This window comes from Lynx canadensis, chromosome B2, assembly GCF_007474595.2.
Source record: "Lynx canadensis isolate LIC74 chromosome B2, mLynCan4.pri.v2, whole genome shotgun sequence".
NCBI lineage: Eukaryota > Metazoa > Chordata > Mammalia > Carnivora > Felidae > Lynx > Lynx canadensis.
This window is the reverse complement of record NC_044307.1, coordinates 48,791,147-48,863,235: the sequence shown is the minus strand read 5'-3', so window position 1 is coordinate 48,863,235 and position 72,089 is coordinate 48,791,147. Positions and strand designations below refer to the sequence as shown.

Genomic DNA, 72,089 nt, shown 5'->3' with positions numbered 1-72,089 from the left:
GAGAGAGAGAGAGCAAGCGAGTGTGCTAGCAGGGGAGGGAGACAGAGGGAGTGAGAGAATCTTAAGCTCCATGCTCAGCACGGAGCTCGACCCCACGACCCTGGGATCATGACCTGAGACAAAATCAGATGCTCACCCAATTGAACCACACAGGCACCCCTTCTTTATTTTTAAAGCTTGTGTCATGCCCTATTTCTCTCCATTCCTCTCCCTCAACTCTCTTCACTGTTCTTCTAGCCACAGTGAACTACTTGTAGTTCTTAGCACCATGCTCTACTTTGGTTTTGCATCTACTAGCTCCATTGCCAGAAAGGCATTCTGTACCCTTCCCACTCCACCTCACCCACTTAGCCAATGTCTTTTCAAGATTCATGTCTCAAATTATACATTACTTCATCCAGGAAGACATCCTAATGTCCTGGTATTGGCCAACATGCACCTCCTCTCTACCTCTATCACAGTGTTCCCTATACTAAAACCCCATCTCATCCTCGCTGAAAACCTTTGCAAACTTGGCAAGGACTAAGCACTCAAACAGATACATGCAGAAGAAAGAAAAAGAAAGGGTAGGGAAGGGGAACCAAGTGAAAGGAAAGTTGCATTTTTCATCACACCAGATGAGACAGTGTTTATGAAAGCACCACAAACACTTTGTATATCAAGGTATTAAATGAGACTTTTCCTGTTCTCTAGGAATTTGGAAATTTCTGCTGAGGCTGTAAGCTGGAGGCAACGGATGACCTAACTGACCATGAATCATTCATTCAGATGTGAAGCACTGTTCAACACTCCAGATACATATGTGAACAAAACAAAGACCATGGCCCTTGCAGAGCTTCCATCCATAAGAAGACAGATAATAAAAATAAACATGATAAAAAAATTACATAATATATTACATGGGGTAAAAGCATTAGAGAAAAATGAAAGAAGAAAATGACAGCAGCATTAAGATTAAGGAGTGACAGGAGTCCACAGGTTAGTAATTTTAAAGGGGTGATCAGAGCAGTCTTCTTTGGGAAGATGGCCTTTTAGAAAACTCCTGAAGAGGAAAAGGGGGTTAGTCACATGGATAATTGGGGGTGGGGGCATGATCATCCCTGGCAGCGAAAAGCCAGTGCAAAGGTCCTAAGGAGGCTACTTGCCTGTCATGATTGATTCCACAAAAAGGAGGGATCAGGTGATTAAAGAAGTAGAAAGAGATGAATTCAGAAGGGCAAAGAAAGGGGAAGCCAACCATGTGCACATGACCCTTAAAAAAAACATGGGTTTGAACTGTGCAAGTTCACTTACATGCAGATTTGTTTTTAATAAACACAATACAGGGTGCCTGGGTGGCTCAGGTGGTTGAGCATCAGGTGGTTGAGCAGGTTACGATGCCAGGGTCATGGGACTGAGTCCCACATTTGCTTGGGATTGATATTCTCTCTCTCTCCCTCTCCCTCTCTCCCTCTCCCCATCCCTCTCCCCACTCACACGCTCTCTTTCTCTGAAATAAATAAAGTATTGTAAATATATTTTTCTCTTATGATTTTCTTAGTTACATTTTTCCCTAGATTACTTTATTATAAGCATATCCTATATAATAAACATAACATGTAAAACATGTGTTAATTGGCTGTTCGTGGTAAGGCTTCTTCTAGTCAACAGCAGACTATGAGTAGTTAGGCTCTGGGGAGGTCAAAAAGTCACAGATGGATTTTTGACTGTGCTGAGGGCTAGCACCCCCATCCCCATGTTGTTCAAAGGTCAACTGTAATGCTTTGCAAGCCACTCTAAGAATTCTGTCCTTCACTACGAAATAGAGCCACTGAAAAGTTTAGAGCAGAGAAGGATCATTATCTGACTTATATTTCAAAATAGCCACTCTGCTGTGCTGAAAACAAACCTTAGAGCAACAAGGGTAAATGTAGGCAGCCAGAGAAGGCCATTGCAGTAATTCAGGTAAAAGATGCTGTGCCTGGGACCAAAGTAATATCAGTAGTGGTGGTGAGAAAGATTCAATTCTAAATACATCTGGAAGTAGAAACTAATTCTAATTCCTAATCTAGCCAGAGTCTTTAATGCTGCTGAAAGTAAAAGACCTGAAACATCTTGAAAGAACTCTGCCCAAGATGGCTATCTAGTAGACTACAGAGGTATGTAGCTGTAGGGTAAGGTCAGTCTTAAAGGGGAACCAACAGTGACCCTGCAGGGACTCTTCAGTGGACCTACAGGCCCCCCATATGAGAATGACTGCATTAGACTCTTAAAGTGCCAGAGGGTATTCAGCAGCCAAGAGAATCTGTAAACACACAAGTGAATTAAAAGACATTTGCCCCCTTCCTAGCATTTTTCTCGCTGCTCTGCAAAAGTCAGAAAGCAGCTTAATGAGAGGGGAACAGAAATGGGTAAGTAAGGTAGAGCAACAGTAGAAGAAAACTCAATTTCTGGTCTGTATACATGGATCAGGCCCTGAATTGGGAGGCAGGGAAAGTCTGAACTGGACGAGAGGCTGATGTTCTGGACCGGACTACACTCTTCAGTACCTGAATATTAGGATGCTTTAATATATGTGAATAACTGGGAAAGGAATGGGATCCACTGGAGATGCAGATAAGGTATAAAGGAGTGAGATTTATCAACGCCTGTTTGAAGACAATGGTGGAGGGTGAAGAAACATTTTCTATTCATATTCCTACCAATTAAACTTGGTTTATGAAATTAGTTCATTATAAATGTATACATTAAGATCAATAACAACTAATGCATACCATGTGCCATGTTCTTTTTTGGAGAACTTTTATATGCCTTTTTTTTGTTTACCCTATCAGGTTAGTACTACTGCTATTCCTAGTTTACAAATGAGAAAACTGAGGAACAGAGAAATGAAATAATTTACACAAGGTCACAGAGCTAGTAAGTCACATTCTCTATGTAAATATCTCTAATTGATACCTGTATTAATCAGCTCAGGCTGCAGTAATAAAATACCATTACATAGATTCTGAGACTAATTTCAGTGGGGGCAAAGCAGGGGGCAGGGTTCCACACCAACAAGCAATTCAACAGACAACAGTAGGGTGTCCAAGAACTCAACTCAATTCCACTCAGTTCTGACATTAGCATCAGATTCCACAGGTTATAGGCTCAGTCCTATAAGACTGCTCCCCCAAACCCCTACTTCAGATACCAGTCATAAGCCCAAGTTGTTACCTGTGCTTCTGACCAAACTGCTACAGAATGGAGGTTCCCACAACCTCCTCCTTGGATTCAATTAATTTGCTAGAGCAGCTCACAGAACTCAGAGAAATATTTTACTTACTAGATTAGCATTTTATTATAGAATGATATAACTCAGGAATAGCCAGATTGGAAAAGCTGCATAGGGCAAGGTATAGGGAAAGGGCACAGTCTTTCCATGCCCTCTCCAGGCACCCCACTTTCCTCACATCTTCATGTGTTCACCAACCAGGAAGCTCTCTGAACCCAGTCCTTTTGCGTTTTTATGGAGGCTTCATTACAGTGACTGATAAAATCCAAGGCCATTGGCAACTGATCTAGTCTCCAGCCCCTCTCTGGAAGTCAAGGGTAGGATTGCAAGTTTCAATTACAAGGTTGGTTCCCTTGGCAACCAGCCCCCATCTTTTGGTTACCAAAGGGACTTCCAAAAGTCACCTCATTAACATAACAAAGGACACATTTATTGCTCTTATGACAGGAAATTTCAAGAATTTTGAGAGCTGTGAACCCAGAACTGTGGACAAAGACCAAATATATATTAGAAATACACATCTGGTCATCTGAATGACCAGATATACGTGTTTTATAAATCACAATATTTCAACCATAGACAGGGTGGCTTATAAACAACAGAAGTTTATTTCTCACAGTTCTGGAGGTTGGGAAGTCCAAGATCAAGGTACTGGCAAATTCAGTGTCTGGTGATAACTGGATTCCTGATTCATAGATGGCTGTCTTCTAGCTGTAAGCTCCCAAGGCAGAAGAGGACAAGGGAGTTCTCCGGAGTCTCTTTTAGAAGAGTGCTAATCCCACTCATTTAGGTTCCACCCTCATGACCAAAACACCTCTCAAAGGCTCCACTTCCAAATACCATCACACTGGGGAGTAGGTTTCAACATATGAATTTTGAGGGGAGTACAAGCTTCCACTCTATAGCAATGCCCCCAGTATATTTCAAACAGCATTTTTTAATGTTTGTTTTAATGTGAATAACTTTAAACTGGGCACAACTCTTCAAGTCAGTCCCACCACTCCTTCCATTCCTGCCAACTTCATTTATATCACCCATCTAGCTCATAGACATTTGAGTTTACAACTTCTGCCAGTTAGCCTAATCTCATTCCTGTCCCTTACTATCTGCCTGTACTTATCCTTCTCAAGGTGAAACATTATCCATAGTCTCTTTTCCAGATCAACTAAGATACTCAAATCTAGCTCAAAACCTAGCTTGAAGCATTCCCAGATTAACTTCAGTAAACAATAAACTTTCAAATCCTCTGAATTCCAACAGCACTTGCAAGTTGGGAATTATCCTCTGGCTCAGTTGCCTCATTAATGCATACCTTATCTACCCTCCCCACCCCCAACTACACCCAACAAAATCTAAAAGTCGTGTGATTGCTTTTTGAGGTGTCAATTTTACTAGGCTACAGTTTCCAGTTATTCAAATGCTAATCTAGGAGTTGCTGTAAAGGGATTCTACAGATGAATCTGGAGGCCCTAATCAATTGAGTTTAGGTACAGGAAAGTGTCCTGGATAATTGAGATGATCCTGAATTAACTCAACTGGGAGGGCTTAAAAGAAGAACTGGGGCACCTGGGTGGCTTAGTTGGTTGGGCAGCTGACTTTGGCTCAGGTCATGATACCGCGGTCTGTGAGTTCAATCCCCACATCAGGTTCTGCGCTAACAGCTTAGAGCCTGGAGCCTGCTTTGGATTCTGTCTTCCTCTCTGCCCCTCCCCCACTCGCACACTGTCTCACTCTCAAAAATAAAACAAAAACATTTTAAATTTTTTTTTTAAAAAAGAAGAAATGAAGATTCAGAGAAAGAGTCAGAGAGATTCTGCCTGTGGACAACCACCTTGGCAGGTGCCCAGGAAAGGGAGTTCTAGCCTGCCCTGCAGATTTTGAACTTGCTTAAGACAACCCCTCACAATCATGTCAGCCACAATCATGTCAGTCTTTGTTTTACACACATACACACATCTACCCATCCTACTAATTTTACTTCTCTGGTTGAACCTGACCAATTCACACAGTAAGTAGAAAGAACCATCTCTTCTTTTTGAAACTAGATCAGGTATAACGTACCCACACATACATATAGACTCACATTTGGGTGCCTAGTTAATACCAATGAATAAACCTAAGACATTAAAACTAAGACAATGTATTATATGCATAGGAATATATGCAGGATAAACTGGATAAACAAATGCTGAATTATAGAGGTGAAAAAGTATAAAAGTAAGCCACTAGAAGTCATGGACTTGTGGAAAGAAAAAATTTTGAAATAACATCATTAAGTGAATTTTGAATGTAGACTGGTAGTGATAACAGTGCAAAACAAAATGAGAAAAATACTTCTGAAATAGTGGCAGGACAAATAGTGTACTACTATATGTATATCCACATATATATCTGAACAGAGTTCCAAATAATTACAAAACATGCATCTGTCTAGGTTCCCAATCTTTTAGTTCACTCTTCCACACTGTCACAATGATAGCAATAATTGATGTTTACCATTTTAATATTAAAGTTTTCTCACTAATGGTATTAGATATAAATGACTTTGGTTTGTGATTTTCCCCCAACACTATGCTTTTAGAATGCATGGCATGATTATGTATGAAATGGGAATTGAAAATTCCCTTAATATCCATGAGCATGTATTTATGCAGTCTTTAAAATTTAGAATTATGTAGGTTGCCTAAGCACTAGATTCAAACATTCAAATATAAACGATTACATATATATGGTAATCATCCTATATATGAAAGAATTGCAAGGAGCAGGGAAAGAAGCAGTTGAGTACAGAAGTTCAAGGTTATAACACTCTGGACATTCCACCATCTACACAGCATGTACATTTTTGAAAATAGTTGAAAGCTTCTGGTTAGCTATGCAATGACTCAGAATTGCATAGCTATTCTGAGGCCAACATCACTAAAACCAGAGGATATGCTTTTGGTTTGAAAATTGGTTTCTTGTGTTGTTAAAATTCAGAAACATATTTGCTACTCCATGCCAACCTCATTCTACCCCCCCACACACACACACTATTATGTAAAATTATTTTAATCAAATTAAACTAGGTAGATCAAGTTTAACTTTTCACCAAATTATAAATCCTGAATGCAAGACGTTATAGAATGGAAATATTGATATTCCACCAGGAAAAGTGGAAGAAGTCATTTTTTTATTTTATTATTTTGAGAGAAAGAACTCCTGCCCACAAAATATTAAATTTAGTTCAAATTCAATTTAGCAAATATACATGAAGTGCCTACTACTTACCAGGTGCTGAGTTGACAAATATGAATAAAACACAATTATTGCCCTCAAGACGATCACTATGTAATAGAAACAACAGCTACAAAACATTGTGATAAGTATAGCAATAGAGTTCTATACAGAACATTATAGGACCAGAAAAGAGGGTTTCCCAAACTTCTAGAAAGGATAAGAGTGTCAGGGGTGACTTCTTAAAGTGGTCATCCCTGAGCTGAGTCCCAAAGCATGAGCAGAAGACAATCCAGCAAAAGGGAGGACAGCCTTACAAAGGGGGCCTTGTAAGTAAAGCAAAAAGCAGAGCACGCATGCTGTGTTTAAGCTACTACAGATAACTCGAGGTTGTTGGAGAAAAAGGAGACAAGGACGACAGAGTACCACCAACACATGGATTTAAGCCCATACCAAACTATACATATGATGGAATAACAAAGCCTTTCTTGACAGAATAGATGAACTTGATATCTCAGTGTGTGGAGAAAGGGAAAGCCAGCACCCAAAAAGAAGCTTAAGACATTAAAGACACACATTGCTCCTTTGTAATTTTGGTTAGGAGGGTCCTAACCAATTGTAGAGACAGATAAACAACTTCCCCACTAACATCAAAAAATACCATCTACAGATGATTAAGCTTGCCTACAACATAAACAACGAAGCCACAGACACATTCGGACAAGCTCAAAAATATCAGCAAAGTTATGCCTGACCGAAATATTATTTTGACAGCTGTATTCATTCTCATTACCAAAAAAACATAAAGGTGTATAATATCTCATATGCTGGTAAGTTATTTTAGTGACACATATATCCCTAAGGAACAGATTCCCTGGTTGCTTTCAAAGCAAACAAATGAAAACAATGACAATGGGTATAACAAGTAATGCTTTCTTCAAGAGTCCTTAACTGTTAAATCTGATGTCTACTAGTCCGGGAATGACCAGTGGCAGGAAAATCTATTTCTTATCATCTTAAATTCTGTCTAATGATGGATAGAACTGAATAGACAGTGATATGATCATGTTTACAAAAAGTTCCACCAGAGATCAAACCCATGTCTGACAACCAAGCACCTGTGATGATTTTGCTTTCACCTACCTTCTTCTATCTTCTAGATTGGTGGTTTTGAATAGGCATGAGACTATTGCAAAGAAAATATGCAATGTAGGCAAATACTACAGCCTGGTAGTTAAGCAGAAGGCCTTGGGAATCACACAGACATGGATGAAAATCCATCTTTTGCCATTTATTGGCCCTGTGATCAAAAGAGATGTACTTAACTTCCCTAAGCCTAGGGGGCAATGAAACAGGCATATTTCACACAGCTCCTGAAAAGTCTTGGCAGGATCAAGCCCCAGTCGCCCCCCGTGTGGCCAAACAATACTGCGGCCCATTGCATCTTTGGCTGTCCCTGTTCCTAGTGTCAACCCCTCTCCCGAATTCCGGGTCCCTTAGATGAAAACTCCAAATAAACTACCTCCATCCAAACTCTGTCACTGGCTTTTCTCTCTGGGGAACCCAGCTAAGACAGTGCCCTAAAGTAGTTGAAGCCTGTGGACCCTAACTACAGAGTAAAGTAAAAAGTTTCCGGTTTCTCACCAAAGCAGACAGGTGGTCCCCAAGAAAACTAGGTCCTTCTTCCACAGACTGGAAGGGAAAAAGCACTTCTGGATTTGATACTTCTTATACCTTTGGGGACATGTTGTGACCTCCTGGCGCGCCCCAGGCGGCCAGAAGAGCCGCTTCCGCAGCATGCGCTCTGTTCCCTTTCTTCCAGGCCAGGCGGCTTCCACCCCGGGGCGCCCGGGAGACACGCAGCCACGCCCACGCCTACGCACGCGCACACCTGGAGGGACCAGGTGATAGCCTCTCAGGAACTGTGAGGTCGGGAGCAGGAGGATGCGCGCTCCCTGGCTCTTCTTCATTGTGCACATGTGTGATCGATTCCATAACGCACCTTTCCATTGGCCTTCCCTCCTTTCCTGGTTTCGCACCTGCAGTTCCTCACTCCTTTTCCTTGGATTTGCTTCCCGGGATAAATGACCCAACCAAGCCCTTTTCTCACTCAGCCTCTTTATGGGGGAATCTAGACTAAGAAAATGCCTGTCAGCAGATTGGACTACAACAAACACAGGTCTTGGCCTCAGACTGTACCAGGGGGTCAGCCTGTTAGACAAATGGATGGAGCTCTAAAATGACCAGGCCCATCAAGTGTCACAATTCTTTTAAAATATATAGCAAGATGCCACAGATAGCAAAAATCACACTTACATTCCAAGCACAGCATTGGTGCCACACTCAAACTGTTTCATTTTATAATCGAGTTACATAAGCCAGATGTATACTGAAGGCCTCCAGTTTTCAGTTATGTTAGGGGTAACCTGTTGACCAAAGTGAAAAGTCTTATCATAAGTGGCATTAGTTTGGCCTCAGTGAGGTGTCATCTTTCCTACCTATTATCAAACAAAATCCCTAGCCAGGGGCCTATGTTTAAATGGAGTAAACAAGATATGTAACTGGAAAAAAACTGATAGCAATATGATTCTATAAATATAATAGTTTGCATATAGTTTTATATTGTTATAATTAATATCAAAATTGTGTAAAAGACTAATAAAGTCTTTAATTAGATGAGTTAGACAACAGAGTGAAGAAGTAATCTTGAAGTTTAAATACAGAAAAAATACACAAAAGGGTAAAGTTCAGCAGGTAGTGGGCTCTGTGTTACCTCTGAACCACTAACTGAACGCCCCTTGGAAAAAGTATTTATAAGCCATAACCAACAGGAGTTGAATTAGTTTACACTGCTCAGGACAGAGATCTGCGGCCTGAGGAAGAAAACCAGAAGGGGCAGGTGCTAAAAAGAAACAAAAAGGCTCCACAGATTGGAGCCCAATACAGTGCACTGCTAATACACTCCTCAACTCAACCATTGCTAAGCACATAATTCCTAGAACACATCTCCTTTAATGTGAGCGCAGTTTTTATTGGGAAGGATTGGAGTAGGGGGGATTTCCTAAACAAATATTGACCTGAATTATGTAACTTGCCAAGCATTGTGCTAAGTGATTTGTACTCCCTAATCATCTGACCATTCAAAATACTGCTATAAATATTATAAACCCATTCTGCAGGTGAGAAAGCTGAGGCTTAGGTCTTAAGCAGCTTTCACCAAGACAAAGCAATTCGTAAGGCGTAGAGCAAAATAGGCCTGTCTAGCTCTAGAGTTGCAGTTCTTTTTCACTGTACAAGGCTGCTCATCTTTCTTTTTGTTTGCATCAGAGCAAATTATTGCCAAACTTCTCAACTACCTCACAATTTTCATCCATGGTGAAGTAAACTGTTTTCTCTACAAGAATGCCAGGCGTGTTACATGTGGCAGCTATCTAGCTCGCTAACTAGCTAGGTACCAAGAACAATATTCCAATATTGACACCTACATTTAGAAATGTAGCTGTGTTTCTGAATTGAATTGAATTGTATAGAAATTGACTGGAACAGGCCTGACTTACCAATTTTTGAATACAAAGAATTTGGAATTAGAGAATTAAACTTTTAATTTTATAAATTAAATGCTTTGAAGAGGAAACAATAAGCAGGGCTGGTATGTTTGAAAGAAAGAAAGAAAGAAAGAAAGAGAGAGAGAGAGAGAGAAAGAAAGAAAGAAAGAAAGAAAGAAAGAAAGAAAGAAAGAAAGAAAGAAAGAAAGAAAAAACACAAAAAGAAAAGCATCATTTCCAGAGAGACTGAGCAGGGAATTAAATTTAAGCCCAAGATTTTCAGTGATTCTTTCTAACTATAAGACCACTCTCCAGAAAGTGATCTGGAGGGCTCTCTACTCTGAGAAAATCTCTTTGGAGACAGGTCTGCATCTTCCTGCTCAGCTTCTTCCCTTTCTAAAAATGTCTCAGCTTGTCTTTGAAATATTTGTGACATTAAAATGCAGTTCTGCCTTCCCCCTTTCCTTTTCTCTGAACAGTAGTCCATAACTGCTCCCTCAACCGCCACCCACAAACCCCTAGAATGTCTGCATGTATAATGTATCATGCGTGTGCTCAACAGAATGTTTTTTCCGTATAGAGGAAAACTTGAAAATCTGACAAAGTCTTCAAGTTTCTATAACAGAATTTTAAGCACAGAATCTTTTTCCCTGCATTTAATATTGACCCCAGGCATCTTCTGTGGCTTGAAAATCTACAAAATTATTATTCAATTTACATTCTTAGGGTTACATGAATGCCAGTTCCTCTTGGGCATTGTGGTTGGCTTGTCCTGGCATACATGAGTTGCTTTATCCCCATTCCTCTTGCAAACTTAGTCAAGACTTTCAAAGTTCATGATTTTTATTAGCTTTTGGATGTTGTGTTTCACAGAGTACTCATTCTTGCTCTGGAGTTCTAGAATGTACATAGTTACCTGCCTCATTGACAGAAGCAACTTTGCTTAGGGTGTTACACCACTTGGGAAAACTCCAGATAGTGGAGAATTTATCACAATAATAATATAGTATGAAGTTATTTGCAAAGAAATATATTACCAGATAAACACCCAGCATGGATATCAGGGTGGATTAGCCCTGCATGCCATTTAAAGAAAGAAAACTACTTTGTAATAGGAAAATTATTTTTATATCTCTGATCTCACCTGCCGCATTTCCCTTCCATTCTGCTGATAATTTCATACACTTTTATGAAGAGCAATTCCAGACTCCATTATTGTTCCAAGCTCTGACATTCTCGTAGAAAATGAAAAACTGCCATAACCTTCCCTCCTGCTCATAAAGTCCTAGAAGAGGTGGATCAGACCAGAGAATCTTCTGACTTAGGGTAAATTTTTTATTCTTTTACATAAATCCCCCAGGCAGAAATAAGGAAGAAGTATTTCAAACCCAATTCCAAATATTTCACTTGGAATCACTCCCTGAGAAGATTGGAGCAGCTGCCAATTAGCATATCTGTAGATCTCCTGAACAAACTCAGTAATATTTTCATTAATAAGTTGACTGAACAGAGCCCCCAGCTGTCACCTGGGTACATACCCCAACAGGAGAATAAAAAAATAAAAGAAGGCCAAATGATCATTATTTCTTAAAATGCCTTTGTAAGGCATAGAGTCAGAACTAAAAGGGCCTATGAAATCCAATTGGTCTACCTTAGCTCTCTCCTTTTACAGGTGGAGAAACTAAGGCCCACGGAAGTCAGGGGAGCTGTACAGGTCATGTGGCTACATAATGATGGAGCCGGCACCGGTGCTCAAGTATCTTGACCACTGATCTAGGTTTCTTCTCACACTGACAAAAGTAATCTCTAATATGCTATTCCATTATTCTCATAGTTTTTAAATTTAACATAGTGGATTATTTTTTCTCAAGAGCTTAGTTATGCCAGTTGATCACATATCATTGGTCTTTCAGATATCCACTGAAGCAACTGTAATGTCACTAAAATATTTGTGTATGGTCCCATTCCCTTTTTTTCTTTATTTTATTTATTTTCTTTTATTTTCTATTTATTTTATTTATTTTCTTTATTTTATTTTCTTTACTTTATTTGAAAAGTACTTATTGGTATGGTTTCCCAGTCATCGTCATACAGGGGGCTTTTAGTGCTGCTTCTAGAAGTACTGTTCTTCTCTACGTCTTGCATTTCCTTCTGTAGGCTGGCAGAGGATGGTGGGGCAGGAAACACACAAAACTGCTACTTGTGCATGGCTATGGAGTGGTGATTCTATGGCATCGTGGGTGTTTCACATCCATGAAGTAGGAATCGGTGTTCTGCGCTAGGCACTTCCTGTGTTTCCTCTTCTTTTCTGAAAGAAGGTGAAGGAGATCCTCTGTGAGAAGGATATTCTCCTGGGTAGGTCATCACTGCCAGAAAGCGATGGGACAACTGGCCCATTTTCTTGATGAGGAAATGCTGGCATCATAATCATAAGGCTTCGTCTATGCTCTCTCCCAAATTTGCACATTAAGGAAATGAAACTACATATTGGACCATAACAGCACTAGTTTTCATTGCTTCATATTGCTCTTTTATTATCTCATGGATGCAGCGTGTTTCCTCTTTTATCATGTCTTCATTTTTGTGCATAATCCTTGACCTGTAACAGGCATTCCTTTCCTATTAAAATAAATTGAATTCTTATACAAGACTTCCTTGCTGAGCAACAAAAAATAAAGACTTATATCCAAGAATGTCTGAACATCTCTTGAATGTATGAACATCAGAATAGATAGGAGGGGGCAGACACAGTGCCATGAAAGTCTTTGGAGTAGCCATGAGAGTTCAGCAGCCTCTACATCAAGCCTCAGAGCAGCCCAAGTTGGGGAGCCCATTTCAGATGAACCAGGAAAAAAACAAAATGAAGATGGTTAAGTGAAAGGAAAACTACTATTTGGGACAAGTTATACTGTTTTGCACTGTCATTGAAAGCCCTTGCAAGGAAAAGGAAAGGGCTTGCAGCCAAATGAATGTATATTGCATCCCCAACATAAGTCAAAAATAACTTTTTACCCTAGATAAACAAAAAATGGCTCCTTACCCTGAGTTTTCCAGGGCACATTGAGTGGCCATTGCTCCCTACCTCCAGAAGGCCTGTGACCAGAGGGAGAAGCCAACAAACCCCAGTACTCACCTGACTCTGTCAAGTACCTTCAAAAATAGTACCAGTTGAAACTGGTTATATAGTTTTATAATAGTTTCTATTTTTACATAGTTTATACAGTTATATGGTTATTATCATTTCAGATGAAACTCAGGTTGAGATCACAGTAGGCCAGTACTCAACAGACACATGAAAAGATGTTCAACGTCACTCCTCATCAGGGAAATACAAATCAAAATCACACTGAGATACCACCTCACACCAGTCAGAGTGGCTAAAATGAACAAATCAGGAGACTATAGATGCTGGCGAGGATGTGGAGAAACAGGAGCCCTCTTGCACTGTTGGTGTGAATGCAAACTTGTGCATTCACCCTGGAAAACAGTGTGGAGGTTCCTCAAAAAATTAAAAATAGATCTACCCTATGACCCAGCAATAGCACTGCTAGGAATTTACCCAAGGGATACAGGAGTGCTGATGCATAGGGGCACTTGTACCCCAATGTTTATAGCAGCACTTTCAACAATAGTCAAATTATGGAAAGAGCCTAAATGTCCATCAACTGACAAATGGATAAAGATGTGGTTTATATATACAATGGAATACTACTTGGCAATGAGAAAGAATGAAATCTGACCATTTGCAGCAATGTGGATGGAACTGGAGGGTATTAGGCTAAGTGAAATAAGTCAGAGACAAATACGATACATTTTCACTCATATGTGGATCTTGGGAAACTTAACAGAATACCATGGGGGACAGGAAGGCGGGAAAAAAGTTACAGAGAAGAAGGGAGGCAAACCATAAGAGACTCTTAAGAGAGAACAAACTGAGGGTTGATGGGGGGTGGGGGAGAGGGGAAAGTGGGTGATGGACATGGAGGAGGGCACTTGTTGGGATGAGCACTCCGTGTTGTATGGAAACCAATTTGACAATAAATTATAATAAAAAAAAAAAAACAAATAGGCCAGTACTATAAGGGGTCTTTCTGAGACCCTTAACTGAGCAGGGGAGTTAGGTAGGGACTGGTGAGATACAATGTTCTAGGTGTAAATTTGCCCGTAGTAGAAGGAAACATCAATTTGCACTCTAGGTTTAAAAAGTAAAAGTAGGGTTATCTCAGGGACTGTGTTAGGTCAGCCTGCCATAACAAAAATAGCATGGACTGCATGGCTTACAAACAACAGAAATTCATTTCTCATAGTTCTGGAGACTGGAAATCCAAGATCATGATAGCAGCACAGTCAGGTTCTGGTGGGACTCTCTTCCAGGGTGCAGACTGATGACTCTTCCTTATATCCTCACACGGCAGAGAGCAGAAAGGGAAAGCAACCTTTCTCATGACTCTCACAAGGGTGCTAATCCCCCAGTTCAAAAGGGCTCCACTCTCATGACCGCCTTGAATCCTAATTACCTCCCCAACACTCCACCTCCTGATAATATCATCTAGGGAGGCGGGTCATGTTTCAACATATGAATCTGGAGGGAGAGTTCCCTCACTTATGCCTATGTCATATGAAGTTTAAAGTACTACAAATAAACATAACCTGAGTAGTCACTTAAGTTCTTTGAAAGGGGAATTTCAGGAAATAAATAATCACTCTTTGGCAAGAAAATGTACTATTTAGTATTTCTTTGGATTTCATTAAATGTTTGTTCATGCTGTTTACTTCTGTTTTAAAACATGGCCAGATACATCCTTATTAGCCACTTTAACCTTTTGACACTTCAGACGTTACCCATCATCTGTTCAATTTGAAATACTCTTACTTGTACATGTCAGTGTAGCTAGAACTCTTTATCAATAAAAGTTCTTCTTTCTCTCTTGTTTTACCTCATTTGTACCTCTAGGACAGAAATTCTAAAATATTCTATGAATACCATAGCAAAACAATAAAATTAAATATGATATGGCTAATATCATATTCCCAAAACCTAGAAAAAATATGTTGTACAAATTTTACCATGATATTTAAATTAAAAATGATATCTGTGAATTCTAATAGTTTGCAAATTACCCTTTGATGATAGACTTCAGAGACTGAATCAATTGGATTTTAGTAGCAGTAGGGAGTGAGATGCTGTGTTAATAGGAACAGTAAAGTGGTCCCTTCCTTTAACAACATCCTCTCCTTTTAACTTAGTGCCAAATAAACACAACTCCTGGGATGAAGATTTAATAGGAAAAAAAAAAAGGGAAAATTTCCCAGCAAATAATAACAGCAGCACTTAAAGCACATGAGGAATTAAGATACATCTCTGCCACCAGATTAGTAATGAATAAATAGGGCCCACTAATTTTTACTGTGCTTGCAGTAAAACAGACCACACAGGACTTCTCTTGTGGAATCTGGAAGTAATGCTTTAAAATCCTTACATGGCTCTGGCACCTGTAATGACTGAGGATGTTCAGGGATGTCTAAAGGAAAAGGTACTCAGCATTTTCTTATATACACAGTTAAAAATAATTTCTTGACTCTTAGCTACTGTGACCCAAAGGACAGCTTCAGGCCCAAACACCAGGGGTATTATTCTCTACTCACTTATTATCTACATTAGTTTTTTTTTTTTAATGTGACTCATCAATTACCCCTATATTAATACATCCTCCAGCCCTGATGATTGATATAAATGTTCCCCATCCATGATAACATAATTTACAGTACTAACTTCCTTTCATCTACAATTCTGCATAGGTTTTTTGACTCATAATAAGATCCCACATCACTTTAATTTTTCATATTGAATTCATTTCAAGAGCTGCACCCCGGGATCCCCTCACATGACATCTCATTTTCAGGACAATCTGTAAACACTATAGCAATCTGTAAGCCAACCTGATAGGAGGTTATGTTTGTAGAGACCCCAAGGAACTGCTACTGCTAAAGGGAGAATCTCTCTCACTGTGTTGCTGCCCCCACATTTGTGACAGCTCCTGCTAATGGCTGTGTTCTGACTGATGCTGGTACAAAGCTAACTCATATACAGTGGAAATCATTCTTGGGTAGAGGCTTGGATAGTTGTACAACCTTTAATTCCCCAGGTACAAAGCAGGGATTGGGATGGGTATCCAGAAGCAGAAACACCCCATTTTCCCCTTTCCCAGACCCCAAATCCCCACTGTCATTGGACTACCCAGCTGTGTCCCATGTTATGATGGAAATTTGACGGTAAAAAGTTTACTGTGAGAGTCCCACAGATTCTGTGCATTTGCTACTTTTTTTCCTATAGCTCAACTCAAAACCTCCTAGTTTTAAAAACAGCCATGTCTTTACAGATTTTAATCCAGACCTAGGACCTATGTCATGGGAAACCCACTGAAATCACTGGGAAGCATGTATATATGACATATTTAAGTAGCCATGAAACAGTTAAACAGCAAAAGCCTGTGAAGGCAGCCAGTGAACAGCTTTTAATCAAAGGCTGCTGATGTCATGGGGCGGGGGGGGGGCGGGAATGGGGGGAGTGAGGGTGGTGGTCGTTGACAGCAAAACACAAGAAGCAACAATAAAGTAAATGACTTCTAAGTGGTGGTGGAGACGATTTTTTAACTAGTGCTCATCCTGCAGCTTGTTCTATTTCCCACCCCTCAAAACCTCTTCCTTGCTATTACAAAGGTTAGATATTTTTGCCCAGGCAGCTATGAAATAACTAAACAAGTACCAAACCAGAAGATAATCACATTTCCAGCATTAACATGAATCCATATAGTAAGAGATAGGAAGTAATTAGCTAAAGCCATGAAAATCAGTACACAAGGAGTTTGCACTTCAAATACTAAAACAAATAGTAATACAAAACTTTGTCGTGGCAGATTGAGAGACTAACAATTTTCTATAATTTGTATATCAGCCCTGACACATATATATTGTGTCTATATTGGCAACTATAAAATGGAATACATCACCGAGAATCAATGGGACAGCAGGTGATTAAAAAAATAAAACAAAACAAAACAAAACAAAACACAAAAACAAAAACAAAAACAAAATAATGGCTGGACCTAAACCAGGTCAGAGATGTTTTCCTAGCATGTCTGCTGCTTCTCATGGATTTGGTGAGAAGAAATTGAGAGATAACACAAAAGTACAATATCTTTCCAAATATAACAGAGTTTGTTTTTATCTACAGGTCATATTTATATTCATGACTTAGTAAACACATCTATTTCATTCTATTATGAGCATTGAATTGCCTTAATTACTATAATCCTTACAAACAATCTTTATAAATACTTTGAATAGGGGTGCCAGGATGGCTTAGTCCGTCAAGTGTCCAACCTTGGCTCAGGTCATGATCTCACTGTTCGTGAGTTCGAGCCCCGCATCAGGCTCTGTGCTGACAGTTCAGAGCCTGGAGCCTGCTTCAGATTCTGTCTCTGCCTCTCTGCCCCTCCCTGCTCACTCTCTGTCTCTCTGTCCCTCTTTCTCTCTCAAATATAAAAAATAAAACATAAAATATTTTAAAATACTTTAACTCCATTTGATCATATTTAATTTTTTTTAATTTTATTTAAATCCAAGTTAGCTAACATATAGTGTAATAATGGTTTCAGGAGTAGAATCTAGTGATTCATCAGTTACATATGACACCCAGTGCTCATCCCAACCAGTGCCCTCCTTAATGCGCATCACCCATTTAGCCCATCCCCACACCCAACTCCCCTCCAGCAACCCTCAGTTTGTTCTCTGTATTTAAGAGTCTCTTATGGTTTGCCTCGCTCTCTGTGTTTATCTTTTTTTTCCTTCCCTTCCCCTATGTTCATCTGTTTTGTTTCTTAAATGCGACATATGAGTGAAATCATACGATGTTTATCTTTATCTGACTTATTTTGCTTAGTATAGTACACTCTAGTTCCATCCATGTTGTTGCAAATGGCAAGATTTCATGCTTTTTGATTGCTGAGTAATATTCCATTATATTACCACATCTTCTTTATTCATCTGTCAGTCAATGGACATTTGGGCTTTTTCCATAATTTGGCTATTGTAGATAGTATTGCTATAAACATTGAATCATTTTAAAGAGAGTAAACTCTACTAAAATATCCCAAATTAGGTTTTCAATCAAGCTCTTTATATCCAGGTAACCATTTTAAACAAAATGATGTCTGATCCAGGTCTAGCTCTGTGTGAATATATCTTATAACTTTATGCAGAGGACATACTATTAGTTAACATATTACAAATGTGTGAGCTATGTTGTCTGACCAACCTGAATCTTCAAAATTGTCTATTTGAATTTAACGTGAAGAAATATGACATTATCTGCAGTCAAATGCTGTACCACTGAGCTTTGCCCCCAGAAATATGACAATATCTAAGTGTGTTGCTCTTATTCACCAGTGAGAGCTGCTAAGTTGTTAGTTGTAGAAACACAGCCCAAATGCAAAAGTTAATTTCCTCACCAACAGAAGGAGCCTTCTCTGAAAAGAAAATGCCATCTCTACTTTAAAAAATTTTATGTAGAAATACTATCAAACTTACACTAATATTGCAAAAGTAGAACAGAGAACTTCTGTATTCACCTAGATTCAGTTTTACTGCATTTGCTACTTCCTCCCTCCCTCTCTCCTTCTCTCTTTCTCTCCTGAACTATTCGAGAATGAGTTGCACATACCACAACCCAATCTCATAGTACAATTACAAAGTCACAAAACTTAACATTGATGCAATACTATTTTCTAATACAGTAACCATGTTTATATTTCATCAGTTTCCTCAATAAATCCTTATAGCAAATTTTTCTTTGATCCACATCCTAATATGGGATCATAATTTGCATTTGGTTGCATGTCTCTTTAGTCTGCTCCAATCTGAAAGAGGTCCTTGGCCATTCCTTATCTTTCCTGACACTGATACTTTTAAAGAGCACATACCACTTCTTATATGCATGACCCCTACATTTGGATTTATATGATGTTTCCTTGTTATCAAATTCAGATTGTGCACATTTTTTTTTTTTTGCTGGATGTCAAAAGGCATAGTGACAATGTAAGTGACATTTCTAAGTGTATCACATTAGGAGGCACATAGCACTGGTTTAAGATGGTGCTAACCAGGTTTCTCCACTGATATGTGATGAGTCTCCACTGACTTTCTCCATTTATTTTTCAGTTCAACGACAGCTCTATCTCATTGTCCAAGGCACAAAGAATATATTATTAAGAATACTTCTCCTAGGGGCATCTGGGTGGCTCAGTAGTTTAAGTGTCCGACTTCAGTTCAGGTCATGATCTTGTGGTTCCTGAGTTAGAGGCCCACATCAGGCTCTTGGCTCTCAGCATAGAGCTGCTTCAAATCCTCTGTCTCTCTGTCTCTGTCTCTGTCTCTGTCTCTGTCTCTCTCTCTCCCCGACCCTCCCTCGCTCACACACTCTCTCTTTCTCCCCCAAAATAAATAAACATAAACAAAGAGAATACTCCTGTATCCAAACAGTAAAAAAGTTGAAATCATCCTTTATACTTTAATTAAAAACCATTCATGCTATGAACTGTTTTACCGGTGTATTTGTTTTAAAATATTTAATTTATAATAGAGAATTGAAAAACTTTGTTAAGAAAATTTCTGGCAGGGGCGCCTGGGTGGCTCAGTCGGTTAAGCGGCAGACTTCAGCTCAGGTCATGATCTCGTGGTCCGTGAGTTCGAGCCCCGCGTCAGGCTCTGCGCTGACAGCTCAGAGCCTGGAGCCTGTTTCAGATTCTGTGTCTCTCTGTCTTTGACCCTCCCCTGTTCATGCTCTGTCTCTCTCTGTCTCAAAAATAAATAAACGTTAAAAAAATTTAAAAAAAAAAGAAAAAAGAACATTTCTGGCATCAAAAATCAAGTAGAAGACGTAGGAAGAAGGAAGGAAGGAGGAAGGAAGAAGGAAGAAGGAAGACTTCTCTCATGTCAGTCGTAATAAATGTCTGACTAATTCTAATGTACACATAACATTTTAGGGTCTTAAATATCCAGACTTTTGGTAAGAAAGAACAATGGCATTAGTAGCCATTTCACTTGCCCATTCCTTAATCCATTCTTTATTTCTTCTTTCTTTCTATCTTGCTTTCCTTTCTACCCATCATTCACTCCTTCCCTGGATAATCATTTAATCTACTCTTGTCTTCCTATGCTCCAAACTTGTAATGGTTACATGCCAAAAAGCAAAGATATTTCTCAAAAATCAGTGCCTCTCTTTCTCCTGTACTTCTACTCTTGACCCGACATACAATGACCGCCTTAGGAACTAGATAACTGCAAACACACACACACACACACACACACACACACACACACACACACACTTACAAGTCATCTAATTCATTATTTCACTATTCACCTAAATTATTATAGTCAAATTTATGTGTGTATTTTCTGTTACAATTTAGAGGACTCTAGTGTAGCAGGATATCTGTTGCCAGTTAGAAGACTTCCAAAGAATCAGCTGAGAATCTCTTCATTCCTTGTTACTGGACAAACCTATTAACTTTCCAACCTCCCTTTATTCAACCAAGTCTATGAGTTCCATAATATTTCAGAGAAATTGGGTGAGATTGAGTAAAACATAATATGTGAAGGCCCACTATAAAGTGTAAAAAGCTAAACAACCATGACTATTGTTTTCATTATTCTTTTCAACAGAAGATTTGTCTTCGAGTTTGTTTAAACTCCCAATCTAATAGCCATGGTTATGCATTGGTTCTGAAGGTTAGAAGAAAAAGTGTCTCAACTGGAATAATAAAATTTCAAGATACTAAGAGTACGTTGGGTTTCCTCTATGTATATCTTGGGATCCCTACAACTGAAAATGAAGATTTAGTTAGCTCAGTGATTCTATTTAAAGGAGAAGAGGAAGAATGAAATGGAGAAGAGCATTTTATATACCTGTGTCTATGTATCTATTTTCATGTATATTTATATCTATATATAAAGTTGGGGAGGAAGGGAAAGAAAGGGAGAGGGAGAGCACATCTTGGCTTTATTTACTAAGTCTCTCTCAAAGAAGAAGGAGGAGCAGGAGAGGGAGAAAAGAGGAGGAAGAGAAGGAGAAGGAGGAAGAGGAAGAGGAAGAACTATAATATAGAATACCCCTTGGTCACACAGTTCTGACTAAAAACTCTGAGGACTTCTTATACAATGGACTCAACTCTTCAATAGTATACATGATGACCCAGTGTCTTTCAATGAATGTTAAGTGTTAAGTTGCTTGTTTTTCTTCCCAAAGAAAGAGCCAAATGCATTGCCTGTGCTTTGCTTTCCTTAATGCCACTATTGTGCAGGGATTCGCTCAGCAAGCTAGAGGAATAGCATGTGGATATTGAATACAAAGAGGCAGCAGGTTCCAAATGCAGCCTCTAAAAGATGAGGCTATCCCTGTACCCTGCATGGGACAGAATGAAACTGTGTTTTGTCCAAAATTAAAAAGCCTGACCTGCGGGTCCTTAGAGCAGAAAAAGATTTCCTATGAAGGTGACATCTGGATTCTCTCCCTGCTTCTGCTACTACTGCTGTTTTTACCACCATTTTCTATATTCTCATTTTTTTTTTTTTTGCTGCAAAATTTAAGTTTGAAGCTATTTTATCCAATCCTCTTGTACTAAATAGTTTGGATGAGGGAGAAGCTTATGATTTCCCAAGCAGATATATTTTTAAAGAGTTAAAAGGCACCACCATTTCTTCCAGAAATTTTAATAAGCATATAGAAATAGCCAGCTGGCTAATCCTGGGAATATCCCTCCTCCCTGTTCATTTTATAGAAAGATCCTGTGGTCAGGAAATATAAAGCTTTCAACACATTGACCACAGCTAGGATTATAGCCTCATATGGTAGAGCTTTTTCCCACTGTCTTTTTCTGGGTGTTGGCAACATCCCGCCAACTTCTCACAGGGTGTTGAAGTCACCTTCACCCCTCACTCACCGGGGAGAACTTCAAGATTGACTGCACTAATGAGGGCGTCTGGAATTGAGACATTACATGTAAATCCATCAGTATGATTAAACTTAGCATGCACACTGTGTGTGCTTGGTACTTTCAAAGAGGCTGGCTATTAAATGGCTTCATATTTTTATACCTTTTGGCACCCTCATAAAAGGACTTAAGGAAACAGAATTTTTCCTCCACTACTACAGATGGACTAAGGCAAATCTATACTAAGAAGCGATGAAATAATTTGAAACATCTCAGGTTCATTGATAAATCAAGTCATTAACTCTGAGAATATTTTTAAATGTATAAAAACATATTAATAAGGTTATACATGTATGTAAAGGCGGATACGCGGTAGAAAACTTATTACATTGCAAATAAAGTAAAACCTCATTAATTCAGACTCGCTTAAATCAGAATTTCTGATCTAACAAAGATCTGGCTGAGTGAAGTTTGTCTTTATCATATCAATAGAGAAAAGACTTGCTGAACAAATTGCTAGTGTAAATAAAGATTACAGAGAGAGTATATAAACTGTTTAAGAGAATACACTGTTTTCAGTATCCGCAAGCACTCGGGGAGCACCCATTTACATACAAATAATTGAGAGTATAATTACAAAGCAATCTTATGTATTAATCAAAGTTAGCACTCTAAGGACTTCTAAAAGGAAGATTTAATTATTGCAGGTCCACTTCTATATACTTGAAAGAGGTAATACTGCATCCTTTTAAAATATTCTGTAGTTCAAACTTCTTACAAATGTATGCACATTTTTGTCCAGTTGATATAAATTAGTAAGCTATTAAAATATATATCATGCTATTATACATATATGCTAGCTTTATTGTTTTTGCATTTTAAATACTATGAAAAAGTATTTGTGCACTTCTGTTGCATGTATGGATACATGCTTACCTTAAGTATGGCAGTATGGAATGATAGAAAGAGCATGGAACTTACACTCTGCCACATTCCTGCAAGGTGAGCTTGGTTTCTCAACCTGAGCTTAAGTTTCCTACCTGTAAAACAAAGAGAGGTGTTTTAGTACCTATCTTACATCTCAGACTTGTTGCAAACCCAAATTAAATGTTGTTACTTAAATTAATGAAAATACCTCATAAATGAATCATTTGCATAAATGCAAATACAAATATTTTATCTACATAATTATACTTATCTTTGATTTAGAAGGAAATGTTGATGAGGCATACCATATTAAGATATCCAGATATAAAGTTCAAATTCATTATTATCTGAAAAATATACTATGTCCTGGCTTGGAGCAAAACTACAGTAAAGGAAATTGACGCAAACACCTACTCATTCTATTTACCACCTACAGTGCAGCATTAGGGATTGAAACCATAGGTATTTTAGCAATTTGTAGAATTCTTTTAGATTTTAAAAATCTGAGGTTCATTATATAGGTAAGTGAAAATCTTACAGGTATACAGAGTTTAGGACACACAAGACGGGCCAATATAAAGAGAATATACAACAGTGTGCCTAAACTAAGAGCCTCTGCAGCCTGGCTCATCTACTGTAATGTAGCCAGGACCTAGCATAATGGCTAGCACATAGGAGGCACCCAACAATAACCTGCTGTACTAAGATGTCTCTTGGCCAGCTATCAGCTAATCCCAGAGAGATTCACAAATGTGGAATCAACATACTTGCCTTCAAGAACAAAAGACTGTAAATTTCACAAAGTAAAAGACCAGATCTATCTTGTTACTGATTTATCCTCAAATCCTACAACTTAATAACTGCCTAATAAAATCTATTGGATGATTTAGCAACTACTGTATACCATGTTTTATGTAAGTTGATTACATGGTCTTTACACTTAAAAACTATAATATAAGGTGGGCAGAGAGAAACTTTTATAATAAGACAATGTGGTAGGTGCCATATTTTGAGGAAAGTTCTCTGAGAACATAAAGCATTGATGTGTTATCCTAGTTGAACATTAGAATCACCTGGAGATCTTCTGAAGCAATGCCAGTATCTCAGATCAAATACATCAGGGGGTGGAGCTTGGACGTCAGTATTTTTAAAAACTCTCTCTAGGTGACTTTAATGTGCAGCCAGGGTCAACAACCATGGGAAGAGAAGCTGAAGACTATAACAGGAGGTAAAGGAGTTAGGAAAGAAATTTTTCTTAGATAAGGTGATATTTATACCAGGCCTGTTTATCCCTATGATCCATTAAGCCCAGAAAAACGCTAAGATTTCTTCTGTTTCCAAATTTCAAACAGGGTCTCCTCTTCAGGGACTATGAAGACCAGCTCCTCCCATACACTGCTTTTCCAGACCCTCTGAAGTTCTAAATGCCAAGGACCTAAAGGCGCATCAGTGAGTCTTAAGTGTCCTAAACACAATTCACTAGAGAGTAAGATTCAATATCTCAAGAAAGAAAAGGGAGAGGGGCGCCTGGGTGGCTTGGTCGGTTAAGCGACCGACTTCGGCTCAGGTCATGATCTCATGATCGTGAGTTTGAGCCCCACATCGGGCTCTGTGCTGACAGCTCAGAGCCTGGAGCCTGTTTCAGATTCTGTGTCTCCCTCTCTCTCTGCCCCTCCCCTGTTCATGCTCTGTCTCTCTCTGTCTCAAAAATAAATAAACGTAAAAAAAAAAAAAAAAGGGAGAACAGGAAACTTGTGATTCTCAAGTGGATGAATTGCCTGATATTGCCTAATTTATTCACTTGGGAGGCCTTTATATGTGGTCATACTCAAGGGTGTGTGGTTTTATGATTTAACAAGAGCTGGTATGATCTGAGAAGTCAAGGCATTAACTTTGTCACAAGTTTCAATCATGTTCACACTTACGTCACTTTCATTTAAAAGTGAACAACCGGTCCACCACATTAGGAAGGAAAACAATGTCGTTCTTTATCTTATTATCCTGACCCTCCAATCCCAACTAAGTTGGAAGAACAATTTTCACCCTCTTCTTATAAATAATGGCAAAAATTGCAATACCAAAAGAACATCCATTGTAAGAGATGTGTTCTTCAAAATACCATATCTCAGTTGTATGGGATCAGAATGTTTTTAAGGCCTCTTCTTCAAAAGTACTAGAATACATGTAGAAAAAATTCAACAATCTCATCTAGAAAAAAAAAAAAAAAACCAAAGTCCTAAGACCTCCTATACCAGAAAAATACTTTGGAACTAATTGTGGTTCCACCAGGAGCTACATACATAAGATTGTATGAGTCATTCTCTAAACATCTGTAAAATGAATTGTTCAGGTTGATGATGTTAAAAGAACTTTTTCCATGTTAACATCCTGTCCTACTTTAAATCCAACATATTAACAACAGTTCCCAAATGCATCCCAGGCAGGCAAGAGAATATCCTGAGGAAAGAAAAAGCCAAGCCTCCCCCTAGTGTTTTCAAACTTTGTTTACTGATTCTAATATTAAAGAAGAAAAAAAATCACTCGAAGTTTGACTCACCATCAACATCTTTGGATAGTCTTTTACGTGTCATCTTAGCACCATGGACTTTATGCATCTCAAGAAACTTTTTCCTACACAGCTATTGCTCATCTAAATGGAAAAGCCACACCCCCTGTGCTCTATTTCACTGCATAAGAATGGCTGTGTGTGGGTGAAGTGAAGGGGTTACTAGTCTACTATACCATACAAAAGTTACTATAATCATGACTATTTTAGATCTCATCATGCTTTTCCAAAGACTATAAATCAATGAGTAAAGAGGATTACATGTATGACAGGACAGGTAGTAAGAAAGGCAGTCATACTTTTAAGCCACCACCAATGGATCCAACAAGTGCATTCAACTGTGCATTTACAGACCTAACAGAGCCTGAAAGAATTCTTGACCACTACTGCCTCTGTAAGCTCAAAAAGGGTGCTTCTGAGGGAGCATAAACTCTTCCTTTCATCCCTATATATTTCATAGGCCCTTCTCCCATATGAACAAGAATTTAGATATCACCTATAGGATCTCTAAAACCCTTCCTATGTGATCTTCGTGGCCAGGTACTCATGGAACCAAAGTCTTGTCAAGGAACCAGTTGGACAGAAAAGGAATTTAATATGTGTTTGATCAGCATCACGAATTATATTATTAAACTAACCAGGGTATGAATCATGGCAGGTCCAAAGGAGAATTAAAATCACCCAAATCTTCCCCATAGCTGGGAAAGGCCACAAAGGACTTAACTGATTATAAGGTTAGAAATTACATTTTCAAGTTCCCATCTGGAGGCATGTTTGTTTCTTGCTGTGTAAGTTTGCTCCTGAGTTCTTCAATGGTCTGTTTTGAAAGGGTGAGGCTGACTGAAACCAATGCCTCTGTCTTAAGGACTTAAAAAAAAAAATCACTGAAAACAATGTAGGGATATAAATGTCTGTGCCCACAGCCAAGATAAAAAATGCAAAGTCTGGGCCACCTTGCCTTTAATTTTCTAACTGCTGTTTTGTAAGGCTGTGTCATGCTTCTCAGTTCAAACACGCTTTGGCTCTTTATTATTCATGGACCTTTTTCTCAGTCAGTGGTGTTGAATAATAAAACAGCCCAGGATCAAATGGGCCAATTCTCCACGCCTGACACCAACTGCTACTGTTCGCTGGGCTCTGCCAAGCGTTGCCTCTGATAATGAGTGGGATTTGGTTAAACAGTAAATTAATGAATAATGAAATATCCAGGTTGATCAGTTAGAGAGCACGCTTGCTTTGCCCTGGGCTAAATGCTTGGGGCAGAAATTACTCTCAAACGGCACTTGCCTGGCTGCTGGTCTGGATAACTATTTTACAGCCTATTGCTTGACAGAATGCTGGGGAGGGGTGAAACCAGTGGGGGAGAGAAAAGGAAGAAGGACGGAGTTATTAACGGCAAAAAAAAGAGAGAGGAAGAATAACCTAGTTATCACCTTGTAGGTTTCTAAACTGCATGTGTAAGAACAAAGTCACAAATATGATCTAGAGAAGCCAGAGTTCCAAAATTCCCAACACATGTTTAACATCAAGGAGAAATGGTGAATGAAAACAGTCTTCTGTGTGTGCCTATGCACATATGTGATTAAATGTAGAACAATTCAACCACAAACTCATGTTTCTGCGTACACATCAGAGTGATGATATGCAGAGAAGCCATGCAGGAAAACTCTACCCTCATTTTAAAGTTCCATGTTCCGGTTCTTAAATACACACCCTTTTACAAATTTTAGAACATTAAAAATGTTTCCAAATGATCTCCATTTAAAAAAAGTTTCACTGCAACTGAGCTTCCAGGAGACACGTATATGACATATAATATGTAATAGTCTATATATAATATACTCTATAATATAGTCACTTTTGAACTTCAACTTCACCCAAGAGTTTTAAACTGTGATGTAGTTTCACGCATGGATGCTATAAAAGGTTTGCTCCTTCAAGATCAGATATATGTCTTTCATAGGAAGCAACCTTTAGATCATCAAAAACCCACAGCAGAATGCCAAGAGGACAGCTCATACAAAGAAAACCAACACCTGCTTTCACCGCTGACATCTGTTTGGAGATAAATTTCTCTAACTGATTATCTCTAGAATACCTTATTCTTTCAGAACTTTCTGACCCTGTCTAATGGCCTCAAGATTGGTGGATTTCACAGTTTTACACACCAAAAGCTAAAATGCTTTTCAACTAATTAACATGTGGCGGGTGTTTGTGTTCTGTCGAGTTGTTTGGGTTTGGCTTTATGCTAGTTTGTTCGTAGGTGGAAGAGAGAGAAGAGCCTTCACAAAAGGGGTGGGAGAGGGAGCATGTATACATTCAGGAACCTAACTGAACTGTGCTCACAACTGGAAGTAAACTCAGAACAAGGCTAGAGACAGGTGGACATTATTTTCTTTTCATGCTAAGTTGACAAACGATAGGATTATCTTTAAAAATTGCCCACAGGGGTACCTGGGTGCCTCAGTCAGTGAAGTGTCTAATTCTTGGTTTCGGCTCAAGTCATGATCTCTTGGCTCGTGGGTTCGAGCCCCGCATCGGGCCCTGCGCTGGCATTGTGGAGCCTGCTTGAGATTCTCTCTTTTCTCTCTCTCTGCCCCTCCCTGACTCACACTGTTTCTGTCTCTCTCAAAATAAATAAATAAACTTTAAAAAATTTTAAAAATAAAAAATAAATTGCCCACAGACTGAGAAACAAAGGAGAAATATTAATTACCTATAACTTCAGTTTCGGTAATTACTATGCTCACTTCCTCAAGGCCTATCGAGCAGTAAGGCCTAGTGGCTGATATTTCCCCTTGTTTTATCCTGCAAAACAGTGTCATAGACAAGGTTTTTACCTCTTCACACTGACAACCAAACCCCTCTCCCCCAAGAAAAAATAAAATGTTCTAATTGTCTTTATTACTTTCAGACATTGGCCGCCAAACACAGATGTTCACTATTGAGGATTAGAAGAAGGGTAAAAGGTCACAGAGACCCAGATCAGCTTGATCCTTCTTTGTATTAATTGGCCCCATTGTCTTGAAGGGGCCTTATTTTTTCTATTTTTTTTTTTTTATTTTTGAGAGAGAGATCCCAAGTAGGGGAGGGGTAGAGAGACGGGGACAGAGGATCAGAAGCAGTCTCTGCTCTGACAGGAGAGAGTCCAATGCAAGGCTCAAACTGTGAGATCATGACCTGAGCTGAAGTCGGAGACTCAACTGACTGAGCCACCCAGGTGCCCCAAAGGCCCTTATTTTTTGAAAAAGAAAAGAATATTTAGATTGAACATAAAAGTGAATGAATCACTCAGTGGGCCCATTTTGGTGATGGGGCTTGGGCCTGTGCCCCCTGCTTCTTAAAGACAACAAAAGGGTAAGTGTGTGAAGCAACACATTGAAAATAAATTGGCTTCTGCCTTAACTTTTGGAAGTGTCCTATCTTTAGGAATCTCTGACCAAAAAATTCTATCTTGAAAACAACATCCCTAAAACCTAAGACATGAGATTAAATCTTTCCAACACATGGGACTCTCATGGCAAAGAAAATTCACATTGGTAAATGTTGTTTTGTTTAGGCTGTTTTCTTTAGTCCAGTTCTTGGGAAATTCCCATATTGTAATAGTGTGTGTGTCTATAAATAGTCTTAACTGTAACCCACCCTACCCTCCCCCCACCCAAGAAAGGTCTCTCACCTAGTTTCCTTGCAGAATCATTTATAAAGTTAGCTAACATTTACACAAAATCCATCCTGGTCCAAGATTAATACTTTGACCTCAAAGCGCTGGCTGCTGATGATTCTTCTTCTGTTTCTCCTTCTCCTTCATTTTGGGGGTGGGGGGTTGTGGTAGTGGTGCTGATAGAACACTGAGGTTTGGATGAGTTTTATGCTTGTTTTCTTTGTCTTGACTGTGATTTTCCCAGCCATTTTGTATAACCCCTCCTGGCCCCTCTCCAAACCTAGAATGGTCGACATTTCAGCAGTAAAAACCACTGCTGTGTAGAAACTCTCTAAAATCCTATCCTTGGAAACTCAGATTAGGGTCGCACTTGCTTTTCCCACTTGAACAGCCACCAGCCCTTCTGTAATCAGGTGTTCCCAAGATGCCCAGGCTCTAACTGAGCAGCTGGATGCCAGGTTCTAGCGCTCAGGACTCGATGGTTCACATAGTGAGCACTAGAACTCATTAGGTTGACTTGATCCTCCTTCACTTCAGTCTACATAGTATACAGGTCTGACCTGGGTCAAGTTTCCACCCCAGAAAGATTCTCAGGCCCAGTCTCCTTCCCAAAGAAGCTCCCCTTCCCATGTCTCTATACCCCACTGTTTTTGTGCCAGCTTTTCTCTGGTCATTTGATAAATTTCCCTACAAGAAGCAACATTTGACTGTTACAGAGGGCATACTGATCTCCCAAAAGTTTTCTACACTTATAAGCCGTGGCCATGCACACCCCCCCCTTCCAGCTAAGTGCATTGGCTAATGACATCCGACAGCCACATCCTAGAAATGTTGGCTAATATCTCCACTAACAGGCACGTCCAGGACGTTAGCTGGTGGGTGAGTCACAGATGACTGCTGGAGCTGCCCTCCGTGCGGTCTGGGCAAGTCACGCTTTGCTAAGTCCATTGGCTATTGTACTGCTTTTTAAAATTTTTAAAGAGCATTTTTATGCAGAGGCCTCTCCCAGCAGCAGGTGTGACCCCTACTCGGGTCTGGACGCCTCTCGCCTGAATCAGTTCCAGAAGGATGCAGCCCTTCAGACAGCAGAGAAAAAGCGAAAAGAAGCAGGGTGGTGAGAACCAATAAGTTTCAAACAGGTGGGCAAAAATCGCCGCCTGACCTTGATAGCTTGTGACCAACGTGGAACGTATTGAACTTCTGTGACAAAACTGCTCCCTCCATATGAACGTAAACACACACACACACACACACACACACACACACACCGTTGCCCACACTGCAGCCGATTTTGCAAACTCGGTGCCTCGGTTCCAAAGGCTCACAGCAAAAACCTTTTCAAGCTTGTGCCCTGTCCCGGGCAGAAGCTGGGGCTGGAGTCGCACCCTGGGGCGTGCAACCGCGCGTGCGCGCTTCTTGACGCGCTGCCCTGCCACCGGGAGAGCGTGCCTAGACTCGGCCAGTCGCTCTGTGTGCGTGGGCTCGGCGGAGGCAGGAGCGGCGCACGCGTGGTACAGGCTTACGCAGACACCTTGCTGGGGTGTCAGTGTCACCGCGCTGGTGGTGCCCAGCCTCCACGTAGCTGCGCGCGGCTGCGTTCTGCAAACGTGCCTGAAAGGCGGTGGGAGTGTGCCAACTAGAGTGAGCTGGGGGAGGGCACGGAGGGATCCAAGCAAGAAAGTGGACCGGAGGAGACGTTTGACTGACCTCATCCTAAAGAAGCGACGGGGTTATTTATGAGCCCTGATTTAAAAGTAGTGGCTGCTAGGGAAGTGAAAAAGGAGCTCACCCCAAGCTATAAAAGAAGCTATAGTCTCAAGAATGCTGTTTATGACGATATAAATCAACGTGGAGCTTGTGATGGGAAATATGGAGAGCGTGAATTTGGGATAGAAACAAGGAAACAAAGTCAAGAAGGAAAAATGAGTTTTCGCCGTCCTTTTTCCACCCCACCCCCTCCGTCTCCATGCATTTCCTTCCTTCCCCGGGAGCCCACAATTCCAGCGAGGAAGCTGGGGCGGGCGGAGAAGCACACCCCATCGCGGGTCAAGTCAGCCTGAATCTTCCCCCAGTTTAAACGAGGCTCGTTAGATGGCGATGGAATACATGTAAATAAACAACTTGGAAGATTTATGGGAAGGAGTTCAATTTTATAGGACTGTATTTATAGAGCCAGCGCTGGCTCACTTATAAATAGATTAATGGGAAGCTAAAATTAATGGACTTGTGAGCTGCGCGTTTAATTTCTGAGGCTTCTACATGACAGACAACCGCCCTCAAAGTCCAAGCATGGAAGGCAGCTTGCGTCGGGAGTCGTGAGCGGCCTCGGGAAGGGACACGTCCCTTCGGACCAGCATCTCTCTAGTGGCTCTAAGCTCTGGCTGCCCCCGGGTCCCAGGGCAGGGACCCCACGGGGCTGTTATTTGCAAACGAAGGAAAAGAATGTGGCCTCATAAAAAAGTAATCGTCTTCCTCCTAGCATTATTTTTAATCAGGGCCCTTAAGCCTCTAATACCGGCGGGCAGGTGGGCTTCTGGGGCACTCTAAGCCGCTCAAATGGGCTGGCTGCCTCCTGGCAGGCAGGGAGGAGTGGGGTGGACAGGGACACTTTCTCCAAGTTGCCTAGGGTCCCTGTACTGGGCTTGTGGTCAGGATCCAGGACCTAGCGGTTCCAGCTGCGGCTTTCCATACTCCCTCCGCAGCTTGGTAAAACAGTAACAAAGGGAGTGGGAAGCTGTGACAAGGCCATTTTGTTAGACAAGGCCGTCTCAGGCTTCCTACTCCTTTCCTTCTCTTTCCAGTTCTTCCTTCCATGCCTTCTAATTCTTTTCTTGCATTTGAGACATTCAAGATCCTGGGTTTTACCTAGCAAAGATGATTGTCTGGGATACATACTCTCCTTGTCAAATGGTGGTAGGAAGGGGGGGCGGGGTTTGGAATTTACCTATAGGATAATAGATGGCAGGCAGGTCTGTTTCTCCAGAGTTGGAGGTAACACTTCTGTAGGAAAATTTGCTATAGGAAAGGGAAATTACTCACCACCCACTTTGTATAATCCCAGTGGCAACCAAGCTCTCGCTCTCCAAAAAGCAAATGAAAAGGAAACTCTGTAATATAGTTGAGCCAGAGACAAATACATACACCTATTTTCATTATAGATAAATGGATTGCATGCCCTCTTAATCACATTTCCCTTGCAATTCTTTCCATCCTTCTACTTCCCTTCCTTTTTTTGGGGGGGGGGGGGGGGTCTTGATTTAGTCATTTATAGTTCTAGCCATGATACCCTCCCCACCTTTCTTTAGTTAATAAGGAAGGCAAGAAGTGGAAAATCTCACATAAAGCAGATCCATTGTCCCTTCTGTCTTTCCCTATAGGGAAGTCCAACTGGGAATGATTCACCTGAAAAACAGAAAATTGATATGGGAGGCATATTATTAATTAATTAACTGAGCACCAACTATATGCTAAGTACTCTTATAATCTGGAGTTACCAAGATTTGACTTTGCTGATTATCCTTAAATGTATATACACATTACTGTTTCTGCTTTTTGTAATTAAACTAGGCAATATTGATGTTGGAAAGGACCCTAGGAGACCCACATTTTTCAGATAAAGACCTTGAGGTCCAAAGAGAAACAGTGACTTGTCCAGACTGTGTAACATCTTGGATGACTTTACGTTCCTTGCCTGAGGGAAGACACCCTAGCCTTGGGATGAAATACAGATTGAGAAGATGTTTGATCACTGCAGCCCATTAGGGCTGGGCTGCAGCCCATTAACCCAAATGAGAAAAACTCTGGCTTCTCTAGGCAGCCTCTGAGCCCAAGGTAAGAACTAACTTCCTAAGACAACTATGCCTTTTTCCTCCTCTGGGTCAAAGGAGCTGTTCCTCATTTGTTTATGGAGGGCTTTGCACAGCTGGTGAGGTCAGGGTTGGGTTCAATCCTGAAATAAGACAGTTAACTCCTCCAAATCCCAAGGTGTCGGGTGCAGGAGCCCATACCTGGCCCTGTGGGCATCTCCTGCGCCATTTCCTCCAAGGAACACCATGCCAGAATGCTATCCCATTAGCAGTGGGAGGGGAGCATCATCTTTGACTTGTAACCAGAGCCCTTTAGTTACTGGGACACAGAGTGTTTTAGTTGCCTGGGAAGTAAATTTGACGCCTCATTTTTTAAAGGGCAAAATAAACCAAGAGATGCAGTTAACATGAGCTTTTATTGCAAATCTAGTTCGAAATAAGAGAGAAGAGTGTCAACTGGGAATTAAGAAAATAAAAAACACCTCCTAGTGAAAACAAAGTGTCAGTTTTTCTAAGAAGCAAAATTTATTGTATTTATGCTGTAACGAAAACATTGCCTGTGTTTCAAGTGAGAGGGGACAAAAAGAAAAAAAAATTCTTGGCTATACGTTTTCTGTCTGTAGAATTAAACAATGTCCATATTCAAGAAACTGAAGATGAAAACACAACAAAAACACAACAGTCTTTTTATTTGTGTAAATCAGATCAACACTGGACAATAAACCAATTTCTACCCATTACCATAACAGCTCGTCTATAAAGAACAGAAAAATTCAGATAGGATTCTACCTAGGGGCAAGCTATTTTTTTGGGTTTTTTTTTTTACTTTTTTTTTTTAACCACCCATTCACAGAGGTATAGATTCACAGATAAATAATCCCAAACTACTTGCCATATTTACACATTCCCATTAAATTAAGCATAAATAAATATATACAAACTTAACATGGATACCCTCCAGAGCTCTTCTTCTGAAGAGCCAATAGATTGATATTTCTCGATTGTGTGGCAAAAACAATGTTAGTGAATTAGAGACCAACTCAACAGTGGAGTCAATTTTGGCATTTAAAGAATAGTGTTCATTCCACCTTTTGAAAGAAAACAAAAATGAAATTTGATATTTCTTCTTACTCTTCTTTCTTTCTTTCTCTTTTTTACCCCGATAATTTAACATATATTGGCACAGGAGGGGAAACACTGTTTGGGCTCTTGAAGCAACATCAGATGGTTTAAGGTTATTATTTCCTTTCCACATAATGTATTACGCATACAGGATATCAGATGTGATGACAAATTCTCTATAAACACTCTAAGTAAGAAGGAGTTGCCCTTTTAAGTAAGGCTTTGTACCAGAGGAACAGTGTGTAGATAAGTCCGAGGCTTCAGGTTTTCCATTCAACCAAAGTTTTCATAGGATATGAAATAATTGCTTGAGAGAAAGTGGTTTCCTTGGCCAAAGAAAATACAACAGCCAGGTCTTTGAAAGCCTCTTCGGTTCTTTATGTGGGGGTGGAGAAAGCTAAGGATGTGGAGCCAGAGAGAAGGAAAGAAAATGGAAGATAATTTTGGGGGTGGGGGTGGTGAGAGAAAGTTACTTTCCCAGTTTAGGGGAAAAATTAAAGATCGTTTTGATGGTGGAATACTTTCCTGGACAGCTCCCCCGCCGTTTTTTTTGTTTTGTTTTGTTTTGTTTTTGTTTTTGTTTGTTTTGTTTTGTTTCTCCCCTGAGACCCATAATACCTGTAAGGGGAGGCCGGGTCGGGCAGAGAATGGTCAGGCGACCTCTGGAACCTCCAAAGGAACTTTCAGAGTGGAAAGTGTGAAGGCAACGCTGCCACATCCTGACTCCTTTTTTCTATCTTTAGCTAGGTTGGTTTGGGACTGAGCGTTTGGGAGGGGGGCACGCGGCTGTCTAAAGAGTGCAGGGGTGGAGGAAGAGCTGCAACTCACCTGTTTGGTTTGAAAACAAAGCTCAGAAGAGCTTGTTTTAAACGTTTCCCTTGACTTAAAAGGCAAACTCTTGCGTTAATCCTACTGTTTATTGATTTATGGGCCCAAGGAAACCAAATCTTTTAATAACTCAATTATCAGATAAACGTAGCGGGCCTGGCTAACGAAAGCAAAGGGGTGGGGGTCGTACCTAAAAAGGAGAAGGGAGGGAGGGAGAGGGGGCGGTGAGCTCTCTCCACGCGGGGAGGTGGGCATGGGAGGCGCGCAAGGGGCTCTACTTAGCGGGGGCGCGGAGGAACACACGAATGAGGGTGAAGGGACTTGAAGGGGGCCCGCATAGCCAAATAGCACAATTCCTATCCCATCACCCGCCTTTAGGAGCCTGAGGAGGGGGAGAGTTTTCATCCTGGCAAAGGCGGGGGAAGCTTCCGATTCCCTGGACATTTCTAGGCCACTTGCCTCCGGGGAGCAAGTGCCCGGAGCGGCCGCTGGTAGCAAAGGGCAAAGGCAGCGCTGAGACCCCTCCCCGCCTGCTGCCCGCGTGGCGCCGCCCCATTACCTACTGGAGAATGGGGCTTTCTCGGTCGCCTTAGCCCTTAGGGTGAGACCGAGAGCGAAAAGGGCCCGCGCGGCCCGCGGCCCCTCCAGCGGCTGATTCTATGTCCTCAACACGACTGGGCGTCAGTGGCCCACACGCTCTCAGGACCTGCACAGTAAGAGCAAGGCGCGTCCATCGCGTCTCTCGAACGTCACACGCGTGGGGCGCGTTGCCCTGCAAGGAAAGGAGACGATGGTTTTCAGTGTGGTTTCTCCTGGCCTTTTGCAACCAGAATACATATAATGCAAGCGGCCAGGCCCTCGGACAAAGGCGCAGGCTTCTGAGCTGGGGAGAGATGGAATGTCTACACCCTCCATAGGGGTTAGTTCCCGGCCTTTGTATTTCACCCAGTCTGGGAGCTAGCGGTAGTTGGGCTGGGGAGTGACAGTAACCGTTGCTTGGACCTTCCAGGTGACCTAAAACCTGCTCCCTAACTCCCTTCCCCATGAAAGTGTCAGCGCAAAGCTCTCAGCAGGTGCCTAAAGCCCAATCCTCCAACCTACCCCCCCCCCCCCACACACACACAGGCCAAAGCCCTTTGGGGCGGCACAACTGAGAGTCCCAGAGGATTCTGTGAATCCTGAAGAACAGACATCTGGATCTTTAACTTCCAGGGATGTTGCAAAGGTCCTAAGGTCTACTTTGTATAAAGAGGTGCGTGTATCAACGCTAAATTTAGACTACTGGGGGTGGATTTCCCCACTGCTTTTGGGAGAGTGGGGACAATAGGTTCCAGATTTATTTTCACGATAATGCCCAGATGAAGCCCAAGAAAGGAGCTGGGCTGCCAGAATGAGACACAGTAAATGCATGAAACTTTATCCACTGGGAATAATAGTCCCAGGGTATACAGACGGTAAAATTCAAAGCTGAAATACATCTCCTTTCACTTTGCATTCATTATTTTGCCATCATATGCCAAAACGAGTGCACGTCTTGGGGGGGCGGTGATGCCTCATTCAGAAAGCATCTTGTAGAAAACAATTGTTGCTGAAACACGGAAGCTTGCACCACCCTCTTGCCCAGGACCACTCGAAAAGCTGCTTCCTTACCCGCTAAAACAGCAATCACCAAAGAGCCCAAGGAAATGGACTCTATTTCAAAGGCAGGGCAATATTGCTAAAATATTGGACTCCACGAATCCTCACTTTTCTCCCCTAAAATTCATTTTCAGCTCCCCCCCTCCCCTGGAATTCCGTGTTGAGGTATCTGTTAGCAACTAGACTCAAAGCTGCTTCAATTTCTTATTGGCCACTTTCTAAATTATTCCCTTTGAGCTTCTTTAAAGAAGTGCACCTGCAGAATTCTGACACACAGGCTTTGATTAAAAAAGGATCGGATTTTTTTTTTTTTCTCTGTACCTTATAGGTTGTGTAGGAAGCCCAAGTCCTCTTTGAAGAAGCTCATAAACCATGCGGGCAAAGCTTTGGAAAACAGAAGAGAATGAAATGGTACATACCCCTCCGAAGGAATTACATACTAATCAACGTATTCATATTGTGCTTTTTTTTTTTTTTTTACTATTGTTCTTAAAATTGGTAGATGACACAAACATAACAAATGCAAGATTCTCTGTATGCAGGTGCTGGCAAGGCTGGGAATTAGTAACATTTCTGAAAGGAACTGATGATGAGTCTGAATCAACTTATTGATCCGGATTTTCCTCAGCCGCAGGAGCCTCTCTGCTCGGCGGGCCCGCACAAGCGGCAGCCACCGCCGGCACCACGGCGGGCCTCCCGCCCCGCCCGCCCTCGCCCTCCCCGAAGGGTGCCAACGGGAGCTGGGCACCGGTGAGTTAACAACGCAGGGCGCAGGGCGGGGCGGGGGTAACCGAGGGGCAAACGCAAAGGGGCTAACCACACTCATGTTCATCCCGCAAAATTCCCGTGACAGCTTGAGGGAGGGAGGGCAACATAGAAAGGGTGGTTGGGAGAGGGGTGAGGTGAGGGGGAAGGGCGGGGACTGCGAGAGTTTCCTAAAAAAATATTAAAAATTAAAAAGTTCGTGCGTCTCAGTCAACCAACTCTCAAAGCACTGACACCAACAATGTTTCTCCGATTTTCTTCCAATAAGTTAGCGTTTTCTCATGTTTAGTCTTATGTTTATTTTTCCAAAGGGGGAAAATCATGGTTTTCTTTTATTATCAGTATTACTAAGCTCGAAAGAACCGAAGTGGAAAATCCGGACGTTTGTCTCCAAGTGTATCTTGAAATAGACACTGAGAACCGATATTGTTGCTCCGTTGTAAGCCTCAGTTTTTTTTTAAAGTTATTTAGCTCTTTTTTTAAAATTTGATTGTATGTGTATTCTACCTAATATAATTAATTCTTCCAAAGCCAATCCAACATTTTAAAGCTAAAATTAAATTTTTTTCTGTTTTCCTTTTGTATTTAAAACATTTTTCTTTCTTTCTTTCTTTCTTTCTTTTTTTTTTTTTTTTTTTTTTTAATTTTCATTTCCTGTGTTTCTCCTCCTTGTCGCCAGTTTTACTACCTGGGCCTTCCCCAGACGTGTGCCTGTTAGTGGTGGTGTTGTTCAAGAACATCTTGTCCATGCCTTTGAGCGCCTCGGTGAGATAGTTCTGCAGGGCCGTGAGTGCGGCGCAAATGGCCGGGGCTCCGAAGCCGTGCGTGATGAGGCTGAAGTGCGTGAGGCAGCTCTGGATCCCCGGCTCCAGGATAGGGCTAGGTCTGCTGTTCCCGATTGGCGTCCGGTCCTGCGCCAGCAGATCCGTAAATTCTTTACAAAGTTGCCTGCAAAGAGGTGGGAGAGGAATGAAAAATCACTATAGGTGTCGTTGTCATTGGCATTAGAAAGGAGACGTGCACACTAGCCCAGAGGCGCCGGGTCACCATAGAGCCGGAGAGCGAGGCTAATGCGGACGATTCCGCTCTGTTTCCCTTCACGGCACTCTCCCTTCTAGAGCAGCTGGGACGAGAAGGAAAGCGGGGGTGGGGAAGTTATGCACCCCTTACAGCCCAAAGCCTTGCCTTTCTCCCCACATCCAGTCTTTCCTCCTTCATGCCAGGACCGCCTAAACCCTGCTTGGGAAATCCGCTAGGCTTTAGCGTTTGATCTTTACTATTCAGTCATTTTTGGCTCTTACCTGGCAGATTTTTTTTTTTAAGCCCTTTCCCCCTTCTCTCCTCTGCCTCTCTAACCTCTTGATGATCAGACTCAAAAAGCCCTGAAAGATTTAGGCCCCTAAACCACAAGCCCGTCCCTGGCACAGAAGCAGATTGCCAGAGACTTGCATGGCCCAGGGCAAGCAACTGTTTATTCCAGGACAGAATGCTGATTCCATTCAAAGCAAAAATCTGTTTACCTGCAGTATTTGGGAAGGAAGGTATTTTCCCCCCTTTCCCTTTCTTTTAAGTACAGGCTACTGAAAATCTTTGTACAACAGGATTGTTGTCAATATAAAAGGATTCCTACATTGTTTAAATAAAACCTACAGGTAGATGGGTAAGACACTGGGGAGGGTAGACTTTTATTTGTTGAAGGTTTTTATTTCCTCAGGGCAACTACAATTTAGAGGAAACTCTCAGCCTTAGAAATACTGTGTGCCTACGAATTGAGCTTATTTGAGAAATTTTTAATATAGGAGATGGACAAGAGGCTTAATATAGGATGGTTTTAGCCCAGAAGGTCCAATGGCATGGCATCCCAAAGGCCACGACCTTTCACAGACTGGCAAACTTCTCCTGTCAACCTGCTTCCACCAGTCCATGGGTCTATACAACTCCAGTCCCAGTCCCTCCCCACCCCCCACCCTCACCTCCAGTGTGGCCTGAGGCTTGGCAACACGTGGCCTGGCCAACAGGTAAACAAGGCAGTTACCCAGAGGCCCTTCCTTATCAGTGACCCTGGGGCATCCTTTGCCAGGGGGATTACTCTCAGGAAGAGTAATGGCTAAACAAGACAGAGACTACGTCCCCCACCCCCACCTGCAGCAGGTGAAAAGGTTTTAGTTTTAAGGCTGGTGGTTAGATAATACTGACCCTCTCTCTACTGGTTACTCCATTCAAAATGCACACCTACATCCTCACAACCAGGAAGAAATAGGTTACGATGGTGCTGACGGTGCTGAAGTAAATAGGGCAGTTCTTAGGCACCTCAAAAGCACCTGTAGGGCTCAGATGCATGTATCCATGCCTCTACCCCATGATTCCAATTCAGAGGGCCTGGGGCTAGGTCCACAAGTAAATACCTTGGAAAAGCTCCCCAGATGATTCTGATACTCACCCCAGGTTAAGAAGTGCTGTCCTAAGTGAAGCCACAGGGCTTCAAGGAGTGATGGGGTGGAGGAAGTTACAAGGATTCCTTCGGGAAATAAGAGTTGGTGGGTGAAATCCTATTATCTAATTTATACACTTTAGTTTTATTTTCCCCCAAAGTACATTTACTCTTTTATAAAGCACCAACAGGTCCCCCACCACCAGACAGCAGGGCAAGGGGTAGGAGGGCAACAGATCCATTATACTGCTAGCTGGTACATCAGAAGAAAAACTTTGAAAAACAGGACGAGAGCCAAGTTTTGATCATAGAAAGAGATGGTTAAAGTCTGTCCTTAAGTTTGTACTCATTACCAAAGTGCCAAAAAAGAAATTCTGAACTGGGGGGAACAAATGCTCAGAGTCAAACATTCTAAATCTTCAAAGCCCAAAGCAGGGTCTGTAAGCAATTAAAGTTCTGGGACATTAATATTTTTTGACCCTGCGGAAAGGGGCAATCAAATTCCAATCACGTCTCAAAAACATCTGGACAAATTTGAGCAAATGATTTTTCAGCCTTCCATATATTTCTTTAAATTACGCTGTCAACGGAACAAACTGCGTCCTCCAGCACTAAATAAATGAGCGCCGCTGTTTGGGCCGAGCCTTGGAGAGAAACGTGCGGACGCGCACAGCGCCGCCCACTGCAGGCCTGAGCCGGCCATAAAACACCAACAATATGACACCGAAGCCAAAGACAGGAGTAAATCAAATAAATAGAAAACCCACTGTAAAAGTTCAAATGAGCTCTAGACCTAAATTTAGCCAGAGATTTACTATTTTCCCCTCTGGAATTGTAGTAAATTTTACGTCTGTGGAAGATGCCAAACAGCAACGTTGGAAAGAGAATAATTAGAGCTGCGGGTGGAGATGGGTACACGTGGGTGACATATAGACATCCTGAGTGTGCCTATGACGGGAGATGTGAAACCAGGAAGAAATGTGCACCTAGGGATCCAGGGAAGATCTGGATCCAGGAAAGACCCAGAAAAGTCCTGCCTGGGATCCCCAGGGTTGGGGATAAGAACTGTAAAAAGCCTGGATTCATAATAATAAAGCCATTCTCCCCAAGAAACTTGGTAATAGAGGAGATCAAGACAAACCCACAGCCCTTAATATTGCGCGGGGGGTGGGGGGGTGGGGGGGGTGGGGTGGGGGGGGTGGAGCTGGGAGGGCATCCTAGTCAGCAATCCACAGGCTGCAAAAGCTACTTGGACCACTGAGTTGCTTCCCAGCCCCACAGATGAGGTCTGCATGGTCCTCCCAAGCGAGGGGAAGCAGCAGGGTGGGAGTCAGAGAGGAGGGCTGAGGGTCTGGGATACTCACTTTGTAGCGAGCAGCATATTCTTTCGGGAGTGCAGGTCACTGGGGTCCGTGTGCTGCCGGTTCAAATACTCAGAAACAGCTTTAGCAGGAAACTCTGTTTCGCAAATATACCCAAAATCCCGAGCTAAGTGAACAGCTTCTCCTGAAAAGACGAGAGTAGAGGTAATAATCAGCACCTAGTCCCTGATCATCTAGGACAGGAGACAGTCCCTGGTCAACTGTTGTTATTTATAGAAGAGGCCAGCTGTTGGGGGCAAAAGCAAGGGTGAGACTGATGCCCAGATAAAAAGGATTCTCAAGCCATAAAGCTGATGGAATAAACTTTGCTCCTGCTGCTCTTTCCAGCCTCTCTCTGATGATCCTTTTAGCCAAGTCCTAGCTAGACATCCCCTGAAAAGCTTTGGGTCTCCTACACACCATGCTTTCACTTAAGGGCAGATATGTTCAGGAGCCACCTTACAATTGCACCTAGACAGTTGGCTAGACATTCAAGCCAGATTTCCCCCTTCCCTTTTTAAAAAGCACCCATTATACCTGCTTTAAATAAAGTTTAAAAGTATTCCTATCTTTTGTGTTATCTTTTGTATTTCCTATAATTGCATTAGGAAAAAATATCTTATTAATAACAAATATATACAAACAATTCCACGTGTGAACATGTCCACATATATTAAAGAAACATATAAGGAATGAGTGTTTCTGTCCAACAATGAAATATGTATTCTTTGTCAGTTCCCTGATAGATTTCAGGTCTCTCCTCAGAGGTTCCTGTCATCATTCTCCTACTCAAGAACTTTCTACTGCAGAAAGATGACATAACAACTATAGAAAACCTGGACATCTGAGTCCTCAGCTTATGTGGAAGACCTTTCAAATAAAACACGAATAGCCCTTCATGCACAGCCTTAGATGTTCCAGGGAAGATCCTGAATATGGTAAAGAGATATGGTGAATTATCCCATAGCTATGTGATTTTTAAGGAGCATGACTTACTTTTAATCATCATTATCATAGTAACAACAAAAGACTTCAGGCATGGTGCTTACAACGATCCAGATCCATAAAACTGAAAATTGCCAACTAACTATTGTAACGTCAGTAGTTTTACAGTTTCCTTCCTTCTACACCCAAATTCAAGTCTTAGGCAGAGATAACCTTGACTGCTTTTTAAAATGAGGATTGTGATACTAACAAATCCCTGAAGGGCAAAAACTAAACCCCCCAGGCTGAGAATCAATGCTAATCAGTGTGATCTGGAAATTTGGTGACTGCTTCCCCAGAGGGTAAGTTTGGGCCAGGCAACTCTGCCTTAAAGATGGCAAAGTGCAATGCCTGTAAATGTGATGACTTTATGGTTGCTGCTTACATATTCTAAGATCTCCTCCAAAAACCAATTCCCCACAGGAGTGTCATAATATCACATCCATAAAAATAGAAAAAAAAAACAAGACCAACATGTTAGACTCTAGAGAAAATTCTATAACTTCCTTCATTAAGACCATCTGGCTGTATTTCCTATCCCTTCCCCGTCCCACAAATTAACTGCAGATCCTCTTGTTCTCAACTGTGTAGAAGTTCCTGTTTATAACATACCATAAATATCATCCCCAACCCCAAAATGATGAGCAAATTAGAATGTGCCTGTCATAATTATGGCTCTTTAATTCACAATTGATGAATCTACACTGAAGATCATACGTGACTCCCCTCCACGTTTCCTCAGCACCACCCTGCACCCTGTTTTCTCCTAGGCATCATTGGCCTTATTAAGCCATATTTCAATAATAATAATAAGTCCCAGGTAATCAGCAGGAGATAGAACCCTGGGAGTGGCATGAGTTTTAAAATAACCATTAGGGGTCAGGAGTGCAATAATAGTTTCCTTATGAAAAAAGACAATGTGCTTTCTACTACTGACGATTCAGAGGTAGAACCTGGGAAGGAGAGGAATATAAAATGGATTGCTGCTTACAGAGTTACTCTTGCGAGAATTCATACAGAGGGAGTTTCACACACTGTCTCCTGCACATGGTGGTACAAGTGACCTCTGCACTGCCTTAGAGTCTGGACCTGAGCACTCTCCAGAGCTTAGGCACTCTTGCACATGTCCTTTGGCCTCTCTACAATTGCCAGTTCCCTCTAAGTAAAAGGACCTTTGAACTTCTCTCAGGCAGCCTCTTGACATTCGACTCATAAGGGCACAACAATTGCAGTGATTTCCAGTTAATCATGAAACGTGTAAAATGTCAGCCTTCAGCCAACAGTTAAACTCAGCCACTTCGTGAAATGGCCACACGTCTTGCTTACCTTCCACCAGGGAGGTGAGTAACGTGACATTTGCTGCTTTGCGCCTGCCCGCGGGTAAATTCAAACCGATTTTTTCTAGCCTTTCTCGCAAAGATCTCCCCCCATTTTTCGATTTGGCTCTGAAATTGCAAGAATTAACATTCTGATTAACCTCAGAGTATTCCTGAAACAAAGTTTAGACTTAGCAATCTAAAGCCCAGTGGAGCTTGAAGACGTTTTAACTTGAGGTTAGCACATTTTCCCCCTTTCCTTGTGGTTATTTGCTGATAGTCTGCTGAGGTTTGCTTAATTTCTGCAATACAGAGCATAAAAAAATTGAGTCTTTTTTTTTATCTCGTGAGAAAATAAAATGATACCAGATGGGAATAATTAGGATGTAGGTTGTGGGTCCAGAAAAGGTAGAAGTTGCACATGCAAACACACAAGCTCTTTCCTTGTAATGGAGCCAGTTGGTAAGCAGAAACTGGGCAAACGCTACCTTGCCGAAAAGAAGAAAAGAACTGGGTGGTTCAGAGAGAAGGCACTAGCTGAAACAGGTGGGCCTTTCGAGGAAGGAAGGGGTCAAGAATTGCTGTAAGATGGAGTTGGGTTAAAAGGGGAAGGAAGACTGAAACATGAAACCAACATGATGATGGTAATCGCAATAACAGTTAAACTAACACTTTAGGGAGTTTAGTTATGCGATAAGCACTGTATATTGATTATCTCACTTAATCTCATAGCAAGTTTTATACACACACACTCAATGCCCAGGGGGTGAATGAAAGAAACTTCCACACTCCAGGACTCAAAGGACTCACTTGGAGAGCACGGCAAAAGGATTCAAAGTGAGAAAAATCCATGAGTCACCCCCTTACTTCCTCCCTCTTCTCTCCCTGTATGTGCTAAAGTCTTGGCAAAAATACAAGAAAAAACCCAGTTACTCTGACCTCTCTGGTGGTACAGTTCACACAGCCACTTTTAGGAAAGAAAGGGACTTTCAACCCCCCAAATAGGCCAGCTTGAAAAGTTCGTCTCCTACAGCGTCACCTTCCTATCAGAGACACTACCAAAGTGTCCTCTGTCCAGGCACTGGCAGAGAATCTGGGGAGAGGCTTTAAAATCTTAAGATAAAAGCCACCTCTTCCTCCATTTTTCACAAGGAGTCCATGAAATGTCTTCCTCCAATATTGAGGACCATTTGAATGCCCCCACGGGATAACTGTTAATATTCCATTGTTATTATTGGCGGTGTTCTTACTGAAGGCAAGAGGTCGCAAGTCTAGTGCAGAATTTTTCAAGCCGAGGGAACAATGCTTTGGTGGCTAGTGACCGATTTAGTCGGCCGCCAAACATACTTTAAAACAAAACAGAGAAGTATCACAGTACGTTACTGGTACAAAGTGGTTTATTCCATGAAACGTCTGTTTTAGATAAGTGTGTGTCGGTTCTGAGTTTCACTCAGGCTACAGAACGCCCTCGAAGTGTCCCGGGGCTGGGAAGGAGTCCCGCGCCAGGCACAGGGCAGGGAAAGTGGGAGGCTCCCGCCACCGATCGCAGCGGGAGGGCGAGGCGGCGCGCGCTGGCGGCGCGTGGGTCCCGGGGCGGCGGCGTTTGCGCGCGCTGCCCTCAGCACGTGGCGGCCGTAGCTCTCCGCACGCGCAGCTGGGGGGGGGGAGGGGGCCGCGCTCAGGACGCCCAGTTGCTAGGCAACTGCGCCGGGCTGTATGTTGGTTTCCGGGAGAGCCCTCTTCCTTCACCCCATAATAACCGATTTGGGGGTTTTACCTTCTGAGGACGCCGCCGAGGAGAGACGCATTGAGGCATTCGGGGGGCGAAAGCCGTCTCTGAACTTCTCCCACAGTTACTTTGTACTTTGAAGTTGAACTGAGCAGAGACAAACGGCCCGGGACCGAGCAAAATACCTCGCCGGTGTTGACGGACATGCCTCCCAGGAAGCCATCTTTATTCATCATCAGAGAAGTCACAGATTTGGGAGGAACCGGAACTAGGGAGAAAAAAAATATGCCATAAAGGTGACCGGGTTTCGATCCTGGTGACCGGCTGATAGAATGTGTCGGTGCGTGCGCAGGGGCGAGACCACAGGACAGGCGCCAAGTGGAAAGCTGGAGGAGGAAGTGTTTGTTCCAGTGGGGCTGCCGTGCGTTCAGAGCACTGTGTACAAACAAATGGAAAAGCCATCACTCCTCTGGAAACTTACCGCATGTGTGTAGCTATGAGTGCCCCCTTGCCACAGTCCCGCTTACTATACAAAATCAAAACAGACAGCCCAGAGTTTGAATTATGCTGTGAAACCCAGCAAATCCTATTCCACCATGTGCTAGCTTGTGACCTTAGATATCTCAGTGAACCTCTCTGAATCCTAGATTCCTCATCCATCCCCTAAGGATAATAATCATATTTGGTGCTGAAGCCTGGGAGTGATTACATTATCAATGATATAAAATGGTAATACCAATGTTCTGTATGAGAACCCCTCCCTCCTTTCTTATTGGACTCAAATCTATGGTCATCACTGGAGAGCATTGGAGAGTGGGCTCTTTCAGACACTGTGCTCAAGAACAGCCAAGTAATACCATTAAGCTTGGGCTCGAAAGAGCTGCTCATTTCTGTAAAAGTGGATCTCATTCTTTCCTACATCATAACAACATATTCATTTAGAAATGAACCCAAATGCTCCTCTCCAGTGAAAGCAATTCCACAGTGACATGAATTTTGTTTACAAATTAACTAAAGCACCGGCTGGTGATTGTTTGGAGCAGTTATGATTTACAACAGGTGCCCTGATCAATCAACCAATCACTCTAATTCATGTGAGCGGAGGTCTTGCCTTGCCCCAGTTGTTTCATTTCGGCAAGTAATTGATAACAAACCGCACTCAAGGTATGTTTTATGCAGAAGTTAATAAGAGCTGACAGCTGGTTGCCACTGCTACCCAGGCGCATTCAGTCTCTCCAGCCTGTATTTCTGTTTAATTGTGTTTCAGTGTCATCTGCACCTCAGGAAGAGGCGGGGCTCAGTAGAACCAAAGGGCTGGGAATGAGGAACAATGAATGGTCAATCTCCCAATTCCCGGGCAGTCTTGCTCCCTTGGACTTCTACACTGCTGAAGCTCATTTTCTTTCTGCAGGCTCTAGAAGCCACAGGGCAGGTGACTTTTCCTGGCTTGCCTTACACCTTAGCTTCTTCCGATGGGATATGAAGCCCCCAAATCTTCAAACAATATTTGTTGATCACCAGTTCAGGGGATTTATTGAAACATGCATCTGGCATGAAAAAGAAGGCTCCCATTCCTTCTCTTTAATAAAGATTATGTCTTATCCTATCATCCTGGTAGGGGAAGACATGCTCTTTCCACCATCCAGAGCCTAAAACTCTACATGTCAAACAAGTTGTACAACTTCTCTTGTATAGAATAACCAACAGTGAGTATTTTTGTAACAGCTTATTCTCTCTACTACAGATTCCAGCATTCAGACTTCCATGATTGTTTGGAGACTCCTGAAAGCCAGGTTGGTCCCAAATCTCTTATTTATTAGGAATTGCAGTTTGGCCCTTTACAAACATCTCATGGAAAAGGATTTTCCTAGGAGAATGGATGGAGGTCCTGGAGCATTTCCTTTTGCTACTCCTTAGATGTTTTAGTATTTCTGGATCTGCAGAGTTCAAGGCCCTGTCTCAGAACAGGTGAGTGATGTTAGGTAACAGAGTGGATCTTCTGCACTGTCCTGGTTGGGGGGGGGCGGCTACAGACCATGTTTTCTTCTTTCTGATTCCCCTCATCACATTCTCATATTCCCTTTTGAGAGTGAACCAATGAAAAGTCACAGTGTGAGTATTAATTACATTTGAGTAAAATACGGAGTTAAAGTCATTTAAAAGACAGTGATTTTGGTGAGAACACCCTGTCATTTAATTCCCTTACACAACATCCACATCTAATTTGATCTGTCTTATTCTTCACAGCACTCTTGATTTCCATATTTCAGATTTGTATTCAAGAACTATAAACAAATAATTTACGATCATGGGAATTAGCTTCAAGTAACCTTGGAGAAACTTTTCCCCAAAATATAGATATAATTTTGTAATTTTAACATGGTATGAACTATAGAAATAAGTTGTAAAAAAAATCTCATCTTTGACATCAGCAATATTTTCATATTTAAATACTATTTGGAAAGAATATTTTAACAGAAAATAAACCTCACTATAGAATATTTTAACAGAAGAAAAAACCTTACTAAGTTGAAAATAGTAAGTTCATTTCCCGTTTCCCATACTGAACAACCAATACCCCTTAGGATTGGAATTTTACCTGCTTCTCAGAGTCCCAGTTTTAGATGTCTCTAAAAGCCAAGCCTTGAGAGACACTTTATAACCTGCCCTCTAATTTCACTATTGTTAATTGCCTGATTTACCTGACAAGAGCCATTTCCTTTGGGGAATGTATAGTGTTCTCTTCCGTTCCATGGACTGTACCTTTCCTCAAATGCATTATCACCTAAATATCACCAATCCAGTCAGCTTCTGTCAACACATTGTTGTCCTCTTTTGTTGTTGTTCCCCCCCGTCCCCCAAAGATGCAAGCCATTTGAGCAGATATGCTTCAGGTTATATTTCCATTTTCTAATTTATTTTTTTATGTTTATTTATTTTTGAGAGAGAGACAGAGTGGGAGTGGGAGAAGGGCAGAGAGAGAGGGAGACACAGAATCTGAAGCAGGCTCCAGGCTCTGAGCTGTCAGCATAGAGCCCAACACAGGGCTTGAACTCAGGAACCTTGAGATCATAACTTGAGCTGAAGTCGGACACTTAACCAACTGAACCACCCAGGTGCCCTTCCATTTTCTAATTTAAGTATAAATCATGTTCCTACCCTCTACTCTCTCATCTTCAGGTTCTAACCCTCTCCCACTCTGACCTTAATCTTGGTATCTTAGACTATACCCTACACATTTCTTGTCCTAACTTTCCTTTGAATCCCTAGCAGTGTTATCTAACTTCCCCTCCACTTTCACACCTGCTTAGCTCAGCTGATTAACCCCATATTTTATTCTCTTTGTCTTTTCCCTTCTGCTTTCCTCCAGCTTATCAATAAACCCAGAGAGCAACAGGACCCGGTTGATTTGTTAGTAATTATGAGCACACTGTTCCTGCTCATGGAACCCAGAGATGACTAAGATAGGTTTAAAGCGACAGCAGGAAATGGTAAGGAAATGGAGCATAGCAAAACTCAGCGTGAAGCTTTCAGTTCTTTACATGTTTACAATTTTCTGTGCATACATTAAAACTGGTTGTTGTTTTTTTTTTTTCCTATTCAGTTCTCAGTTGCATATCATGGCCAACTTCTGCATGTAACATCCACAAAACTTGCTCCATTCCTTTTTTCCTGGCGTTATATTAGGGAGAAGAAAAAAGGTTTAAACCCAATCAGTATTTCATTAGAGTGACTGGAGTTTTATTTAAGGAGAGAGGAAGGAAAACTGATTACAGAAAATATTATTCATTAGTGGACTATAGAGAACCAAAGTGTTAATAGACTAGCTCTTAATGTGTATTTTTTAAACTTAACTATGAAACCGTAGCCTTGAGATCTCTGTGTTTGACTGCAAACAGACCCTTTGTGGGTCTGATCTGCTGGTGGGGAAGAAAGGAAGAAATGAACCCATCTAATGGATTCAAAGGTAAGTCCCTCTGAAAGGTACTCAGACTTAAATATGTAAGCTACACCAGGAAGCCAACAAGAGGTTGAATACTGCTTGAAATAAGTACTTCTTACCAGCAGAGTACCCTTTTCTTTTTATACTTGCATTGTCTCTCATCTACCTGAGGGCTAAATATTATTTCACATGGATATACAGCACATCTATAAATGTGAGCACTGAAATCCTGGAAAGAAAAATAAAAGGATTCTCACAAAGAAAGCTGGCATATAAAGAACTACGAACATCCAGTGTTAGCATCCTTTAGGGGCAAAGTCTAAGAAGCTATAAACTTAATGGGTCCCATCACTTACTTGGTGTGTGGGACCTTGGGAAAGTCATTTATCTTCTCTTGATCTCAGTTCCCCCCTCCTCCCCACTGGGGGTGGAGGGTGGGAGTTAGAGAAGAGTGTCTGAGCTTTCCAACTTTGAAATTCTGTGAACTCTTGGGGCACCTGGATGGTTCAGTCAGTTAAGCATCTGACTTTGGCTCAGGTCGTGATCTCACGGGTTTGTGAGTTCGAGCCCCACGTCAGGCTCTGTGCTAATAACTCAGAGCCTGGAGCTTGCTTCGGATTCTGTACCTCCCTCTCTCTCTGCCCTTCCCCTACTCACTCTCTCTCTCTCTCAAAAATAAATAAAAATTTTAAAAAATTCTGTGAACTCTGATTACTCCCTGGGTGGCTGGAATGTATCTCAGAGTCTTGAGTTGAATAAATACCTATTGGGATCCAAGTCAGCTCTGGAAATGTGAACCTCTTCCTTTGAGGGGAAACTCAAACCCTTTCAGAGGCTCTGACATAATTCTCGGTGCTTTTTTACCTTCTAGGTCAGAAGGAAGAATCCCAACATTGTAATTGAAATTGGCAATTTCTTCCTACCTCCCCCCCAAAGAAAATCCACACCAAATCAAAGTGTTTATATGGGGAAGGGGCCAGAACTAATGGGGAAAAAAGTGGGAAAGAACTGAGGTTGAACTGAAACTAACCAAACAGGATATCCCCAAGACCAATGAAAATGCCCCACAGTCACATTTGAACCTTGGACTCCAGCCACACTAGCCTTTCCAAGAAATCCCAGCATATTTTCTGCTCTCTAAGGTGTCAAACCTATTGCATTTTGGCCTCTGAATGCACCAAACACTTCTTCTTAAAGCCTAGGTGAACCTTTTTTAGTTAGGCTATAGGATGGTGGCAGTGATCATTTATATTAGCTGGGCACCAACGCAGCCCCTCCCCGGCCCAGAATCCTAATCTTAATGGAACTGAGAGTTAAGAATGATTTTTTAATGTCTCGTTGGATTTTTAGACTGTTAATGTACCGAATCCTTCTCATTATTACTTTATTGATTGCTCATTGACCAGCCCCCTTCAAATCGTATTAACCACCCTCTGCCGGTTTAGATTAGGAGAGTTTAAAAAGCACCTTTCATTACTCCCTCCACTCCTGCCACGGAGTTGAGACTCGGCAGCTTAATGGGAGCTCTAATGGGGCAGCTAAGAGGAGAGGGGCCACGGTCCCTGCCGATTGCATTAATAGCTCAAAGGGGGCCAATACAGAAAATTAGCCGTAAACGAGCTCTGGAGATCTTCAAATGAAAGAGCCATTTATCACGCTGGCTACCTTCACTCCACTCGTTTGCTCTCTCTACTGGGAACAACTCATTTCCTCTTAACTAAATTACTTCAGAAATGTCAGCTAAGCCCAGATAGCAAACATAACAGGAGAGCTAGCCTATAATCTATGAGGTGATATCAACACGGGTGAAAAATTGGTTAAATTTTAGGAGAGAGTCCCTCCATAATTAGAGACAGTGAGAGACATAGAGACCTTTATCTTTTATGCTTAGGTCTTCTGGCTTCAGTATATATAATAGCAGAGACACCGAAACCTGGGCCAGTGGCTGCATTTTTATTAGTGAGGTAGACTTTTAAAAATCCCTCTACAAAAAATAAAAATTAAAGACCTCTCTAAAAACCCATTAGAAAATAAATTAAGCAACCGAGTCCCTTGCCCACTGTTGAGATGTAGAAAACTTAGTTCTGAAAACTGTCTCACCTCCTCTTTTATGAAATTAATCTCTGGGAGATACCCTTCATAAGGGTTGGGGAGGGGACAAAAATGAGAGACCAGAGGGCCAGGAAGAAGCAGGTAAATCCATACCCTTATTTTAAATGATTCACAGTTATCTAGAAAAGTAAATCAACCACTTATTTCTATTTTACCCATGACTCTCTACAGATAAATATATGATACTCAGATCTTTTCTTCATGTAATAAAGGAAATACCTGAAGTATTAAATAATGGAGTTGACCTAACACTTCATATTCATACCATGCCCCCTAAATCAATAAAGTGACTGGAGTGCCATTTAGATGTTTTAAGCTATACATTAAAAAAAAATAATAAAAAAGGCTTTAGAGGCCATAAAAAGTATTGCACGTTTTCGAACAGAACCAGCCACTTTAGTCAATATTCTCCTTATTCCTGGAGATACCCTTATATATAAATATTCATATTTTGCTGACAAACATATACTAGCCCTGAAACCAAAGCAGCCTACATCTAAGAATATTTTCAGGTCCATTTTGTTAAGCAAGCTAAATTCCAAATATTTTTATTGGCCTGCCTATTAATAACATTTCTGATTGGTCATCTGTTGGGCATGACCCACTGACAGCCCAAATGTTGTTTCTAGGATACAGAACCCTGAGATAAGGGGTTCTAGCCTCCAGTGAAAAGGGAGGGGGGGCTAAAACAAAAAAGAAACAGAAAAGCCAATGGGGAAGTACCTCCCCACTCTCCCTGCCTTGCCCCCATCAACTAGCAGTTATCCAAAAGAGAAGACCCTAGAGGAAATGGTGAAAGTGAGCTGTCAGCACAGTTGCAAATCTAAGCACCAAGCCTGGGTGTCCGAGCAAACCGAAAAGCTGGCATTAAAAACTGAAATGACACTATCTAAAGAAGATAGGGAGAGATGTTTGGAGCAACACTCAAAATAAATAGTTTTGCCCCAAATCTCACCATTCTTCTTCAGGATATTACATTCCAAAGCCAAATGGCATTATTCAAGTACAGCTCCCCCCACCCCTGTCCCAGCTCCCATCCTTCACCTCCAAAGCCATTTTTTCTGTCTTTGTAAAGGAAGATAATTTAGAATACCCCACCCTGTTTGGAATCCTTACTTCACAACCCTTCTACTGTACCAGGCTTGATTTTGCATTCCTTTCCAAAGCACCTTTTCTTTAATTGTTTTTGTGACTGTCATGTGGTTCAAATTAATCATAACTGACGGAAGCTAGGGATTGTTGACATCAAATATAAGGACGGGCCTTCTCCAGAATCGATAAGAAAGGGTTACAGTAGTTAAAACTGTATCTCCAAATACCAGCTCTAGCGATAATTAAAGATTGCACTGTTTACACATTCAAGCTCCTAAATTGGTGGCATGTGAGTGACATTCGGGCCTTTCGGCAGCCACACTAATCGCCAAGCATTCTCTCAGTGACTGTCAGAAGAGAGGGGGAAAAATTAAGCAGCTGCAATACGCCCGAAATGAGTTATTGTAATTACATTTAATTAGTTTAATTAGTTAATTATTTTGCTTACAGCTGTACAAGAGACTGCAAACATTTGTTAATATCACATGCCCTTTAACAGTATGGGGTGATTCCACAGTCACACTAAATCATGAATGCATATGTAGGAAGATTTAGAAATGTGCATAGGCTGTCTCAACTTCTCGGGATGTGCATATTTAGCAACACATTTTGCAGGATTTTTTTAAAAAAATAATAAAGAACTCATAAAAGACAGAGAACTGGGAACAGAATTACCACACACAAAAATCAAACACAAAAACAAGAGAAGGACCTGTCTCAATGACTTAGGTTAGGTTTAGCTCAGCAAACTCCAGTCATAAATGAAATAATTATAGCGCATTTTTGAAAGCAGTGTTTCCTAACCAGTTCCACACACGATGGTAGTTCGGTTATTTAAGATGTATCTACAATTGCTGCCAAATGTACCATGAGAAAGTGGCAACAGTCTCTGTCCCTCTGTCTCTCTCATCTGGGTTTCTGTCTTTGCCCCTCCCCGTTTCCTTCTTCCCAACATGCCTTTTACACCCAGGCCTTTTACACCTTTGTCCTGTGATTGTGCACAAACATTTCTCTCTTATAAAAGAACGAATTCCCCCAAAGCGAAAACTCATAAAGACATGACTGCACAGGAAAACTTTGCTTACTTTTGGGAGGAATAATCCATACCTTTTTTTATGACAGACTGGTCCAATAGATTCATGCCGCTGTTATTGGCATCTTCAACTGACTGTGAATATAAAAACATCACTATTCAAATTGACTGGATATTAAAGAATTGCACACATAAATCATGTCATTCCAAACTGGAGTTTCTGTTATTTCCATTTATATTAATTCACAAAGGGAGGTTTTATTATTATCATTATTACCTCCAAATCAACATAGAAATGAAAGTCACCCAAATTATAAATTCTTCCAATGGAAGAGGAGGAAAAAGGAAACTGCGAGAGACATCTGGGATGCAGTATTGGTTTAGTTATTATATTAAACATAGATGTTACACAGACATATAAACTTTCATATTACTTGCTCTTATGAATTGTGAAAATTTGGCAACAGCTGAAAGATTTTCACCAATATAAGTACGGATAATTCCTGTTTTCAGTTCTATCCCAGCACATCTTAACCCCAGAGTCACTTTACAAATACATAATAGTTTACATTATGGGATTTTAATTAAAGTCTGAGCAATTTGGAATGGAATGCAAACAGCAACACATAGGAACACGTTTGCAAGCTGGCAGGACCGCACACACTCTTCAGTCCGTACACGTCCTGTGTGCTATGAATTTCTTGCTGCCTGACAATCCCTCAGAGGAACCTGCACAGTTTGCTTCCCCTCCCAATCCTGCTGCTGCTACTTCCCAGCAAGAAGCACACCTGTTAGGGCCACAGTAACCACAGACACACAGAGAGCCCCCGATCCTCCCAGTGAGCACCTAGGTTCTGGCAAAGAGCATTTATCTTCTGTGCCACAGTCTGATCCTAAAGGGGAGTTTCAACCCTGGGTGTTGGCAGCACTTCTGAGGGGAAATGGCTGTTGGGATGAGTTTCTTACTGTCAGGATGCACAAATACAGAAGTTCTGGCTGTGCGTCCCAGGGCATCCAAAAGCACTGTATTCCCTCCTCTCCCCACCCCACCCCCCAAATGAAAAATAAATGCTAGGTCTTTCTGAAATGTACCGCTGCTTTCCTTGATTCTTAGAAACCTACGTTCGGACCAATCTGTCCCCCACTCGACAGAGAAGTAAAAAGCAAACGGCTTGGGAGTGAGGTTGTGTTTTCACAGCACCTCCCACCCACTCACACCTCATCCCCAGACAGGGTGTGTGTTCATCACAAGGAAGAGACTGTCTACCCCAAACAAGCAGCACATTAGACACGAGATGATCTAATCACGAGGAGCGGGGGAGGAGCATGTTAATTTGTTTCTTTACGTTTTTAAGAGTCACTCTTCAGTTGTCGGAAAGGTGAGGAAAATTGTTATTCCCCGTAAGACCCGTTTTCCATGTTGCAACATGCATGTCCATATTAAGAGACAGTAAAACGCTTTAACAAATACTTCATACAACTTGCTCAGAACTCCTCAGGACACCCCCACCTTGCACACCCGCGTGCGCGCGCGCGCACACACAAACGATTCACGCCTTGCCATGCTCACGTGTCTACACTGCGAGGCGTCCACTCAAGACCAAAATAGTCGTCGGTGACTGTGGGCGGGCAGGCCCCGGATCTCGGGGCCGGGACCCAGGGCGCCCCCACACCTCACCCTCATGCCGATACGTAAATATGTATATACGCCTCATCAGCGACGTGGGGTAGTTGTGGTAGTTAATGAGAAGGCTCTTGTCTGATTTTCTATCTAATTACGGCCGCCTGCTGGGTTTTTGTACAGGATATTCACGCAGCATGCTGGCGCTTAATCGTCACAGGGAGGATCGTAAAGATTTAATTAGGACTGCATGCGGAAGCGCAGAAAAACAACTCAGACTCGTAATTACTAGACTTCTTTAGTTAAAAGTGATACCAGGGGTTGCTTTAAGACACTGGTGTGTGTGTGTGTGTGTGTGTGTGTGTGTGTGTGTGTGTGTGGTGGGGTTTGACAACGTCCTTATACGCTTATACTCAGGGGTAGTAGAGGTGACGCGAGGTTAGGGAGCAAAGACTGGAAGAAGAAAAGAGGGGTTCACGACAACTAAACTCCAAAGTAGATGTCATCTCACTCCATCTTTCTCTCTGATGCTGTTTTTCCGGAGTTTTTTTTTTTTTTAACAGTGCACACCCCCCAACACACATACACGCAAATGGGTGAAATGTAGCATACCCAGAGCCCAAACTGCGATTTGCTAGTTTAATAGCCCCTGTGAGTAAATTGAAATAGAAATTGACAGGGTTTTATAGTTTCATTTAAAAAATATTAGAAGCATTTGGTTAATTAGCTCCCCTCCTCTTCTCTCAGGGTCGGTCGGGGCGGTGGCCCTCCGCGTGTGTCTGGGTCACACGACATACCCACAAACCAACCCTCGGCCAGGTGAGTACCCCTCGCGGTGAGGCCCTCTGGCCCAGCGGCGCCCTGGGGACCTGTCAGGTCCGCGGCTGGGAGGGGGCAGGGAGAGGGATCCGGAACACACACTAGGTCTTCGAGTTCGTACAAGTGACTGAGGTCCAGGCCGAGGCACCCTCTGGTCCCTTTTTAAAGACTGGTCAGGCGCAGCCAACCCAATCCGTAGCTGCAGGAAACGGTGAAATCCCCACCGGCTCGGGTAACTTCACCTCCCCCCTCTCCCCACCCCTACCCGCCCCCCCCCCCCAGCAACTCGGAGTGGATCCTCTGGGATGGAGCAGCTGAGGCGAAGCCCCTGCATTCGGGGCCCGGTCCTAGGTACATCTCTCCCCCGTCTTTCTTTGTCACCTGCCCCCTGTCGTGTCAAGCGCATCCTTGCCTCAGAAGGCCTGTCATCGCCGCCGCGGAGACAGAGATCCTCCCTGCAGCCTGGGACAAGCGCAGGATGTATCCCCCGTGACCCCGTGCACTGAAGGTCGTCCAGAGAAAGTCCCGCGAGCCACCCCACCCCGCCAGATGACGGGTTTGGAAGCCTCTGGGGGAGGAACTGGGTAGAGGTGGGGAGCATGCGTGGGCCGGGGCCTGCACCTTCTCTCCTCTGGGCTCTCTGCACCTCCGCCGTCCTTGTTTCGACGCAACAACTCAGCCTGCCGCGCGACGCTTTGATGCGGGTGTTCTCCCCAATACACCCTGAACTGGTCCTGTGCTTCCCTCGTCCTTTGCATTTGACCAAACACTCAAAACCCCTCACAATTCTATCTTAAAAAAAAAAAAAAAACTAAACTAAACTAAAACCAAACTAAACTGAGACCAAAGAAATCTATTCCCTGTTTTGAGAGAATTCCTGGGTTCGACTGACTGAGTCACTGGGCCTGCAGGGTGGTGGTGACACGGCCAGTGCGTTAGCATTGCCAACAGCAGTGGTGATGAGTTGGTCCACTTTCATTATCTAGCACTTTGAGCCATACTCAGAAAGGTTAATTTAAAAACTTGCCCCCTCCCAGACACATATTACCTCAATACATTTTTTAAAAAGCTATTAAATATTTCCTTCTTGTATGGTATTCTGAAATGAGCAGTATCTCCAGACAGGGATCATGAAGCTTGATTAAACCAACAAAACTATCGTTCATGTTACTATGGGTAAATCCAGCCACAAATCATGTGATCCCATTATTTTGGGAAATAATAAATAACTGAATTTCTTCTAAAACAATAAACCATCACAGGCTACACACAGGCAGCATTTGATGCTGTCACCACATTTTAACTGTCCGAAATAAATGTATATTTTCCCCAGTAAGGTAAAACAGAAGGACTTTTCCCTTTCCCATTTCATTTTCCTTTGCTTTAGAGGTACGTCTAAAACGATGCATAATATATAGAACTATGCCAATGAGACCAAAGTGTCAAATACCTTTCAACCGTATTTATCCTTTCTGCAGACTATTTAAATTAGGGAGCAAAAGGAGACCTGCTCAGAATCACCCAGACAGTTTTTCGAAATCATTTCTTTGATGTTTCTTTGTTTAGTTTAACCAAGTATTCTCAACCAAATCAGGCTCCATTGTGTAGGTTGCAGATGGGTTAGGGAGTGGGTGGGGGGAGTGTTTTGAGCCTTTTGTTTTAAGAAACAAACACGTGATGCCTGTCTAACTGGGATGGTGGCTTTGGGGAGAGGAGAGTATTAATGGAGGGGAGAACTGAGGACGGATGTGGAGAATACTGCTCCATAGTCGTCTGATGCACCAAGAGGTGAAAACAATTCTCCAAAATGGTATGTGTCCTCTTGGACTCCCAAGCAGAATTATGGCTTTCTGGGTCACCCCCACCCCTACAATTATTCCATTTCTCCAGAGATGACTTTGGAACTCATTTATCTTCAAAAAGGGCTCAGCAGCTTATGGGACATTCAAAGTAGGACCTGGTTTGGATGATCATAGCACATGTTTTTCTGCCCCATGTGCTTAACATCCAGCAGGAACCTCTGGAGCCCAAGAGGCCCTTGCACCTCTATGCTGAAGCCCCAGACTCTAAGCAGCCCAAGCTTTCACCTGCCTTGTCAGGGGCCAGGCCCACTATGGAACGTGCATGGCGGGGGGGGGGGGGGGGCGGGCAGTGGTGGTTGGGAGGGTACCTAGCTTGCCAGCACAAAGTACAAGAGAAAAAGGAAGTAGCTAAGGCAAGAGGAAAAACAACTAGCCTTGATTGTGATGACCCTAAACTATCAGCCCGTACATGCATCTCTTTCTCCTTCAAGATTTCATTTCTAGTGGTTCCAGCTTTCATAACTGGACCTCCAGAAATCGCCACTACATGCATAACACATAAACAGTTATATAAGTCGTGTCCAGCTAGCCCTGTTTTAAAGATGGAAACTCTCTCCCCCTACCAGGATGCAGAGTGTCCCTCCCCCACCCCTCCCATCTCCCGGGGCACTCACTATTTATTTATTGTCCTTCTCATTTGTTTGTTTGTGGTTACCTGGACGTCTTCCATTCCGGGATGGCCGAGGCCGTGCAGCGAGAGGCTGTCACCCATGCCCGCGTCCAGGCCGTGGTGCGCCGAATGCAGCAGCACGTCTGGCCGGCGGACCGAGTGGTAGTCCCTCCGGGGGTCGAGGCCCGAGAGCTGGGGCAAGGCGGCCCGAGGCTGGGGCAGGAGAGAGCCGGCTTCTGAACCCACTTCTTGCCGCTGCCGTTGCCCCCAGGGATGCTGCTGGGGCTGGTGCAGTGGGTTCAGGGAGTAGGGGTCGTTGACGTGGGAGTAGGGGTCCTGGCTCTGGTGGTAGGGGAGCGGCTGGTAGGGAGGCGGGAAGTAGGGCGGCTGGAAGTCTGACGACGGGGTGTGGGACAGCGGCGGGGCGCTGGAGTAAGGTCCTTGAGACACCGAGCCCAGCTGTGAGAGCCTGGAACTGTGGCTCGGGACGCCATCGTGCCGGTCCTGGGAGCGGAGAGAAGGAGAGAGAGACAGAAGCAGAGAGACAGAGAGAGAGAGAGAGAGAGAGAGAGAGAGACAGAAAGAGAGAGAGAGAGAGAGAGAAAGAAAAAAAAAAATACAAGCGACTAATGGAGAAGCCCCGCTTCTGTACATTCTTCCCAGGACAGGGGAAGCAAGAGTCTGAAACTTATACTCCCAGGTTGACTCAGAGGGCACATGATTTCAGCAATTCCAAACGCGAGGCTTTGAGGGGGAAAGTGGGTAGAATCACCACCCACTTAACCAACATCTGAGCCTTCTGTTGGGAGTGCAAAGCAGGCAAAAGGGGTAAGGGTCAAGTAACTGAATGTATGGGGGGAATTCTAAATTCCTTAATTAAAAATATAGGAGCCTCCCGTACAGTGTTTCCTCTTCTGGGTGTTTTAAACTATCTTTTCTAACTCTTCCAGAGGTGCAAAGCATAACAAATAAAACTTCATACTGTTTGCTCTGCTGCTGCTCCTGTTCCAAACCAACTTCTGCCTTCACTGGCAACCCAGCCAGCTGACCAAGTGCTCCCCACACAACCTGATAATTCCAGGAGCTCTGAGAAATCTGCCTACTCTGAGTTCCCAGTCACCCCTCCCTCCCCAAGAGGACTTAAATGATTTAAATACTGTTTGATTGAAATGGATCTCATTTGAAATTACATCCTGAACCCACGTTCCTTTAAGTTGAGTCGTGGTTCGAAGGAGTTATTTCTATGGTTGCTTTTCTGTATCTAATGCTATGATACTCCAGGGTGTGAAAATTAAGGACCTGGGGAGGGAAAAACAAGTAAAAGCCCAGACAACTTACTGTTGGTTCTGTCTGGAGTGGCAAACTGAGTGGAAGGAGAAGGGGGAGGTGTGTGTGTGAGAGGGGTGTTTAAGTTTCTCCCTGTCCTTTGTGGAAGTGCCTTGGTAAAGTCCCCGTGATTCTTTTTTGGAGAAATTGTCACCTAAATTTCCAAACTGCAGTGGCAAATAAAAAGTTTTTCTCTGCGGCCTCCCCCCTCCCCAGCTGACTCATGGAGCTCAGACGGAGAACACACAATGCAGAGAGAAGCAGCTGCAGCCTCCTCCAATTATGGTGCTAAATTACCAAGCCAAAGGCGCTCAAAGGAAGACAGAGACAGAGAGAGTGAGACGCACGCACAGAGACGGAGAGACAGAGAGACAGTGAGAGGGGGGAGCATGCAATTCTGGTACAACGTGAATCCAAACTCACCATGGATGAATAGGTGTGGACTAACATCTGGAAAAAAAAGCCTGGTTACTGCTCAAAATCAAACAGTGATTTAAAAAAAAAAATCAAGGAGTCCAGCAGAGAAACGAGCTGGACACAGGAGCCGAGCTTGAGGGGTTTCCAGGACAAGCCATCAAAAAAAAAAAAAAAATCCCCCCCCCCACCCCCAAACAAGATTGGCGATGCCTGTCACACACAGACAGAGCTGTTCATCGGGTCTCTTGCTGTCTTTTTGGCCTCTTTTCTTCTGCCGCTCTTCGGGGCTCCAGATACAGTCCTCTTCCACCCGAAGCTGGGCTCAGACTGCTCCAGCGCCCCTTCCTCCCTCCGCTTGCCTACACCGCCTCATAATAATTGATATTCATGACTATTAATATTACACGAGTACTTTAAAGGGAGAATGGAGGACAAATGGAGCGTGAAGCAGCAGCGAGCGCAGAGCTCCCCTACTATTGTAAATGACGTTCATTCAGTGGAGAATTACTAGATGTAATCAGACGAGGGGGCTGGCAAAGGCAGACTGGGGAAAAAGTTTAGCAGGAAAGAGGCAGAACTTCAATTAACTGAGCCGGGGACACGCGTAAGGCAGCCCCTGCTACTTTGGACAAGGCAGTAAGGGAGAGCATCGCTGGGGGCTTATACAGAATGTAGGTGTCCTTGTTCCTGGAGAGGGACTTTCCTAATGGGAAGAACTGATCGCCCTAGGTGCTTTGTGTGCAGATTAGAAAAACAAAATAGAAAGGCGTTGCCTCATCATTTGGAGGGGAGAGAAAAGTAAACCGGTGGGCCTGGTTGTTTACAAGTGACGTTTGCAGATTTGCACTGAATATTGGAGATTATGCTGATTTATTAAAGGACTGGAGAGAGAGAGGGCTTTTTTTTCATCCCTTGTGTGACCAGTCCCTTTTCACTGCTCAGTCTGTGATTTTTACCTCAATTTAAAATATATGCAATCAATCTCCAAGTACACTAAATGTATCCTTTCCAGGCAAAGCCAGGGGCAACAGAAAACCTTCTGGGATGTTTCAGGAACCCGTTCAACTGGCCTGACTGCCATTTCTGTTAAAGTTCAACCTTCCTCCGGACTTAAAAAGGTTCCTTCCACAGGGCTGCTGGTTCTCCTATAGTTTTGATCAGAAAATTTAGCCAGATAAGGGTACCTGCAATATTCTCTCTCCTCCCTCTCTTTCCCTCGCTCTCATTTCCCCTCTCTTCTCTCTCTTCCCTCCTCCTTCCCATGTTGGTCTCCTCTCTCTACCCCTCTTGCACTCCACTCCTCCCTCTTCCTCTTTCCCTCTATTCTTTCTGCTCTCTCTCCCTCCTATCTCATTTAGCCAGTTTACTTTTCGTAAGCAAAGAACAAGTTTTATCCTGCTTACTTTTGGGAACCCACTGAAATCCCTCTATGTATATTCCGAGCTGTTCACACACACCATGACCCCATCTCCGTGAGTGTCATGCTCACTTCGGGCGCTCACATTCTTTAAGATAGTTCTAGCGCCTTCGACTTTACCATTACCCCGCCTGTTAAAGAAAGAAAAGGAGGCCGAACCGAAACAAGCCCCACCAGGCGGAGGCGCGGCTCTTCGTTACAGTCGATACACCGCCACAAAGAGGAAAGGAAAACCCTCATCATCTCTCTGTCTCTCTGTCTCTGTCTCTGTCTCTCTCTCTCTCACACACACACACACACACACACACACACACACACACACACTCTTAGGGTTCCGGCCCGGCCGGAGCTGGGGGCACTGGCTGCCTGCGGGACGGGACGCGGCGGCCGGGCGGCGGTGGGGCCGCGGAGCCCCAGTCCGCGGGGGTGAGGCTGGGCCCGCGGCGTCAGTCGGGGCTTAGCGGCCGCTTCTGTGCGCGGCCGGTTCCCTGTATCCGCCAGGCGCCTCCCGGCCGGGCTTTCCAGAATCTTCCCGGAGTGCCGGGGTCGCATTTTCTCTCCCACCGGCTCGGGGCACCTCTGTGCGTCCCACCGCGACCTTTCCGTACGACCGAGCGAGCGCTCCTTGGAGCCGGTCGCCCAGGACTTGGCTTCCCGTCCTCCTCCTCTCTCCAACTTTTCCGCTTTACGGTCTCGGTCGCCCGGCTCGCCAGCTTCCCCCTGCCCCCTTCCCTAACTCTGCGGCGCCCTCCCTCCAAACGCTTCTTCCCGTCCTCCCTCCCTCGACGTCTCCTCGAGTCTGCTCTGCCCTCTTCCCCACGGCTCCCAAGTCGGGGTCTGAGAGGCCATTCCGCTCGGAGCGGAGCTCCGCGGGCCTTCGCCGCCGTCCCCTCCCCGTCCCGCCGCGCGCGCCGCGCGCCCCGCCCGGCCGCCCGGCTGCCTCGCCCGCCAGCCCCGGAGCCGCCCCGCCGCCGCGTCAGCCGGCGCCGGAGGCCGACCAGGGCAGCGGCGAGCGCGGCCCCGGCCCCGCCGGGCTCCGGGCAACTTCCCCCGCCCCAGAAGAGTTGCGCCAACCCCAGCGCTGGAGAGCCGTGCGCGCTCAACAAGGGCAGAACACTGCGTTAAAAATACCCCCAAACGGGGTGTTGGACGCACTGACTCTCAAAAAAGCAAAACACAAGGAAAAAGATTTTTAAAAAAAGAAAAAAAAGGTCTGCTAGGACTCCTTAGCTTCTGCTCTATCGACACCCATCTAGCTATCTACCTCCCTCCTTCTAATTTTCCGTCCTCTACTTGGATCCGTTTGTTATCGATTTCAGAAATATTATTGAAAATAAAAATTAAAAGCCCGAGTCTGTTACAAATGAGGCTTGAACATCTAATTCTCTCCTACACTCAAACCCAGGAGAGCCTCTGCCTTGATCAGTCTCTATTTTCTCTGCCCACATTGAGTAGCACCGCATTCCCCATCAAAGCCTAAGGGGGGGGGGGGAGCGAAGAAGAAGGAAAGAAAAATAAAAGAAAAAAAAAAGAACGAAAAGTGAGAAATCTCCTAACTTTAAAGTAGCCAGATTTCAACCTTAAAGTCCCTTTTTCCGAATAGTGAAGTCTCTCCCCCAGCCAGCTTTTCTAAAAGTTAGAGAAAGCTGAGAAAACCGACCGGAAATCTACGACTAAATAGCTGAAAAATATATATCAGTTGGGGTGTCAAGAAGCTCAAATTCTGTATCTGCAAAGCTCTAAGATGCATCTGGGGTGTCGGCTCACCTCATAGATATCCTCGTACTTGACATTCTCCACGAGCTTCCAGAGCATGATGGCAGCCTGGTCTCTAGGAGGTGAGTGCATTCATGTGAGGAGCAGATGTCTGGCTTCTCAGGACTCCGCTGTCTGTAATGATCCATCTATAATTGGAAATGGGGGATACACACCAAATCCGACGCTCCTCTCCCATCGCAACTTATATCTGTTGTCTCAAACAATAGGCTGGAGAAGTAAGCCTCAGCAGAGGGAAAAACATTATTACACACACAGGAGTTAGATGCAACCCACAGACATATATATTATAAAAATCATAAACACGTATTTACACCCAGACACCCACATTGAGTTATATAAGCACCCCTGGGTCACGCAGAGTCTACAGACTCTAAACATGCATTTAAAGGAGAGATAGGCGTGCAGTGTGATTAATAGAAACATACACATTTAAAAACCTCTATATGGAAAATGATGAATCATTGTAGCCACTGACTAAAGTCTTTACAATTCATAATGAGAAACCAGGGGACCAGCAGTCCCCCATTTTCTATGTAGATTTTAAAAGGGGGACCATTACTGAGATTTTTAAACACAAAAGCTCCTATTCATGTGTGTTCAGCAGGAGGGTATTTTGAAAGCTGGATTTGGGGATTTTTTAGGGCAATTTCTCTGTATTGATGTCTACAAACTTTTTTTTTTTTTAAAAACTGTATCTCTGTCCGAATAGAACCAAAAAAGCCAGCTCACCACAGTGACCATTTCTAATATTTTTTTGGTCATTTTGTCCTACATGTTTGGAAGCTTAAATACTGTATGAACACCTCAATCTGTCTTGTTTGTCATTTTAAGGGTTATTTGTGTGCATTTTCAACGAATTCCATGTGCCATTCTTTTCTTGGCTAGAGTCTCCACATTATGAAGTTTTGTTTTTTTTTCAGATGTTGGGAACAACACATGCAGACATTCACACAATCTTAATTTCGAGCCTTCTTTGTAGGGACATAGGACATTATATCTGCATCTGTTGTCTGTAACTTTTAAGTGGTTTTAATCATGGACAGTCAACAAATGGTCACCTGAACCTTTGGAAGATTTAAGCAGGATGTTCTTAAAAGAAATAGTGAAAAATATTTTAGTATGTATGGATTTTGTTTGTTTTTGTTCTGAGTGTTTTTTTTTTTTTCCTTAGTGAGGTGAATTGTCTAGTTTTTTTTTTCCAGAAGGAAAACATAAACAACAACAATAACAAAGTTAACCAAACCTTGAAAACGGGAGCCCTAAAAAGGCACAAGGTTTGCGAATTTCATCCCGAAGCGAATACTCACCTCATTCCTTTTTCCCACCCCCTCTATTTTTCTACTCCCTCTGAGGGTACGGAAGGATTCCCACAGCCAGAAGGGAAATCCAGTGGAGGATCCCTGCCCCCGGGCAGAAAATAAATGACAGGAGGGAATGAGGAGGGACGGGGCAATTTGGGGTGGAAGTTATTAAACCTGATAAGAGTGAATCTGCAAAGGGCGATTGTCTGTAAATCTCACGACTGCTGAGCGCTACCGTGTGCGCGCGGGGAAGGACGCTCTTCCAGGAGAGGGCTCCGGACAACCGCGGTGGATTCGATAAAAACCAAGGACAAGCTCCATACAATCCAGACCCAACAATTCTGCAGGTTTTAAATTTAATTTCTTAACGATAAGTCAAATGAAAGGAACACCAAAAAAAGGTGCTTCAGAAAGAACTTCAGGAAATAAACCCTTTCTTCATTTCCAGTTGTAATTTTCATGTTTGGTCTTTCCTTTTCTCCCTCCTTCCTTTCCTCCCTCCCTCCCTCCCTCCTCTCTTCCTTCCACCCTGTTACTCTTCCTTCCGTCCCTCCTTCCTTCTTCTTTTCCTCTACTTTAAATATTAACACCTTAAACCATACAAAATCTATACCGATTTCCCGCTGGGAGCATGAGCCAAGATTTTCTTCTTTGCCCCCAGAGCTGGTTTGGACATGGGAAGGCATTCTTTCTAATTTTATTGCGTGGTACTTGAAACAGGGTTGACCATTCCTTCCCACACTTTCCATAACTAAAATCAGTCCCAGATCAATATTTTGCAAGACAAATATTATAGATTTGGAAATTCAGGTGCTTTAGACACAAATTTATTAATGAGAATAATTGTCTTCTTCCTTCAAGTCAATAACTCCATTATCCATTTAAGTCTAAAGATCATTTCAACCCAAATAGAAAGCATTTGAAAAAAATCTTAATTTTTTCCTCTGAAACCTTTTAAATATTTTTTTGGTATGTCATTGATTAGTCTAAAGTAAATAAACTCTATAGCTTAAAACAAAACAAAACAAAAACCCAAGAAAGATACTTTATATGCAAAACTACTAAAAATATATGTTAGTGTATTTCATAGCCTTATGTATGTCTAATTTCAACATTTGCATATGTAATTTTATTTTATGCTAATATTAGATATTTTTAAGATTAGGAACATCTTTAAATATTTGGTTAAAATTTATATAAATTCTTTAGGAAAACTGAAAGAAACCAAATCTGGTTTATTAAGAATGAAGCATAAATTTAATAAATAATAAAGAATGAAACATAAATATAAAGGGATGCGCAAAGAAGTACATAGCGATAATTAAAACCCGAGTCAATTTTTCAACATGGGCATTATTCAAAAAATCCTAGAAATTGCAAGGGAAATTTTTCCTTCGGAGTCTTCCGTAGGTCATCGAACGGGCAACAGCGCCCTCTGTCGGGATTTTATACAAGCAAATCCTGCGCGGTGGCTCTATTTCTTTTTTAGCGATTTCTTTCCATTCTTGAAAACCTGTTATCGCTTAAAGCATTTTTAAAGTTCAACTCTTAATATATCTACTAATTTTTGAAACCACTGTTTCAGGATCTAAAAAGTTCAAACGTCTCAAAAAATGTACAACTGAAAGCTCGATCACTGCTGAGACAATTTTCCTTACTTGAGCTTGCTTTTCTTGCTCTTAACTGTTGCATTTCGCTTTAACTTCCAGTCACATGGTGTAGGAAAAGATCTCCTTTTAATAAATGCAAAACAAAGCAAACGTAAAAGCAAAACACTCTGTTTTGGAATGGGAGGTAAACGAGTAAAATATGCATTTTCATCATTTCACTTTTCATTTCGTCTTGCCTTATGCCTGTATTTCTTTTTCAGGGCGCGCACACGCTCGCTTAGGTAAAAAGCTTGCTGGAGACATCCAAAATAGCTACATTCGTATTTTACCCTTTCACTTATATTTATTTCCGTTTATAACAGCAGAAAGGACAGTTAATAACGCCCTCCTCTTCTCAGCCTCAAACGGAGGGAGTATTATCCATAAATGTAGGAGGCGCTAAGGGAAAGCTAATGCACCTAGGATAGAGCCCTCTGCTGGCGGTTTTCGGAGTAGGTTTAAAACTTTTTTTTTTTAATGTTGTTACCTAAAAACATCATTATATTAAATCAAGATCAACTATTAGTACTCTCATATTTTCTTTTTTCTAAAAACATAATTATGTATTATCTAATTTTCATAGACTTCCTTCGTTCCCTTATTCCTCACCTTGGCACCTACAGTTTAAGGTTCATAAACTATCTCCCTTTGCAGCTGCCTGATGGGCTACTTTTTCTTTTACACATTACATGGGCTGCCTGGGTTTCCTTTATTTTTATCTTCCGCAAACACAAAAAATAATAAAATGGAAAAAGCAAAGACGTAGAATTAGGATTATTGTTTCAAGTCAAGACGCTGACCCTTCTCATTCTAGGTGGTGGGGCCTTGCATAAGCTCCCTGTTGGAAAGCGGAGGTGGGAATCCCAATTCAGGTCTTCAACTATGTCCTCAGCACTTTCCTAACAGCACCATGATGCTGTCTTCCTTCCTTCCAACATTCCTTCTGAAATTAAGAAGACTTTATTTTTGGATTAAGTTTTTGCAGTTATTCTTGTCCTGGATTTACAAACAAGCAAAGGAAGAGAAAAGGGAGCATTGACTTACTCTGACATACCAGATTCTACCCCCACTTATTACCCATCAGAACCATTATTGTCCACTGAGTGGATTAATAAGACATGACAGTTGCACTGTTCATTAGTGACAGTCTGACTCTATTTTTCTAACATGTTTCTAGAAGTTTTTTCATGATCATATTCTTTCAAGAATCTTGCTTTTCTGTGTATGTGTATATATATATTATATGTTATATATATATTATATATATATATATATATATATATATATATATATATTTTGAGAGGAAGAGAGTCAGAAGGTGAGTGAAGAAGGGGCAGAGAGATAGGGAGACACAGAATCTGGAGCAGACTCCAGGCTCTGAGCTGTCAGCACAGAGCCCCACTCGGGGCTCAAACTCACAAACCATGAGATCATGACCTGAGCTGAAGTCAGACGCTTAGCCGACTGAGCCACCCAGGTGACCTTGATCATATATTTTAACATCGATTTGGAAAAATTACTGTCAAATGTGTGAAAACACAATTCAAGCACCTGCCTTTGGTTTATAGGACTTGGATACCACATAGGTTTCCATGATCTGAGTATGAGTAAACAAAATCGGAGGAGCTAATTCTTCCATAAGTGTTTTAAAAAATTAAATGAGGATGAACTTATCTGTAGATTGACTTTTCATGATCATACAGACTGAAGTAAGCGTTGGAAAGGAAATAGCATTTCTTATTTTAATCATAGTAGTAAGTCAGCGGTGCTCTTATGAATTTGTAAAGCGATATTTAGTTGAAATCACTTGTAAGGATGGAAATAACTGTGGCTGTGGAAACTCCTACTTTCTCGTGGACTTTTGAGGAGTAGTAGTAAATTCATCACATATTTCAGATGTTCTGAGTTTCTTTGGTTTTTCTGTATAATTGTGGGGGTATGAAGTTGCTGAGGGGACAGTTTTCAAATGTCTATCTCCTGGAGATAAAGAGGTTAAGAAATGGAAGGTGGGGAGCGGGGCGGGGGGGGGGGGTGGGGGGTTGGAGTAAATGATGCAAATAGACACAGCACAGTTGTTCCCAATACCAATGGATATTTCATATACAAAATGTGAGAGGTGCGCGCTTTTGCTGGCGTGACTAATGCAGGAGGACAGGTATTTCCATCATTGTGGACATTTTTCATATTATTGCTTTAAGAAGGAGCAATCTCAAAGGGTGAGAACACTAAACAATTTGGTTTCAAAATGCAACCAATAGACCAATACATATCTGTGAGTAAAAATTTGCAAATAAAGACGTGGAAAGATGTAGAGCAGAAATATAACCTTTAAAGCATGAATAAACACATACAATGTATAACATCAGGGCTGAAATGTCTCTTAAGTACAAGGGACATTTGGGAGAAATTAACATTACCGTGGAACTACTTCCTAAAATTCACATTTATGCATTTTGATAAAAATAGAAAATGATATTCATTTTATGACTTTTTATTTCCTTAACATAAGATGCTTCTTCCACTTACCATGTCACCTTGGGCATGTCCTTTGACCTTTCCAGATCTCAGTTTTCTTATCTATGAAATGAGACAAATTTATAGGGTGATATTCAAATTTCTTCTTTAGAAATGGACTTTATGAGATTTATGAAAGCATCTAATAGTAATTAATGAAAAGTTTAAAATGAAAGTGATCCTTTTCTTTAAGTTTATTCATTTATTTATTTTGAGAGATAGAGTGTGAGTGGGGAGGGAAGGGAGAGAGAGAATCCCAGGCAGGCTCTGCGATGTCAGCGAAGAGCCCAATGCGGGGCTCGAATTCATGAACTGCGAGATCATGACCTGAATTGAAATCAAGAGTGGGGTGCTTAACCAACTAAACCACCCATGTGCTCCAAAATTGTTCCTTTTTTAACACATTACAGCAAAATCTCAACTCTCTAGAACTATACGTGGAGATAGAGAGTTAAGAGTTAGAGAGTTAAGAGAATTGACCCAGATCTTTTGATAAAAACTAATTACACACATATACACTCACACACAGTTTTTAGGAATATCATCTGAGAAGAGAGAAAGCAAAGAAAGGATAAGAATACAGCTCTAGGGAAGAGGATATAATTTTAATAGTACCTAACAGGCACTTTGAAAGAGGTCAAGCATCTAAGTCTAGAGGAATTACATCCTAATGTACAAAAAGAGTTTGTGGTTTTGATCTTGAAATTATGGTCACTAACCTTTGATAAAATATGCAAAAGGGAAGCAATGCCTAATAGCAGAGGCTGGAAAGCACTTAATTTTTCAGAAAGAGGGGAAAGGGTGGTAACCAGAAACCACAGGTGGAGACTCATACTATGTGTGCCCAGAGAAATGATAGTTTGGGTTGTCAGAGTGGTTAGTCATGTACTCTGGAAGGGAAAAAGGAAATACCTAGGAACCAAGATAGATTCAGGAAGAACAGATCATTCCATGTGTTCCCATTTCCTTTGGTTATAGGTTTACTAGAGTATCAGGGACATAAGGTATCTGGAGCTCACATAGACATTTCAAAAATTTCTCATTAGCTCCTGAGTTGAGTGATGCCATGGTATTTGAAAGCAGTTTGTCTTTTGACTAAGGACATGAGGTTCGGAGTGGGACAGATGTGTGTGAATTCCAGATCTGCCCCTTACTCTGTTGGGTAGTAGGAAAATTACTTAACCTCCCTCAGTCTCAATTTCCTTATATGAAACATCTGAAACATACTTCCATATATGAGACTTATTAATTATATGAAACATGTACATAGCAATAACCATTGCCTGGAGGTGGTCATGATGACTAAATGAGATAATACGTATAAAATATTTATCACAGCTTCCAGAATAAGGAGACCACTTGGTATGTTCTATCTACTGTTACCATCACAGATTTATAGCTGTTTGAATAATTCTTTCCAAAGTGGTTGATTGATTAATTGAAATCATTTGAGGCAGCTGTTTCAATGAGTCTTTGTCCTTAATCTTATTCTAATATTTAAAAAAAAATTATATTGGTGCATTGGAAGAAGAAATAGAAGACATGTTTGTTATTTTTCAGGTGTTAAACATGGTGGAGAATAGTCAATACATTTGACTACAGGATAAGGAATAAAAAATATTTTGACAGGCTAATAATATGGAGCTAATCCCCAAATCTGTAATTTTAACGAACGTAAAAGTGGCAAAAATGTAAGTGTAAAGTGGAAAATCAGAAACTGACAGAGGAAGGTAAGAAAATTGCCATAGTTTTCCACTGCTCAGGGTCCTTATGGTTTCCAGAGCACAATAATCACATCAGAATTCTATCCAACAACTTATTGAGACTGATAAACACAGATAGTGAGTGCTCCCAGGTTGCATTAGTAAAGTTCACGTGTTCGGTTCTGGAGAAGTTGCAATCCCACAGCCCTATATCCTGGTCAAACTGCATTTCAGGCATTGGATTCAACTCAAGTGCCTGGCTTTGAGATTGGCACTGGTAAATCAAAAGGTCTCTAAAAGAAAGCAATCAGATTCTAAAAAGTCCTGGAAGCTAGGTCATAGGACAAGGAGTTGAGCAAACTGGGACAGTCCTCTTAGAACAGAGAAGACATAAGGATGCGAACTTTATATTCCAGTATTTGGGATTGGTCTTGAGGAAGAGGGGGTAGACAGAGGGGAAAGGAGAAAGTTGGTATTTGTCTTGTTCACTGCTATACAGCCAGCACATAGCAAAGTGGCTGGCCCAAATGTGCTCAGAGCATTTTAGGTGAAATAATTCTCTTCCTCTAATGATACAGGACAAAGATCAGCAGAGAGATGTTACTCCAGGAGGCTGATTTAACTCAGCGTGAGAAAAAAAAAAAAAAAATTCTAAAAATTGGAAGTACTTGACAAAGCAGCTTTGATTGTGTTGAACTGACAGTCCCTGCAGGATTTGGACAGAGCCTGGATGACCTCTGTCAGGGATGGGGTAGTGCTGGGCAGGAGGTCTGCCTGTATAGCACTGGGCGGGAGGTCCATTACAAGGCCACAATCTTGTGATTCTACTCCATGTGCTCAGCTTGATACTGTGTTTCAAGTTTAGCAGATTAATAATTGTAAAGGACTGGCATTGAGAGATATATGTGGAAGATCCCATTATTTCTGCATCTGTATAAGTATTATCTGATTGGGGATTGTACACATTTACTGAGCCCATGTTTCCATGTACTGCATATGTTATCTGATTTCTATTAGTAGAAATAACATCACAGTAATGATACTCAATAGCCTTATTGGTCTGTCAGTCTCTGTTTTGCTTCCGTCATTATCACTTTTTCCTCATATTTAATAGAGTTTCTGTGGGTGGCTTGATAGAATGAAAAAAAAGAAATTTATTTATTTAGAGTATGGATGAAGGGCCTTTTAGGCTTTCATTTGCAATCACTTTTTAGAAACATTTGTTTGATCCCTAAAAGAAGTAAACCCTTTGTGGAAGATTTATCCAATGATCACACTCCAAGCCAGACTCCCTTTGAGCAATTTTCAAAAATCTTTAAACTATTATAGCTTTGTTGCTCTAAACAATGTACAGTAACTTTTACTTCTGGGTTCGTTTGTATAAACAAATCGTTTGCTCTCCATATTATAGTTACACTGAGTCATCTTAACTCATGGAAATGTATATTAAAAGAATAAATAATTTAAAAACAGCAATAACAACAAAAAAATCTTTAGGTGATTTAATAAACACGTGACACATAGAAAAATAATCCTTTCCAAAATTTCTCCTAACTGTAGGGAAATGTGAAGATTCTTCACAAAACTTTCACTATTATTTACAAAGAAATTATGAAGTATGTTCTTTTCCTGCTGTATGGTTAATTATTTTTATTAACTCCACTGTTACGACCTAAACAAAATGCAAAAAAATATTTTAAGGCCTAACTAAGAATGGGCAGTTTTTAATCCCTTTTCTCTCACTGATTTC

The 72,089-nt window shown here is 42.1% G+C and overlaps 1 protein-coding gene across 2 annotated transcripts; it reads right to left on the bottom strand.

The window, feature by feature from the left end:
- Positions 1–35,876: 35,876 nt before the first annotated feature.
- On the bottom strand, positions 35,877–60,316 carry TFAP2B (transcription factor AP-2 beta). 2 transcript variants are annotated; one of them, XM_030315700.1, is made up of 8 exons: positions 59,983–60,316; positions 58,279–58,737; positions 53,396–53,456; positions 45,190–45,409; positions 43,423–43,541; positions 41,116–41,257; positions 38,009–38,268; positions 35,877–36,939 (listed from the first exon to the last, which is right to left on the bottom strand). In XM_030315700.1, the coding sequence occupies exons 1-8, from the start codon at positions 60,007–60,009 to the stop codon at positions 36,878–36,880; spliced, it is 1,350 nt and encodes a 449-aa protein (XP_030171560.1). In that variant the 5' UTR covers positions 60,010–60,316; the 3' UTR covers positions 35,877–36,877. The 2 variants fall into 2 exon arrangements, with proteins under 2 accessions (XP_030171560.1, XP_030171562.1); XM_030315702.1 differs by lacking the exon at positions 35,877–36,939 and having other exon boundaries at positions 37,926–38,268.
- Between the last annotated feature and the right edge of the window lie 11,773 nt (positions 60,317–72,089).

Excerpts from the sequence above, each read along its gene's own strand:
- TFAP2B (XM_030315700.1), bottom strand. The coding sequence starts at position 60,009 with ATGTTAGTCCACACCTATTCATCCATG. Across the intron at positions 43,542-45,189 it reads CTCGGCGGCGTCCTCAGAAG|AGCCAAATCGAAAAATGGGG; the intron begins GTAAAACCCCCA and ends TTGCAATTTCAG. Across the intron at positions 41,258-43,422 it reads ACTCACCTCCCTGGTGGAAG|GAGAAGCTGTTCACTTAGCT; the intron begins GTAAGCAAGACG and ends TCGTCTTTTCAG.